Genomic DNA, 72089 nt, shown 5'->3' with positions numbered 1-72089 from the left:
ATTCTTGTGCCTCAGCCTCCTGAGTAGCTGGGATTACAAGCATGTGCCACCCAGCCTGTTACTTTTGTTTGTTTGTTTTAGTAGAAACAGGGTTTTACCATGTTGCCCAGGTTGGTCTTGAACTCCTGACATCAGGTGATCCACCCACCTCAGCCTCCCGAAGTGGATTACAGGCATGAGTCATCACACCTAGCCTAGGAATTCTTTAAAACAGATATTTTGCTTGGCTAAAAATTGTATTTCTTGAGTATTTGAATATTAAAATGGGAAACTAGTAGAAATGAATTATTCTAGCTGGAGATAAAGAGAAAAAAGACATCCAGCACTTTAAATCAGATAGTTCTTTTAAAACAGATACTTTTTAAAGCCTCATTTTTATCTGTTACATTCTAGTGGGTAGAAGAAAGTTATTTTAGATTTTGTTTTCTATTTTGATGTTGTTTTTTAATATCAGTAACTATATTGAGGTCATATTTTTGAACTTGATTTAATTGTTTAGATTACTGCCCTTTGCAATGAAAATCCTGTAAAATATTGCCCAGGAGTCATTGATATTTTTTGACTTCTAGCAAAGCCATTGTGTTTTGCTATCACCAAAATGCAAATTGGATTATGGTTCCTTCATCATTTGGAAGGATACGATTTTTCTTCTTGGAAAACACAGATTGCTAAAATGAACTTTCTGCAGTTTTGCTTAAAATAGTGAAACTTCCATGCACACTTTTCAGGAAGGCTACCGTACTGGTAACACACAAAAGATAATTTAGCAAGTCTTTAAAATGCATTATGGTGGAAGCTGGTCTTAGTTATCAGTGCTTCTCAATCTTTGAAGTAGATGTTATCCCTTCAGAAAATTGTTTGGGACTATTTGAATTAACCTGTTGCTTTGATATTGTATAATTAATAGTGGCTGAATTCCTAGGTTTTTCTTTCTCTCAGGACAATCAACATTTATTATACTTTTGTATGTATATAACTTTGTATATATCAGTGACACCTAGAGCCATGGATATGTGGCAGACACTGTATGACACTTTACTGCAACTTTTGTAGAAGGCGCTTATAATCCCAGATGGGTAAACTGAGAATCAGACGTCTAAGTTAAGTGTGTCTAAGCTTACGTAGCCACAAAGCCCAGTCTAATGACACAAAAGTCAGTCGTACATTCTGTCCCATACTAGCACACATAAAGAACCTGTGTTCTTCATGTCATATCCCAGACACTTACTTTTCTTCTAGTACAGCATTTTCTCATCTGTGTTCTGTAGAACTTCAGTTTTATTAGGATACACATACTGCCAAAATAGGTTTAGGTAATTAAACGGGTTTAAGAAATAGTGGCTTAAAGAAAACAAAATATTTCTTTAAGACCCAAAGCCTTAACATGCTCATATGCATCATGGCTCATATACTTGTGAGAAAGGTAGATAGTTGCAGGGTGGATGTATTCAGGAAAGATGGAGAACGTCTGCAGAACTCTCTTTATAAATGATGCCTAAAAACGTCAGTGAAGACAACTTTTTAATAATCTTGTTAAAAGAAGCTTCACACCATTCTCTATGAACATAAAGAAGGATGGTATGGGTAAATGTAAGCTTACAATAAAACCTGTAAATTATAGTTCTGTAATAAGGTGTTTCTTACAGAGAGGGCCTCTCTACTCTTTGCAAAACAGCTCTTCACAACAACTCTGGCATGGGAAGGCACAGATCATAAATCAAATCCACAGTGACTTTCACGTGCTCCTTTCTCATCTCCTTGGACATTTCCATTCTGGACCACATCTATCCAGAAAGAATTTTAGATTTCTTCCACATCTCTGTACCTCCTTGAGTAAGTGTCAATAATGTGGTAGTTGAAGACATGAAGGTGATGGTTGTGTTAATACTTGAACTTTTCCTCTTTCAAGAGCCTAAAAGAAGGAATTAAAATGGTTTCCTTTCATTCACAGGAGAAAACGCAGGACAAACACCCATGAACATCAACCCCCAACAGACCCGTTTCCCTGATTTCCTTGACTGTCTTCCAGGAACAAACGTTGACCTAGGAACTTTGGAATCTGAAGACCTGATGCCCCTCTTCAATGATGTAGAGTCTGCTCTGAACAAAAGTGAGCCCTTTTTAACCTGGCTGTAATCATTACCATTGTAACTTGGATGTAGCCATGACCTTACATTTCCTGGGCCTCTTGGAAAAGGTGATGGAGCAGAGCAAGTCTGCAGGTGCATCGCTTTCTGCCTCCATGACTCATGCTCCCTCCTTTTTATGTTGCCAGTTTCATCATTGCCTGGTTTCTATTGAGAGTAACTTAAGTTAAACATAAATAAATATTCTATTTTCATTTTCTGCAAGCCTGCATTCTTGTGACAGATTATACAGAATTGTGTCTACAGGATTATGCAGAATACTTTTCTCTTTCTTCTCTTCTGCCCCATGGCTAAGCTTTATGGGTGTTAATTCAAATGTATACATCAACTGATTTTAAACCATAAAAAGCTGACCACAGGCAGTTAATTCTGAGGGCAGCTTGGTCCAGGAAATGTGCACAAAATTAGACCTGATTTACAGTTTCAAAAACTGTATTGATGACAGTAGTACCCAATGCTTTAAAAACTATTTAACTTGAGCTTTAAAAATCATTGTACGGATAGTAAAATTCTACTGTATGGAATACAATTTTGAATCCATGCTGGCTCTGATGGCTCTTACTAGTCTGTATTTACAAAGGCATACACAGTCCTATTGTAGCTTAGCCTTCGTTATTTTACTGCAGAGAATCTAGACAACTTAGTCCCTCCAGTGGGAGAGTAGAAGCAGCCACGCTAGTCACAGTTCTTACTCTACAAATCTTGTGAAAGAGACCAGTTTGGTACTAATTATGAGCATTTTTTTATTCAAACAGAAGTTTTTGAAATACTGCAACTTGGGATTTTAACAATTGCAGCTTAGAATTTGATGTTTTGTTTAGTTTTTTGTTTTGTGTTTTGTTTTTTGGTTTTTGGGTGGAGTTTCATTCTTGTTGCCCAGGCTGTAACACAATGGCACAATCTTGGCTCACTACAACCTCTGCCTCCTGGGTTCAAGCAATTCTCCTGCCTCAGTCTCCCGAGTAGTTGGGATTACAGGCATGCACCATCACGCCTGGCTAATTTTTTGTGTTTTTAGTAGAGACAGGGTTTCACCATATTGGTCAGGCTGGTCTCGAACTCCTGACTCAGATGATCCACCTGTCTCAGACTTCCAAAGTGTTGGGATTACAGGCGTGAGCCACCATGCCAGCCTTGATGTTTATTTTATAAAGCACTGTAATTTTGTAGATGATGACAAAAGGCAGCCAAATGTTTTTGCTAAATTGGTGGCAACTGTATTTGTGTCTTTTGAAGCAATTCTGAAAACATCAGGACAGCATAGATTTCAACCTGATGGCACATGCAATGAACTGTTGCTTTTAAAATTCTGAAGCCTTGTCAGGTTTGCTTTCTAGATTTCAAGTGTTTAAAGTAATTCTATCTATGAAACTGAAGGATGAAGCAGATCTCTGACTGACGTGCAAAAAAAAAAAAAATGCCCTTTGAGGGTGTATGGTGGAGGTATATGTTTCTGAATTCAGTAAAATTGATTCCTAAGTACATTATCCTAACCCTGTTTGCTACACTTCGTATAAAAAGGCATGAAATATATATTCAATACCTCTTACGTAACCAAAAATATTTTTATTAGCTTTTAAGGACTGAGAGAGCATCATGTTCAACCGGCATGCAGTCTGCCTGCATTGCCAATGAAGTCCTCAACTGTTTAATATTTTGAACTAATATTATTTATAATCTATGAATTTAATCTTTTTTTTTTTGAAAGACATTAATAATTCGGGTCTCTGAGAGGACGCTTTCAATTTCCATGGGGGACTTATTTGTTGGAGATCTTAAATAAGATTCCTTTTCATCTACCGGAATATACATGTACAGAGTACATTGGATCATGTTGGAAAGAAGGCAAGTGAAAAGGTCAGAGATGAAGTAGTGAAGTTATGGAATATCATGGAAAGGATACTAGTTGTGAAATGGAAAGAAACAGGTTATAGTACCCCAAAAGCAAAACAAGCAGGAGATGAGAGAGGTGCCCCAAAAGGACAAAGCAACAATTTTCTATTACAACCCTTATACCAAAAGACTCTGTTGTAGAAGAAAAGAAGGCTTTGGAAGGAGGAGGGGCAGGGCATGCTGATGCTGAGCATGCAGACAGATAATAGCCTGCTGCTGCCTCCATCACTATGAAGTGACTTCTTTTTCTTGAAGGACCCTGGTTTATGTTCCTCTAATTCTTTCACTCTCCCTAAGCCCTCTGAGAGAGATGAAGGTAGATGACTTTATTGCTACTAAACTGAAGGGAGCACTATTTCTTTTTGTCTTTTGTTAGCAAAAAAATTGCAAAAAGAATTGTACATTCTTGCAAAAAAAAAAAAAAAATTAAAAAAACAAGGGACCTAACAAAACTCAGCAGTGTTACTGTATTTTTAAAAAATATTTTTATAGACTCATTTTCAGGTTATTAAATGTAAGAGAAACAGATACCCCCTTTTTTTTAAGCAGTTAAATCATTGATGATTTATATTACCAATTTTTAGAAGTAATTTTCTAGTAAGCTTGTGGCATTAGAAAATACTAGAAGATTTTTTTTAGTTCAATTAGTTAGAACATTTATTAATGAATATAATAAATATTTTTGCAGAATAAAATATGGACCCTTTACGTTTACTAATAGATAAAGCCAGATATAATTTTTTGTTTTGTTTTTAAGACCATAAAATATGGCCTTTGTTAAAGAACACTAAAGTTAGAAATCTAAAGTTAGAGCAACTTTTTAAATGGCTATTTCCTATTATTGTAAGTGTTAAAATCCCTGCAGAATTCTTGATAAGGTGCTATTTATAGTATATTTCTTTTATAAAACAACTGTCTTTAGTCTTTTTAGTACTAAATCAGCCAGTAAACATCATTTCACCCCAAAATTTTGTCACAAAAAAGGCATATCAAAAGAAAAATAATTTCAGAGGTCTTTCTTTCAAGATTTTTTTTCTGATAAAATACATTGTCTTGAAGCAAATACATTGTCAAAACCTAATTGTAATTCTGTTAAATCTAAGTAATTGTTAGACAGTATTTCACCGTATTAGCAAGGATGTGAAATGCCATTTCTTTCACTGATTATACCATATACAGGAAGCAGATAAAACAGTGAAAAATTTATTGTGCTGGTTGATGCTAACTTGGTAGAAAAACTCTCTGCAGAAGAAGTGATCTAGAGTGACAGAAGTGTTGCTAATTACAAGTTGTGTTCTCATGACATAATTAGAAAGTAACTTTTGAAAGTACAGCTTTTATGAAAAATACAAGCTGTTAAAAAAAGGAAATCATGGATTAATTTAATTTGGAAAATGGGCAATTGACAGAGACCATTTCCCTAACACATATTTGTGCTAGAACTTTAACTTTAAAAAAAAATTTAATTCTACATTTTGTAATATAAAAATTTCTATTTTAAGTTTAGAATGTTTTGCATACCGAAAGTATGCAACCAAATCGATCAGATCAAACCATTTTACCTGGAGTTTGGTACTGGTTTTTGCTTCTCTGATTCTGTATAAGAAAAATAAAGACAATTGAACTTGCACTTGGAGCCTTTGTCTTCTCATTATTTGTCTGTGTTCCTTTTACTGGGGGTTTTGGGTGGTCCTGAGGAGAGGCTTATGTAACCCTCCTGGCAGACAGTGAAAGAAAGAAAAGTCTGTAGGCAAACAATTTCTTGGCTCACATGCCTGGCCTTCAACATTCTAAATGTTCACAGATTTCTGATTTCCACTTTATTTACAAAGCCCACTGAGATTTTTAAAGGTGTATATATATATGTGTATATATATATATTCCTCCCAACACCCAAACAGATTTGACAAGATAGTCAAGAATACAGGATTCTCGCTGGGCTTGTTGGCTTATGCCTGTAATCCCGGCACTTTGGGAGGCTGAGGCAGGAGTATTGCTTGAGCCTGGGAGTGTGAAACTAGCTTGGGTAACATAATGAGACCTTGTCTCTACAAAAATAATTAATTAATTAATTAATTAGCCAGGTACAGTAGTGCAGAATATACAACTCTTACAGATCAATAGAAAAAACAAACAGCCCAATAGAAAAATGGGCCAATAATGTCAATAGAAAGTTTATAGGTGATGAAACTAGGTGGTGACTAATTTACCAACCTCATTCCTATCCAGAAATTTAGATAAATAATGACTGAATTCCCAGGGCTCATAGCATTGCTGGAATTCTTTCATTGACCTAGACTCTGCAACCCTTTCCTATGGACTGGTTTTTGAAATAGGTTTCTTGTAACTTAAAAGTTTGAGCTGATAAAACTTGAGCTGTAATATGCAGAGAGAAGTGTTTAGAAATATTAATTTGTAGCAGTCACAGACAGTGTTTACTGGGGAGGCTTATGTGTCCTAAATAAGCTTTTTTGCTTGTAACTCATTGGTCATATTATTTATTGAACAAAGTAATGCATGGCACATTGGTTTGCAGTTTGAGGACCAGACGTAGAATGACAACTATCCTGGTTTGCCGGAGACCAAGGGCTTTTGAAGACACAGGAATTTCAGTGTTTAAACTGTCAAATTGGGAACCCTTGGGAAATATGTATCATGTATTCATTGCCAGGATGGGCTACATAATTTGTGGGACCTAGTGAAAAATAAGAATATGGGGTCCGTTGCTCAAATTTATAAGAATTGCAAGATGGTGACAGCAGCGCATTAAGCCATGCGTGGGGCTCCTCTGAGTGTGGGGCCCTGTGTGTCTCCATGGGAACTGTGTTTGTGAAGCCAGCCGTGCTCATTGGTTCCTGTTTACGGTGTTTATGCAATGCTGTAAGCAAGGGATTTTTAAATACTGGTGTATTCCTTTGTAAAAGTAAGAAGAGGCTGACATAAAGGGGTTTATAAAAAAGAAATAATTGTAAGCATTAATCTGGGAAATTATTAGCATTTTCTCCTAAAATAACTTCTCACCAAAATTTCCAGGTAACCAGTGGTGTTTATTGTAGTTGAAGACAGTCAGGTGGGTCTGGGGGCCCTGGTCCTAAATCAGATTTGGTTTCTCTTTAGGGAATCAAAGAACATAGAATTCTTAAGACCTTCTTTCTTTGACATCCCCTAACATTCTGAGTCACTCATACCGACCAACCAGTATAGAGAGAGAGAGAAAGACAGAGAGAAAGAGTCCATTGATTCAATCGTCAGTAAGTACTTGCTGAGCTCCTGGCATGTAAAAGTCACTGAATAGACATAGGAAAATCAAAGATGAAGAAAACCCAATCGCATGGTTTAATCAGGGCCATACATTATGGGACAAAGCGTTATGTGAGCTCAAGGCAGAGAAGGAAAGGGGTGTGAACAGCCACAAATAGGTCATAGTGTCTGAGCCTTATTCACCAAGAAGTTTCCCAGGCATTTCAGGTAAAGGAGATGGCCTACTCAAAAGCACGGAATTTTAAAAGAGGAGTGACAGGAAGGCCTATGGCCCTGGAGAACAAAAGTGTGAGGGCGATAAGGTGGGAGTAGAGACCAAATAAGGTAGATGGAGAGTAATCCCTTGAAAAGGTCTGTGTGCTTTCAATCAGAGTTGAGTTTATCCTAAATAGAAGCAACAGGAAGATTTTTAATAGTGGAGTGGCTTAAAGAAGACAAGTGAAAAGTGAAGATGAACCAAAATGGAGAGCAGTTGGTGGCCCTCTCCTTGTGCAAGGATCTATTTGGTACTATGAGCATAGGAAGGAATTGAAATTATGGCCTTTGCCTCCATGAAACTTATATACTACTATGTGAATGCTAATAAAGGTCAAGAGAGAAAGATCATTTGGGGCTTGGTGGTGAGGTAAGACCAGGGAGGCCAAAGCAGAGAATTCTGGGAATGGAAAACTGGTAAACAAAGGCACAGGAGGAGAAATGAAAGGAAAACAGTATATGCTGACAATCTACTGTGTTCTGGAAGTGGGCATCATTAGTTCCTGTATGTGTGTGTATTTTTATTGGAATAGGATCACACTTTTAGAGTCATATAGGCAGAACTGACATCTCTACAGTTCTAAGTCTTTCAATTCCATCTATTTTCTCAGCTTTCTCAGAAATGAGATTTGAAGATAAGTAGACAAATTAAATCTCCAGTAACCTCAGTCTTGGAAGTCAGGCACCAGTGCCAGCTCTATCAGAAATAACAGATATAATGGTAATCTCCAGAGATCTGCTTAATCTTTTTAGGTCTCATTCTTTATTCTCTTTACCTATAAAAGGCTCCCTTTGTTTTGGTCTAAAACTCTCCCATTCTGTCTTCTTCCTTAGTGTTTGAACAAATGTCCTACATTTAGAAGATGGGACTTGTGTCATGTACACTAATACACTCCTTTTCTTTTCTTTTTCTTTCTTTCTTTCTTTCTTTTTTTTTTTTTTTGAGACAGAGTCTTGCTCTGTTGCCCAGGATGGAGTGCAGTGGTGTAGTCTCGGCTCACGGCAGCCTTCACCTCCTGGGTTCAAGCGATTCTCCTGCTTCAGCCTCCCGAGTAGCTGGGACTACACACCACACTTGGCTAATATGATCAATTGGGCTGTAGATGGAGTAAACAGATATGTGGGCTTAGCAGAAATTAACAGTCATTACCAACTGCACTCTAGAACGAGAACCAATTTATGGGATTAGGATGGAGCAAAATTAGAGTTTCAGAGAACCAAAATAAGGGTGAAACATTAATTTGGGAAGAGGTGGCCCAGCACATTCCACGTAGCATAATGAGTCCTGGAGAAGGTAGGGTGTATGAGCGCTAATGAAAGGCATGTGTGGGCACTCTTTTTTTACTATTCGCCCTGGGCTTCATTCTGACAACCAGTTAAGAAGTTCAGTACTGTGCAGGTATTCATTAACTCCATGGCCTTAGCCAAGTTTCTTAAAGTCTTGGAACTTGGAACTTCAATTTCTCTCTCTCTTTTTTTTTTGAGATCGAGTATTGCTCTTGTCACCCAGGATAGAGTGCAATGGCATGATCTTGGCTCACCGCAACCTCCACCTCCTGGTTCAAGCAATTCTCCTGCCTCAGCCTCCCAAGTAGCTGGGACTACAGTGCGTGCGACAATGCCCAACTTATTTTGTATTTTTAATAGAGATGGGATTTCGTCATGGTGGCCAGGCTGGTCTCAAACTCCCGACCTCAGGTGATCTGCCAGCCTCAGCCTCCCAAAGTGCTGGAATTACAGGCATGAACTACCTGCACCCGGCCAGAACTTCAGTTTCTTTACATGTAAGATTGGTATAATAAAAAAAGGAAGGGTACAATCAGAGAGTGGCGAAGATGAAGAGAAGTGACTTACGTGAAAACCAGTTGTTCGCAGGTGGTCAATAAACATTAATTCCCTTCTTGTGAGCTTTTTCCCTCTCTTGTGCCTAGGTCGCGTCTTTCTCCACGGCATTTACCACCATTTAACAGTGAGAGATAACTTACTTCTCCGCTGTCCCCATTAACTTGTCAGCGACAGGAGAGCAGGGATTTTGTTCGCTTTGCACTGAGCACCTTGAGCCATGCCTAACACGGAAACCTTTCCTTTGGACAGTGCCATCTTGGACTTCTTTGTTGTTACTTCCATGACTTTCATTTATGAGGTTTTTGGAAAGTGTTCCTTGATGAGAAAATATTGGAGAAAAATTGGATCATTTAGAAAGATGGGCAAATCTGCTCCCTGAGAAATTAATCGGCTTAGCAACCTGTTATCTGCTGCTCTCTAATGGCTGAGCCACGTTACCATGAGCAGGCAGCAGGTGGCTTTGTCATGGTGTAGTGAGTGACCAGCGCCTTCCTGGCTCAGGGGAAGCAACCAACCAGGGCTGGGAATAGGGTGGCAGATTACTGAAGGGGGCAGAGAAAGACGCGCAGAACACAGATGAGTTTGTTTTCTTCTTTGCGCTGACCTATATGTCCTTTGGTGAGGAGCTCTATGGCTTTTGAGTCAGAATAAAGTTATTAAGTACAAAAAGGAAAAAAAAAAAAAAAAGCAAAAAACAAAAACTAAAGAGCCAAAGGCATTTTCAGAGCAGAGTTCACAGTAGAGTCCGTGTGGCTCACCTGCCTTAGAATTTTCCAAGTTGTTGGTGTGACATGAATTTCTCAGACCTCCTGGACCTGAAGGACTGCGGTCTGGGAGTCTGCATTTGTTCAGTGAGCTTCTGGGTGATTCTGGTGCACTGCCACGTTTGACACCTGAGGAGGAATCTCCAAACTCTTTTTTAATCATGGAGCCCCCATGTATGCATGTATGTTTGTTTATTTTTTAATGTTCTAAAGTGATTGTTCTAGTGTATTGTGTACATTATAAAACATTCACAAAAATTGACATTTTTAAAGAATGAAAAAAAAACATATAGATTAAAGTTTACATATGAACTTCCCATGCCACATTTTGGATGAGTATAATTTATTCCGGTTAAATGTCGTGTAACTGATCCTCAGGGTGATTGTGATGGCACAACATTCATTTTCCCAAGTGTGTGGCCCCAACGTCAGTAGGCATTATGAGGCAGCAGGACTGTGACTGTCTGCAGAGGTTTTATTTCTGCTTCAATAGAATTACGAGGAATTCTCTTTCTCCACCTCTCCCTGTTTTTCTACCTCTCCACAATGTTCACATTTGATGCTGGGAAAAGTTGTCATGTTTACCCTCTTTACCAAGCTGACGCTCTTAGTATTGCAACTTCTGGGTGGGAAACCAAGTCTGGACTGGTAAGTGTGTTGGCATCATACTGCCTCCCATGCCTAGGTGCTTAGGCAAACACACATACATATAGAACCTTGGGACTGCTCCAAGACTGAACCAGTTGCAAAATCATAGGCTATGAAGCCCTGCCTAGAAAAAGCTAGACTCTAATTAGACTCTAATTAGATAGAGTCTAATCTAGACTTTAATTTTTTTAAATTTTCTTAATTTTTCTGGGGTCATGGATGTTTAATAATGTGATGAAAACTTCAGGCTCTCCAAGGCTGGAAAAAAATAATTCATGTGATCGTAGGTACCATTTAAGAGACTGTAAACGCTTCTGCAGTTCTCAAAGTGAGGACTCTGGGCCGGCAGCATTAGCATCATTAAGGAACTTAATAGAAATGCCCAGCAGGGCATGGTGGCATATGCCTGTAATCCCAGCATTTAGTGTTTAAGAGTATTTAGGAGACCAAGGCAGAAGGATAGCTTGAGGCCAAGATAAGAGACCAGCCTGGGCAACACAGCAAGACCGGTCTCTACAAAAGAAAGAAAGAGGCTGGGTGCAGTGGCTCATGCCTGCAATCCCAGCATTTTGGGAGGCCGCGGCGGGTGGATCACTTGAGGCCAGGAGTTTGAGACAATCCTGGCCAACATGGTGAAAACCTCATCTCTACTAAAAATACAAAAATTAGCTGAGTGTGGTGGCGGGCGCCTGTAATCCCAGCTACTTATGAGGCTGAGGCAGGAGAATCACTTGAACCCCGGAGGTGAGGTTGCAGTGAGCCGAGATCATGCCACTGCACTCTAGCCTGGGCTACAGAACAAGACTCTGTCTCAAAACAAAACAAAACAAAATCACTTTTTATTATTTTCTATATAGGAACCCAAGCATTTCTTCCTAGATTATTTTAGAATTGGTAAGAAATCTAGCTCAGTGGCTGAGGGAGTGGACTCACTCTCAGATAATTGGACCATCTGTCTTTGGATCCTGGACTTCCTATTTACTGTTTATGGGGCCCTGGGAAAGTTATTTATTTTTTTAAGCCTCAGTTTAGTCTTATGCAAAATGGGGCTTATCACTGTTTCCATATCACCGGCTTGTGCCAAATAAAAACAAACATGGACTTAGATAAGGAGAAATGGTACTCAAAAGGACTATAGCAATAGGGAAAATGCTCCAATCTCAGGAATTTGCAAATGTCTCAGAGACAAACAGAAAAGGCTTTTCTTTTATTGGGAGAGGTAGGCAGAGCTTAGCAGAAATGGGAAGTTGGGCAAGCAAGGGGGCAGAGACTGACAGGAACGGTTCTCTGGCGAAGCTGATAAGGGGGGTCTTCATGCCTTCTCAGGTTTGGGGACAAGCAAATCTGGGGCCTGACTAAAGTGTGGTCATGACAAAGCAGAGAGTAAGAAATGGGCAACTGTGAGCACTAGGTCAGTTGTTTTGAGAACTGAGTGAAATCCCATCACTTATCAAGGTCTGGGGTTATTTTTATTATGAACGGCCGATTCCAAAATGCTGGAGCAGCCCTTCCACTTTCCCTTGAGCAGAATAACTTTGCCACACCAGCATAACAATAACAATATCCCACTGAGTGAGAACCTACCATGTGCCAGGCCCAGTCCTTGAAAGAGATACAAACATTGGTGAGATAGTCTCTGAGTTCTCAGTCCAGGGCCAAGAAAGGGTTAGGTGACCTAATGTGACACAGGCACTTAGACGCTTGCAGGGTATCATGGGAGAATGTGGCAGGTTTTCCATAGTGTAGAGGTTGAGAAACCCTGACCTAGACTAATAAATCACATGCATACAAAGACAAGAGAACTAAAAAGCCATTCTCTTCTCCACATCGGGTATAGTAGTTCAGTAATGTGCCAGGCTAAACCAAACTACCTTTCCCCAGATTCCCTTTCCTGTGTTTCCTGTTAGGGTGCCCTGCAGGAGGGATTATTAAGAGCTTTGGAAGCAGAAGAGAAGGAACATCTGCTTTTTAGCTCACATGCACGGTTGCTCTCCACGCCTCCCCTCACTGACACAGGACCGCTGGGCCTGCAACCGTTCATCTTCCCCAGGGTTCTCCTGTGCCTGGGTTGCCTGGGCCAGATAGGGTGTTTTTTTTTTTTTTTGAGACAGAGTCTTGTTCTGTCACCCAGGCTGGAGTGCAGTGGTGTGATCTTCGCTCACTGCAATCTCTGCCTCTCAGGTTCAAGCAATTCTCCTGCCTCAGCCTCCTGAGTAGCTGGGACTACAGGCATGCACCACCATGCCCGGCCAATTTTTTGTATTTTTTTTTTTAGTAAAGACGGGGTTTTCACCATATTGGCAAGGCTGGTCTTGAACTCCTGATCTCGTGATCCATCCATCTTGGCCTCTCGAAGTGCTGGGATTACAGGTGTGAGCCACCATGCCCAGCTGGTAGTGTGTCTTTAGCTCTGTGACAAAGGGCTCCAGCTTCTGCAGGGCTGTCATAGGCAACAAGGATAAGCAGGGTTCCAGTCCCTCCTCATGGCTCCAGTTCATGCTTGTGGGTTACAGATTTTTCTCTTTCAGGCTTTACATCCAAGTCTGACTGCCTTGTTGATTGTCTGCTCCATGGACTTTAAGCTCCAGCATCAGACACGAAGACGACTCTCTTACAGAGATTGCTTAGTTCCAAGAATTACATAAGGTCAAATCTCTGTAGCAAATTGTGTGTGTGTGTGTGTGTGTGTGTGTGTGTGTGTGTACACACAGATATTTGATCTCTGATTGAACCCTGGCTGATACAGTGGGTTAAAGTCAATGTCACACGATTAATATTTCTAACACAGGACGAAGTAATTTTGTAGAAAGGTGGACATTTCCCTCACTGGGGCCAATGTCAGTGGCCCTCACTCATTAATTGTTCTAAACACCAGACCTATTCTTTTCTTTAATTTTCTTTCTCTTTTCCCCTAAATCATCTTTGGATGCTTAGACTGGGAATAAATTATGGTATGTCCTAGAAGTCTCTTTCCTGCATTTCAACAGTTGAGTGCCAAGACAGTTATTCTATGTCTTGGTGACTCAAGTGGAATGAGCTGCATGCATTTTGATTTCTTTTTTATGAGATCAAACCAGAATCCTTCAGCTACATCCTGCTGGCTCCTGGTTCTCTGTAGATTAAAGAACCATGTGTCTGTCTTGGAATGCTCTATTTGACCCTTGGATTTTTTACCCCATCTGGAGATCCTCCAGAGCCTCTGTGTCTTCCTTAGTCTGCTCAGAGCAGAGCTGTCCTCATTTCCTGGGCAGACACTACCAGGTTTGAACAAGGAGAGGAGAAGCCGGATGTCACTCACGTTAACTTTGCTCAGCACTTTGTTATAACGGCTTTTTGCCAACAACTGTACATGTGGCTGGTGTGTTTGAGTATGATCCACGAATTCTTTTCATCCCTTTTTTCCATCATCACTAATAGTTCAGGTCCATCAGCATATTATGTACATGTCGCTGGGTGATATTTTGAGATAATAATTTAGGTTTTGTCTTGCTAGTATTTCTCTTTTTCCTTTCCTCTATTCAAGTGGATTGTTGGCCCTGTGCTCATCAGCCTGGTAGAATGCTCAGGCAGGGTGGAAAATCCCAAGAATGGCCCAAGGTAAAGCCTGGTGCAATGGCATTCAGAGCTAGAAAGCAAATGTGGTTATAGGAAACATAATTTTAATTTTTATACTCATGGATTTGTGTACTGAGAGCACTCCAGCCTCATGTTTAATTTTAACATAGACATCCACTTTCCTAGTTGGTTTGTCAACTCTTTGAAAAAATTATTGTTATTATTGTTTTTTGAGATGGAATTTTGTTCTATTTCCCAGGCTGGAGTGCAGTGGTGTAGTCTTAGCTTACTGCAATCTCCGCCTCACAGGTTCAAGCAATTCTCCCCGCTCAGCCTCCTGAGTAGCTGGGACTACAGGCACTCACTACCACACCCAGTTAATTTTTGCATTTTTAGTAGAGATGGGGTTTCACCGTGTTGGCCAGGCTGATCTTGAATTCCTGACCTCAGGTGATCTGCCCCCTCAACCTCCCAAAGTGTTGGGATTACAGGCGTGAGCCACTGTGCCCAGTCTTAAATTATTTTTTTATGTTTATTGTCTTAGCCTGTCACTCAGGCTGAGAGTGCAGTGGCATGATCACAGCCTCAACCTGCCAGGCTCAATGAATCCGCTTGCCTCAGCCTTGCAAGTAGTTGGGACTAGAGTCATGTGTCACAACTTTTGGCAAATTTTTCTATTGTTTGTAGAGACAGGGTCTTACTATGTTGCCTAGGCTGGTCCCAAACTCAAGGCTCAAGTGATTTTCTTGTTTTGGCCTCCCAAAGTGCTGGGATTACTGGTGTGAGCTACTGAACCTTGACTTGTCTATTCATTTTTGAAATCTTCAGTTTATTTCAGGGCAAAGGATGCTACCTCAGAAAGAAGTGCAGGAGAAAGAAAATTAAGGGCTCTGGGCACCTTCATTCACACAACAAATTTATGAATTGCCTGACATGTGCTAGGTTAGGCACTGAGGGTATAGACTTGAATCACATCCTTTTCTTGCTTCAGATAACTTGCAGTCCAAAGCACAGAAGAATAAAGAAATGTACTCCATTAAGCAAACTGAAGTTGGCAACTCACATAACAGAAGTGTCTGGACAGCCTGAAGACCAACCTTGGGGTGTGTGTGTGCATATGGAGGAAGGTCTCTAAGGGAGAGGCGCGCTCATCTTTACCCTTTGTCTCCGTCTCTTCTTTTTAAGTCCTCTTATCCATGGCAAGCAACTTCCTCTAATTTTATGGTAACCGGTTTTGAAAAATGGCCTTTTGCCGGGCGCGGTGGCTCAAGCCTGTAATCCCAGCACTTTGGGAGGCCGAGGCGGGTGGATCACGAGGTCGAGAGATCGAGACCATCCTGGTCAACATGGTGAAACCCCGTCTCTACTAAAAATACAAAAAACAAGCTGGGCGTGGTGGCGCGTGCCTGTAATCCCAGCTACTCGGGAGGCTGAGGCAGGAGAATTGCCTGAACCCAGGAGGCGGAGGTTGCGGTGAGCCGAGATCGCGCCATTGCACTCCAGCCTGGGTAACAAGAGCGAAACTCCGTCTCAAAAAAAAGAAAAAAGAAAAAGAAAAATGGCCTTTTGTGAAAACTTGCCAAAGGTTATCTCAGTTCTTCATCTATAAAATAATGAGAGCAGATTTTATGATGACTACAATTTCTTTTTATCTGACATAATGAATCCCTGTAAACCCCTGAATAAAGAATTGATTACTCTTAGCCACTTTCAAATTCTCTCATCAAAGAACTCAGGCAAGTGAGTCAGTCCTAATAGCCCAACACCTCTGAACTTTTGGAACATCATTACCTCAGAATATCATTGCATGGGTCACCATTTAGTATTTAGTATGTATATACTGTAATTGTCAGTGAGGTGTGAGCTCCTGGTGGGCAGTAATGGGGTCTGACTCAAGTCTTCATCCTTGTGCCTGCAGGTGGTGATCTAAGGCAATGGTTTCTCAGAGTGGCTGGTTTTTGACATGGCCTGGTGAGCTTTAAAAAATGAAATGACTGGCAGGGTGTGGTGGCTCACACCTGTAATCCCAACACTTTGGGAGGCTGAGGAGGGCAGACTGCCTGAGAGATCAGGAGTTTGAGACCAGTCTGACTAATGTGGTAAAACCCTATCTCTACTAAGAATACAAAAATTAGTCAGACGTGGTAGTGGGGTGCCTGTAATCCCAGCTACTTGGGAGGCTGAGGCATGAGAATCACTTGAGCCCAGGAGGCAGAGATGGCAGTGAGCCAACATGGCAGTGAGCCGAGATGGCTGCCAGCCTGGGCAACAGAGCAAGACTTTGTCTCAAAAAAAAGAAAAGACAAGAAAAGGAAAGAAAAGAAAAGATTGACAAAAAATAGACTTCCACATCTCATGCCCAGATTTGCAGATGTGGTGGGTCTAGGCTGTGGCTCAGGAATCTGTAATTCCTGAACATTTCCTAGTTAATTTTGATGATCACTCATGTTTGAAAGCAAATAGACTAAACTGAATCTAAACACTCTGTGTGTGTGTGTGTGTGTGTGTGTGTGTGTGTTTGTGTGTGTGTGTTTGTTTATAGCTCCCGCAACGAGATCTTCAGTGTTTATCTGCCTTTCTCGCCTCTGCCTATTAAGTTTCAGGTGCCAGACACAATCCCTGATCTCAGAGTTCTCATTGTAGTCAGGGCAAAACTGTAGTGTGTAACTCTTTGTATTTTCAGTGCCTAGCCCCCTGGGGGCCAGCACACAGCAGGTGATCGTTAATTATTTTATTGATGGCTTTGACAAACCCAGTTTTCAGTGCGACTGACCTACATGGTGCAGCCTATTAGCTTGGCAGGGGTAAAAGGGAGACTTTCTGTCTTGGAATTCCCTGAGACCCTTCTTACTGCACACAGTCATGCTGACAGCCCCATGGGCCTTTGCTTCACCCTTGGTGATTTCAAAATTTCCTGTATAACTGATCGTCTCTCAAGTGTCCTTTTACAGATGGGGAAACCGAGACTTTGTAAATAACTGTCTCAGGACCCCTAAACTGGTTTGTGGTAGAGCTGGGGTTTGAACACAAATCAACAGAACGGATCTGATGTCCTATTAGTGCATAACTCATAAAACCAGTTAGTCTTAATATGATACACAGAATAATAATACTTATTACCTTAACCGTGGGCAACAGGCTGACAAGATTATTACTCAAATCAATTTTTTAAAAACTTTTTTTTGTTTGATCGAAGGAAGTATTTGTAGAAAAGATGAGTTGTTATTCATTCAACCTTTTGCCCCTCCCTCCTAAAACACACACAATCTTTTTTACATTACCTGTGAATTCAGATTTTAATTTAATACTCATAAGGGAACCCTAGCCAATGATGACAGCCTCAAAAGACCAGTCAAAAGCAACTCAAACAAGTCGGCAAAAAAGGCAACCAATAAATACTTATGATACATCAATCATTCTTTTTTCCTTATACATCTTAAAAACAAAAATTGGTCTTAGTTTCTCATTTTAAATGTGCTTTCCTCCTTTGATTTATGTAAAACTTCCAAAGATATAAACATCTTTATAAACAAAGAAGCAGTATGGCAGTACATGTGGCTTTATACATTTTACATTAGTAATAAAAAAAAAAAAAATGAGGCCGGGTGCAGTGGCCCACACCTGTAATGCCAGCACGTTGGGAGGCCAAGGCGGGTGGATCACAAGGTCAGGAGATTGAGACTATCCTGGCCATGGTGAAACCCCGTCTCTACTAAAATACAAAAAAATTAGCTCAGTGTGGTGGCGCGTGCCTGTAGTCTCAGCTACTCAGGAGGCTGAGGCAGGGGAATCGCTTGAACCTGGGAGACAGAGGTTGCAGTGAGCCGAGACTGTGCCTCTGCACTCCAGCCTGGAGACAGAGCAAGACTCTGTCTCAAAAACCAAAAAAAAAAAAAAAAAAAAAAAAAAAAAAAAAAACATGAAAAGTTTGCTTTGAACCTGTTTGCAAATTCTAAAAAGAAACTAATTTGAAGGATTTATAAATCAAATTTGTTAAAGGACCAAACTATTTTTTATTTGAAAATAACAAAATTCTGTCAAGCAAAGCTGGTTGGAAAGAAGGAATAACTGCCTTTTCCAAGCTTTGTCAGCTAGGAAGCAGACAGGAATTAACAATCCCAAGAAGAGAAGAATAAGTTTTATGGAAAGAAATTGTAGTCATCATGCTGTAGAGTTTGAGCAGCTCATCTCAGAGGTTTAAACAGGTCCATCACCCTAGAAGGCAGAAAAGGTGAATTAATTATGACGTCATTATTTATGTAAATGCTTTTTCCCTCCTTCTTCCCATTCCCATCACCTGCCTTCCTCCTGCCCTTATTGATTGCCTATTGAATGTTTTCTATACTTTTTCTGGTTTTGTTTCACCTGTATTGAGGTTATAGAAATGGAAGCTTCATTTTGCTTGGCATCATTTATTTATTTATATTTATTTATTTATTCATTTTGAGATGAACTCTCGCTCTATCACCCCGGCTGGAGTGCAGTAGTGTGATCTTGGCTCACTGCAACCTCCGCCTCCTGGGTTCAAGCGATTCTCCTGCCTCAGCCTCCCGAGCAGCTGGGACTACAGGTGCCCGCCACCACGCCCAGCTAATTTTTGTATTTTTAGTAGATATGGGGTTTCACCTTATCAGTCAGGCTGGTCTTGAACTCCTGATCTTGCCATCTGCCCAACTCGGCCTCCCAAAGTGTTGGGATTACAGGCGTGAGCCACTGTGCCCAGCCAGCATCATTTATTTATTTATTTAGTTACCCCAAAAGTTACATTTTTTAAATTTATTTTTGTTTTTTAATTTTTAAAAATTTCAATAGATTTTGGGGTACAAGTGGTTTTTGGTTCCATGGATGAATTAGGTACTGATGAATTCTGAGATTGCAGTGCACCCATCACCTGAGGATAATACATTATATATAATATGCATCATTTATTTTAAAAAATAATTTTGGTAAGAGGCGCTGAGAGACCAGTGCCATGTGGAAAGCCACCACTAACAAGTAGGAGAGCTGGGATTTGAACCAGCGAGGCTGAACCCAGAGACTGTGTTCAAGGAAACTTGAAGCTATGCTACCTCACTGACTTTAATAAGGCAGTAAATAGCATTCATTGCCATTTACTGAGCCTTCTAAGGGTTCAAATGAATTCATGCTTGTTACCTTGTACTAGGCATTCCATTGGCAACCGTAGGAGTAGGTTAAGTATTAGTAGCCACATTTTATATACAAGGAACAGTTGAGGGCAACTAACTGGGCCAAGACCACACAGCTGACATTCAAATCAGGTCTCATAGCATGTATTTTAAGGCGCATTCCCAACTATCACTTCATTTAAGGACTGTGCCAGGCTCAGAAAGTTCTCAATAAATTCTTTCTGCCTAAACGGATAGATGTTGATCTCACAACCTTTCCATAAATTAGGTACGAGGCAGTTGGAATAACTGAGGCTATTAGAAGTTAGTCAGCTTGCTGGGGTCACTCAGCTAGTAAGCTGTGGAACTAGGCTGAGAGCCCAAGTCTTTCTGCAGTGTCCTACTGGGGCAGGAATGCTGACCAGCCCCATGAGAGGCCAGCTGCCCACGAGAAAGGAAACTTCAGCAGACTGACTTTAAAACTGCAGCTCTTGTGCACTGAAATATTTAGCAGTGAAATTTTGTCATGTCCAAAAATTACTTTCCAAGAGTCCAGAAAGACAGAGGATGAGCAAATATTAACAATGTTGGGAACATAGGTGAAAGTGTACAGGTGTTCATGGCACCATTTCTTCAACTTTATGCAGATTTGAAGTTTTCAAAATAAAATGTTGGAGGAGGAGGGGGAAGCGAGACAGAGGAGAGACGAAGGGAGGGAGGAAGAAAGAAAGGGAAAAAGTAGACAATTCTGGTGGTGTACATTCATCCTCTGTGAGTCTCTGGTGCCCACACACTAACAACCATGGAGTCCATCTACTGTCTTTCAACTATCAAGTGACTCAGTCATTAAGATCTCCAAAATATGGTGTCCAAATAAATGAAACTCACGAAAAGGAATCAACATACTGACACCTATGAGTGTGTTTTTATTTATTTATTTATTTGTTTATGATTATGATTATTATTTTTTTAAAGACAGGGTTTCACCATGTTGGCCAGGCTGGTCTTGAACCCCTGACCTCAGGTGATCCGCCTGCCTCGGCCTCCCAAAGTGCTGAGATTACAGGCGTGAGCCACCACGCCGGGCCTATGAATATGTTTTTAAATTGAAAGATAATTCTCAGATTTAGCAGAGTATTATCAACAATTCAAAGAGTAATCGTATTTCCTATTTCTTTTCTTTCTTTCTTTCTTTTTTTTTTTTTTTTAAGGAAGGGTCTTGTTCTGTTATCCAGGGTGCAGTGCAGTGACAAGATCTCAGCTCATGCAGCCTCAGCATCCTGAGCTCAGGTGATGCTCCTAGCTCAGCCTCCTGAGTAGCTGGGACTACAGGTGCATACCACCACGTCTGGTTAATTTTTTGTATTTTTGGTAGAGATAGGGTTTTGCCATGTTGTCATGGTCAAGACCAGTTCATGGCTGGTCTTGAACTCTTGGGCTCAAGTGATCCTCCTGCATTGGCCTCCCAAAGTGCTAGGATTACGGATGTGAACCACTGTGCCTGGCCAAAGTAATATTTTCAATAAATCTTGCAAAGAAAATTTACCACCCAGCTAAACTATATAGGAACTGAAACTTCAATTTATAATTCAGCAAACATTAATTCATTCTGGATGAATTACAAGATTTAAATGCTCGATATTCTCAACTGCCGTCATAAAAATAACTTTGGTGGATTACTAGTTGTAGTAATGTTTAAAGACCAAACATTTAAATACAATACAATAGAAATGAAAATTTGTAGAATAAAATGCAATACACAGTGAAATTTATTTGTGATACATGCATTTTACTGCTGATTTGGGGGACTTATTGTATTTTCCATTTTTATAAAGTAATAGATAATTATTAAAATTTTTTTATACTGTAGACTGATTAAAGGGAAAAAGTCGGTCTTCTTACTTAGAAATGATTAACTTGGTTGAATTTCCTTTAGTTTTTTTTTTTTTTCTATTCACACAATTTTACGTTCTCCTACTTATATAATTGTATATTATATAAAATTTTTGTATCCTGCTAAATAACAAAAGGAATTAGGTTTTGTTATTTAAGGATTTTCAATATCACCACAGTTTTGGGCAAAACATTCTTTTTTTTTTTTTTTTTTTGTGAGACGGAGTTTTGCTCTTGTTACCCAGGCTGGCGTGATCTCGGCTCACCACAACCTCCGCCTCCTGGGTTCAGGCAATTCTCCTGTCTCAGCCTCCTGAGTGGCTGGGATTACAGGAATGCGCCACCATGCCCAGCTAATTTTTTGTGTGTGTATTTTTAGTAGAGACGGGGTTTCACCATGTTGACCAGGATGGTCTCGATCTCTTGACCTCGTGATCCACCCGTGTCGGCCTCCCAAAGGGCTGGGATTACAGGCTTGAGCCACGGCGCCCAGCCAAAGCATTCTTTTAAGACTAATAAAATAATAAAAAGAGATACTATGACAGGTTATATAAGAAATCATGTAACCTTACCTAGGTGAGGAGACTGGAGGGAACTGGGCGGATAGAAGACAAAGGCCAGAGGAAGGCTTTCCAGCTGAATACCTTTATATGTTTCTCTGTGTGCGTACACATGCACACATTTAGTTTTTGAGTTATATACATGTAATGCTTGTTTAAAATTTATTTACTTATTAAGACAGGGTCTCACTCTGTCGCCCAGGCTGGAGCGCAGTAGTGCGATCTTGGCTCACTGCAACCTCCACCTTCCAGGTTCAAGTCATTCTCGTGCCTCAGCCTCCTGAGTAGCTGGGACTACAGGCATATGCCACCATGCCTGTCCTTCTTGTTTAAAATTTAAATAAAATAATTTGATTCATTTAAAATTTTACCATAATATTATGTTAAGTGAATAGAACTTTATTTACATGTATTTACATACTCCCCCATTAGGGAACTCTCAAGTTTTCTTTTATTTTTTCCCTCATCAATCTGTGCTTTTATTTTTAAATTTTTATTTATTTATTTATTTTTGAGATGGAGTCTCGCTCTGTCACCAGGCTGGAGTGCAGTGGCACGATCTCAGCTCACTGCAACCTCTGCCTCCTGGGTTTAAGAGATTCTCCTGCTTCAGCCTCCAGAGTAGCTGGGACTACAGGTGCGTGCCACCACACCCAGCTAATTTTTGTATTTTTAGTAGAGACAGGGTTTCACTATGTTGGCCAGGATGGTCTTGATCTCATGACCCTGTGGTCCACTCACCTCAGCCTCCCAAAGTGCTGGGATTACAGGCGTGAGCCACTGCACCTGGCCCCAATCTGTGCTTTTAATAACTTTATGTATGTTTGTGAACAATTGCCTAATTTGATTTGGGTGTTAGTTGAAATAATCAGAATGTCTGACAGTCTGCAAGTCTGTTTTTTAGTATTTTGTTGTTGGCATTTTACAATACTATTTAGAGACTAAAGCCTGAGTGATTTCATTTTTTTCTTCCCATATAAGAACTACCTTTTTTTTTTTTTTTTTTTTTTTTGTATTTTTTTTTTTTAGTAGAGACGGGGTTTCACCATGTTGACCAGGATGGTCTCAATCTCTTGACCTCGTGATCCACCCGCCTCAGCCTCCCAAAGTGCTGGGATTACAGGTGTGAGCCACTGCGCCCGGCGACAAGAACTACCTTTTTTATCTGTATCAGAAATCATATCAAATCTAGGTTTTGCATTGGTATGTTCTGTGCATCTGAGGAAGTGAGAACATGCCAGGTCAGACCATGATGTGCTGTTGCTGGCACTGTACCCATATGACAAATGCTCACTTCACGTGAATCTTCATATAAACACCATTGTAAATGTTCATATATAGACAGAGTCCTTCGTCTCCAGAACTACGGTCAACTGGATGTCAGGCTGAAAATTATGGCCAACTTCAGCCTGGGTGTTTTAACCTGCTCTGAGTTCCCGTAATGCAATGTCTCTGTCTCCACTGACAGACTGGGCTGACTGGACTTCCCAACCTGGGCTGGTTTTCTGCAGGCGGTACACTTACCCCCTCATTCCCTCGGTGCAGGTGGCCTGACCTGGCCTCCTTCTTGCTGAGAAGAAACAGCAAAGGCCTTAACTTACCCCACAGCAGCCGCAACACTGGCAGTCTCCACAGAGAGTCCCCAGGAGGCCATTAACCACCTGGATGGCACAGAGAATCATCTGGAGTCCTCCTACGACCAGCAGGATGGAGAAGAGGGTCAGATTCCAGGGAACCACGTTGAGTGGCTGTTGGCACTTGTTCCATAAGGCTTCATCATTGAGATAATCCCTGTTGGTGGTATGGGGGACAAATGAAACACTTGTAAAAAGTGTGCAATTGCCTTGAATAGAAAGTTACCATAGGCTGGGCACGGTGGCTCACGCCTGTAATTCCAGCACTTTGGGAAGCCAAGGTGGGTGGATCACCTGAGGTCGGGAGTTCGAGATCAGCCTGACCAACGTGGAGAAACCCCATCTCTAAAAAAGAAAAAAAGAAAGTTACCATAACAATGTTTCTGATGCACTACTTTCCATTCAAAACAAGCTTCACGAGAAAATACTTGCACTGACAATTTAAATACTCCAAAACTTACAATTTTTTTTATCAAGTACACCCTATGTGTCAGACCCTCTTCTAATCACTTTACACATATTCACTCATTTATTCCCCATAGAAACTTCTGGTTCTCTTTCACAAATCAGAAAGCAGAGGCACCAAGAGGCTAAGTTATTTTCTCCCAGGTCATAAAACTACTGAGTGGTAGAACAATTTTTGTTAGCTGTCCAAGAAGATGGGCAAATTGACCATCTATGATGGGGACAGAAAAATGAAGACACTCCCAGAGTAGAATTTCACAAATGTGCCGCCAGGGGCGGTGGCTCACACCTGTAATCCCAGCACTTTGGGAGGCTGAGGCAGGCAGATCACCTGAGGTCAAGAGTTTGAGACCAGCCTGACCAACACAGAGGAAACCCCGTCTCTACTAAAAATACAAAAAATTAGCCTGGTGTGGTGGCGCGTGCCTGTAATCCCAGAGACTCAGGAGGCTGAGGCAGGAGAATTGCTTGAACCTGGGAGGCTGAGGTTGTGGTGAGGTGAGATCGCACCATTGCACTCCAGCCTGGGTGACAAGAGCAAAATTCCGTTTCAAATAAATAAATAAATGAAAAACTAAAGAATTTCACAACTGTTCACAGCTTTATCCTAGCTACTGTTGTTAGAGAGACCGTTTTGACTTTTGACAGATGACTTGTCAAGTGTAGTGGCCATCTGAAGCCATGTAAAAAGTACACGTGTCATATAGCTAAAGGGAAGAGCCTGCTTAATGTTCTTCAAAAGGAAATAGTCTGTTGCTTTACTATATATTTTACATAAACTGTGAATTGGGAGAAACTGCAATATATTTATATTTTATTATATAGAGAAAGAGTTTATTGCAATATAAAGGGCATTGTGGCTGGGCACAGTGGCTCACACCTATAATCCCATCACTTTGGGAGGCCAAAGTGGGCAGATCACCTGAAGTCAGGAGTTCAAGACCAGCCTGGCCAACATGGCAAAACTATTTCTCTACTAAAATACAAAAATTAGCTGGGCATGGTGATGGGCACCTGTAATTCCAGCTACTCAAGAGGCTGAGGCTGGATGAAGAATTGCTTGAACCTGGGAGGCGGAGGTTGCAGTGGGCTGAGATCATGTCATTGCACTCTAGCCTGGAGCAAAGAGCAAAACTCCATCTCAAAAAATAAAAATAAAAGGCATTATGCCTTGAAGGATAAATGTGAAGTATACTATTTTAAGACAAAGACGAGTAAAGTGGGTAAAGTGGGATTATTATGACTCTTCACATTCTTAGAGCCCCAAATTGGTCTCTGTTTCCTCATCCTTTCAGAGCCTTAATAAGAAACTCTCAGCTATCTACTGAATTAATGTTGATGTTATTATTTTTAGATCTTTATGATAACCTTCATGGAAAAGGAAGAAATGAACATTTTATTCTTGATTTAAAAATAAAACACTGTTTATAGCATTGATTTGTCTTTCCATAAGAGCACAGGTACCAGCAGCTTGCTAGCTGTGTGACTTGCATACTTACCTGTAAAGTGGGAGTTACATTATCTATCATATCACAGGGTTATTGTGAGGACTACGTGAGTTGGTATGAGTAAAGTGCTCAGATCAGTGCTTAGCATATAGTAAGTGCTCAATAAATGCTAGCATTGTCATTACTTTAATTTAAGCAGTCTAGTCTAGTGGAAAGAGCTGATATTTTGGATTCAGATGAACCCTGCTTTGAACCCAAGCATTCCCCTTACTAACAATGTATTCCTCATGCAAGTTACTCACCTCCTCTAGTATCATTTTCTTTCTTTCTCTCTCTCTCTCTCTCTCTTTTTTTTTTTTTTTTTAATAGACATGGAGGTCTTACTATATTGCCCAGGCTGGTCTCAAACTCCTGAGTGCAGTCCTCCCACCTTGGCCTCCCAAAGTGCGGTGGTCACAGGTGTGAGCCACCACGCCCTGCCAGCGTCAGCTTTTAAAAAAATCTATATAAGCCGGGCGCGGTGGCTCGAGCCTGTAATCCCAGCACTTTGGGAGGCTGAGGCGGGTGGATCACGAGGTCAAGAGATCGAGACCATCCTGGTCAACATGGTGAAACCCCGTCTCTACTAAAAATACAAAAAAATTAGCTGGGCATGGTGGTGTGTGCCTGTAGTCTCAGCTACTCAGGAGGCTGAGGCAGGAGAATTGCCTGAACCCAGGAGGCGGAGGTTGCGGTGAGCCGAGATCGCGCCGTTGCACTCCAGCCTGGGTAACAAGAGCAAAACTCAGTCTCAAAAAAAAAAAAAAAAAAAAAAAAAAACAAACAAACAAAAAAAAACTATATAACAAACTAAGAACCACATCACAATTATGAGAATTCACTGAGATAACACACCTTTTGTATAGCTGTATAAGACTGTTCTTTTTTTTTTTTTTTTTTTTTGAGATGGGAGTTTTGCTCTTGTTGCCCAGGCTGGAGCAATGGTGCTATCTCAGCTCACCACAACCTCCACCTCCCAGGTTCAAGCAATTCTCCTGCCTTAGCCTCCCAAATAGCTGGGATTACCATGCCTGACTAATTTTGTATTTTTAGCAGAGACAGGGTTTCTCTATGTTGGTCAGGCTGGTCTCCAACTCCCGACCTCAGGTGATCTGCCCACCTTAGCCTCCCAAAGTGCTGGGATTACAGTGGTGAGCCACCATGCCTGGCCTAGACTGTTCTTTTCAGTGCTTTTTTTTTTTTTTTTTCATATTAGACTTTGCTTTAGAGGGTCGCAAAATTCTGTGGCATATTTTTGGGCAAGTTGTTTCCATTAAAAAGTACTGATTTTAGAAACTAATAACTTAGCCAAGCACACACCTGTAATCCCAGCTACTCGGGAGGCTGAGGTGGGAGAATCACTTAAGCCCAAGAGGCAAAGATTGCAGTGAGCTGAGATTGCACCACTGCACTCCAGCCTGGGTGACAGAGTGAGACCCCATCTCAACAAACAAACAAACAACCTAATAAGTTAAAACTGATACATGAAAAAAAAATCCCAAATGGTCCACAAAACATTCTCCTTTCCTTCTGAAGGTTTTAGGGTGCATTGTTAACATTAACCAGTCTTTTACTTTAAGCTTAAATGGCCAAATGAGACAAACAGTTCTGAGGTTGTCCTTCTACCGCTGATTAAGACTATGGTGGCAAGCATGAGGGAAAATATTCACTTCGTCTTCTGAGCTTTCTGGGAAGACTTGATGTCAAGTCTTCTGGTCAGCAGCCTTCTTGTTCACTGCTTTGATGACACCCACAGCGACTGTGTGTCTCCTGTCACAGACAGCAACATGACCCAGAGGAGGATAGTCAGAGGAGCTCTCAACACACATGTGCTTGCCAGGAACCACATTGATGATGGCAGCATCACCAGATTTCAAGAATTTAGGACAAGCTTCTTACCAGAATGGCAATCAATCTTTTCCTTCAGCTCAGCAAACTCGGAAGCAATGTGACCTGTGTGACAAGCAGCAGAGGGGTGTAGCTAGCACTGATTTGGCCTGGATGGTGCAAGATGATCACTTGAGCAGTGAAGCCAGCTGCTCCCAATGGTGGGTCGTTTTTGCTGTTACCAGCAATGTCACCATGACAAAAATCTTTGACAGATGTGTTCTTAACACTGAAGTCCACATTTTCCAAAGAGCTTTGCATCATGGTGCATTTCAACGGACTCCAGTTGTAATGCTGACTGGAGCAAAGGTGACCACCATGCTGGGTTTGAGACCACTAGTTTCCACTTAGCACATAGGGACCAACACCACCAAATTTGTAGACATCTGGAGGGGCAGATGCAAGTGCTTGTGAGTTGGACAAGTTGGTGGTAGGACACAGTCCAGACCTTCAAGCAGCATAGTTCCATTGGCATTGCGATCTTCATGGGCGACTTTACACCCCTTGAACCAAGGCATGTTACTATTTGGCCCTAGCATGTTGTTGCCATTCCACTGGAAACTGGCGCAGATGCCGCTGTGCTGGGGTTGTAGCCATTTTTCTTCATGTAAGAGTTGACTTTCTTAATGATTTTTCTCATGTCTCTTCCGACTGTAGAGCGGCTCCGTAGAATCCATTTTGTTAACACCAACAATTGGTTGTTTCATCCCTAGTGTGTAAGCAAGAAAAAGGGCATGTTCACAGGTCTGCCCGTGGAGATAGCAGCTTCAAATCTACCCACACCAGCAGCAACAATCAGGACAGCACAGTCAGTCTGAGATGTGCCTGTGATGGTGTTTCTGGTAAAGTCTCTGTCCTGAGCATCAACGACTCATGCAGTACTTGCTGGTCTCAAACTTCCTCAGGGTGATGTGTCACACTCACACTCATCTTACCATTTATTTGAGACCCAAGCATACCGGAAGGAGCTCTTTCTCTTATTAGCAGCCTCTTTCTCAAATTCATCGATGATTCTTTGGTAGATTATACCACGTTTGTAGATCTGTTGGCCAGTAGTAGTGGACTTACCTGAATCTACACGCCCAATAATGACGATATTGATGTGAGTCTTTTCCTTCCCCAGTTTGGCTTTGATTTAGGGGTGGTTTGCATAACACCTGGGTTCTGGTGGCAAACCCATTGTGAAAATGGCCTTTTTTTTTTTTTTTTTTTTTTTTTCAACATCAGGCATCCATCTTTCTGTTCTGCATTTTTTCATTTAGTCCTTTCCATCTTTACAATTTTAAAACTTGTTGATTATGAAAGGTTGTAAAGCTACGATATTTTCCAAGCACACTTTACGAAGAAAAGATCCTGAGATGAAAGAGTTGGCCATCCTGAGTCCCAGGCCTCCTTGGAGAGCCTGCACAGCGGTGGGATGACAGCACCTCCTGGTGGTAGGATCTGTGAAATGTTTACAGGGGAACTTGGAAGCAAGGATTGAATTTGGGTGTCTGGAGAAATCATAAGTCCCACTCCTTCTGGAGCCTCACCACTCACAAACCACCACATAACCACACTCAGGCCCTTCTTCTCTCCCCTTAAACTCTCCAATTCTGGCAGTCTCTGAGGCTCTGGCAAAAAAAAAGGCTGCATTAACGTTCAGTTTGATCATTGTGTCCAATTCCCCAAACCCAGGGAGAGAGGGGTCCTGAGTTTTTCATGGAACGGGTAACAAGTCGAGGAGAGCAGAAGCAGTTCAGAGGCACTTAATTGATGTTTTAAAGCATCTAGTTATTTACGCAGGTGTTTCCACCTGAGCTGTAGTAATCCCATCAATGTGGGAGCAGAAAGCTAGGAATTTCACAGAACTCTCTTCTCGCCAGCAGCAAAAGCAGCTGAGGGAAGGAACCAGGGGGCCAGAACGCAAATGCTTTGCTGGCCCGCTCTGTCTGGTGAATTCAGATGCCACCTCCTCCTGGAGAAGCTCCACGATGTTTCTGCCTCAGCCTGAGTTTGGTTCCTTCTGTGCTCCCCGGCACCCTGTGTTTCTGTCGCTGTCATACAGAGCACCTGGATCCTGCGCTGCCATCACCCCTCGATTTGTTTGTCTTCTCTTCCGGACTATAAACTCCCAAGGGCTAAGACCATGTCCCACTGTCTCTGTCCCCAGATCCAGCACAGGGAGTGAGTGCTTCATAAATATCAGCAGCTCTCATTTCCTGGGTCCTCTGTGCCAGGCCCTGGGCTAGCTGCTTTCCATCATCTTTCCTAATGCTCCAAGGAGGTGCTACTTTAGTTGAACAGTGTTTGGCGTACAGCAGCCTTCAGTAAACACTCAATGAATGAATGAACATATACTCATTTTACAGATTAAGAAGGTGAGGCTAGTAAATGGAAGTGCCTGCCTTTGATCTTAGGTCTGTCTGACTCCAAAGCCAGTGTTCTTATCCATTACACAAATGCCCTTTGTTGCAGTAGTTACTTCCTTAGCATATTTGAAATGATTTATTTATATTTGATTTATACATCTATAATAGCACGTGAATTGAGACTTACTTATATCATAGTAGATTATTCTTTTGAGCCTTATTCATGCCTGATAGAAAGGATTGAAATTAAGTCACAGAATCATTATAAAACACATTTTAAAAAGTTCTAATGCACAAAAATAAATTCCATTTACAATAATACTTTGTATTCATAAAAATGGATAATAAGGCTGAATTAAACAAGTATGTGGTAGGAACTGTGCTGAGTGCTTTGTGTACCTTGTGTTATTTTACTCTCACCTGAAGCTGGGAGATGGATGTTGCTGTTACCCCCATTCATTTCACAGATGAAACATGAGAGATAAGTGGTATATGGCAGAGGTGTGGCTAGACTCTAAGTCAGCCAAGGGCAAAACTGGCTCCTAACATTTGTGAACTGTTTCTGCTTCATGAGAGCTGAGATTACGTGGTGCAAATCCAATCTCATTCTATTAAAGAGGCTTTCAGCTCTTGGGAATAAGTTCACTTGCAGCTTATGATGCTCCTTGCTAATAAGTAATTTCTGAAGTGCAAATGCAGATGGTCTTAGCTGAATGTCAAGGCAGAACACTTAACTGTGTTCAGTTCAGTGTCTTGGTGTCTGAGCCACAGATGTGAGGGTGCTCTCTTTGACCTTGACTCTTTCCCAGGGAGGTGGAGAGTTGCAGCCTGGCCCAGGAGAGCCATGCATGGTCCCATCCCTCCCCATTGACTAACCACTCCTGGCTCTTCCTCTTTTTCCCTCCTATGGCTGTCCCACACCCTGTGCAGGCTGCTTTTCTTTTAGCAGCTCAGGGTCAAGGGAGGGAGGGCCAATGGTCTCAGGGAGGAAGACCTTGGATGGGATGGGAGGAGGTTCTATTTCAAAGGCAGCCAAGAGGGTGTATTTCAAAATGCTCAGGTTTCTTTTTCCTTCTAGGGTGTTTATTTAATATGGTTCTCAGGACAGAACAAGTTAACTATTTTTGCTCCCTTAGTATTATCACCAACAAACATTTCTGAGGAAAACAGTGCTAAAATGCTGCGGCATTGCAGAGCCCTGGATTTTGTGCACTGTTAGAAATCTCAGAGTCCACCTTGGTAACCTTCCCCTTTTCTCTTCACACCTAAACCTGATGACTCCATTTCAAACATTCTCTGAAATTTGTCTTTTTTGAGCCCCAATTCTGCTGCCTGGGTGATGTTCACCATCTTACCTGGATTATGATGCCAGCTTTGATCTCCCGTTAGTTCCTGAGTCCTCCTATTCACTTTCCACATTACTGGCACCGTCATGCCTCTAAAAGTCCAAAGTGGCTATGCTATGCCCTACTTGAAGTCCTCTGCTGTGCCCCGATGTCTTGAAGATCCACCTGCCTCTCAGTCTCACCACATTGTGTGGTGGCCTCTTCTGCAAATCTCTCCTTATTCACATTAAGCTTCTGCCACACAGTGCTCTGATGTTTGCTGAGCATGCCAGCCTTTTCATGCCTGAAATGTTCCCCCCCACCACTGGAAGGCAAACTTCTGCTCATCCTCCAAAATCAGCCCATGTCACCTTCTCGAAGCATTTCCCCTGCACCCCCCCTCTGTCTCACACTTTCTGCATGATGAGGATCTGTTTCATGTGTTCGCCCTAACTCACATACTGACTAGGGCAGGAGCCATGTCTATTCATTTTTGTTCCATGTTTGAGATAGGCTTCAGCACGAAATAAGATACTGACTACATATGTGTATATATATATATATATATATATATATATATATATATATATAATATATATATATATATAGAGAGAGAGAGAGACTATATATATATATACATACACATACATACTGACTATATATATACACACGTATATATGTGTATATGTAGATATATAAATGGGTGTGTGTGTGTATATATATACACACACACATATATATGTATATATATTTTTTGAGGTAGGGTCTGGCTCTGTTACCCAGGCTAGAATGCAGTGGCATGATCATGGCTCACTGCAGCCTCAACCTCCTGGGTTCAAACGGTCCTCCCACCTCAGACGCCTGGAGTACATGGGACTACAGGTGTGCACAACCACACCCAGCTAATTACATTTTTTTTTTCTTTTTGTAGAGGGGCAGTGGGGCGGGTAGCTCTCCCTATGTTGCCCAAGCCGGTCTTAAACTCCTGGACTCAAGCAATCCTTCCATCTCAGCATCCCAAAGTGCTGAGATTACAGGCATGAGCCACCACTCCCTGCCAATTAAAAAGTAATGTATTCTATTAATTACTAGCCATGTTGCCCTGGGAAAATTAACCTTTATGAGTTTCATTTTTCTACTTCAGGGATGAAAATTCTTCTAAAATTTATGAGGAAGATTAGGTGAGATAATGCATATAAAAACACTTAACACTTAATCGTTGGGAAGAAAAAGAAGGAAAAGGAGGAAGAGGAGAAAAGAAAAAAGACAAGGAAAAGAAGCAAAGGAAGGGAGGGAAGAGGAAGAAGAACCAGAACAAGCAGCAGCAGCAGTTGCCATCCCAGCTGCCCTTTGGTAATAAGGGACAAATGACAACTGTCTTCAGTTATCTTGTTTTGGCTCATACAAGTGACTGATCCTTTCTACCCTCTCAGCAGCTGTGTATGAGTGTTAGGTTTACAGCTATAACAATTACTATATGCTTAGGTGGATAAGAAGAGTCCACAGACCCTTTTTAACCATCAGATACCAGTACAGTACAGTATGGTAAAAGGAGTAGAAGGCAGATTCCCATGAGTTTTGCCAGCATGGAATCTAGGCAAAAAGCAGACAGTATGAGCCAATATAAATTGTGTTCTAGAAAAAGCACTGTGACTTGGAGTGAGAAAACTTGGATTTGAGCGTCAGCATTTAAGAAACCGTTCCTCTTGGCAAGTCACTTGTCCTCTCTGGGCCTCGGCTGTCCTGCCTCTGAAGGGGAGTTAATAATCTCATAAACTTTGTGTGAGGATCAAATGAAACAATGTAGGTAACAGCACTTTGCTAACTGAAAACACCAAGCAATAGAAGGTTCAACTGTTGCTATAAGAAATTCACAGTGAGCTTCTGCAGTCAGAGGGAAGGTTTGGAGCTGACAGTGGTAGATAACATCAAAAAGGAAAGTGAGTTCTCATCTCAGAAGAGAGGAAACAGGATTTGAGGAGACAACAGAATACTGCTGAAGATTTGCCAGGTGGCAAAGAGGATGCAGTGAGACCTGGACCCATCCCTTGAATGCCCTTCCTGTAGCCATCATGGCATATTTTATAACTTGCATAAAGAGTCAACTTACATCTTACATGGGTTTAAATTCTAAAGTTAGGGCATGAGGGAAAAAAAACATAAGTAGTCAAAATCATTCTTAAATAGCCCATGAATCATCTGGAAACTGATATATATATGGTTTTGTAATACATCCCTTTACAGTAATTTTGATCACTGTAGTTTGAAGCAGCTGTGCAGATGTCTAGGTGTTCAAATCATTCTCCCTTCAGGTAATTATCAAAGCTGTACGGTGACCAGAAGATAGAGAATTCTGAAATGTTTCCACTTGCCTGCAAGGTTTACCCTATTCTGTTTTTATTACTAGATCTTTATAATCTGACCCCTGTTCATGATACTGGTTAGTTGCTGTTGTGAGGGGTATATAAAATAACATATTTGAAAGCATCTATTACAGAGCAATGCACAATAAATGACTGCAGTGAGAATGAAAACTTGCTTCCCCAAAAGGACTAATACCTGGAACTTCAAAAAGTGGTTGCCTGTCCTTCCCTCAGTTGGGCATTTGGTGTGGTGGCCCAGAGGCCAGCTGTCACTCCTGACCTTGGGCATTGGTCCCATCCCATCCCAAACAGGGCGTGCGTGTGTGAGGGGAGGGTGTTGGGTCCTGCAGTCAGAATGTGTGAGGACATTGAATGGCTTTGGAGTGTTATTTGGCATCTGCTGTGTTTCCTTTATCCCTCCTTTGTTTTGGATATACATTTATTCCAACCGACTTTAATTTTTCTAGGGTAGTATTATTCACATAACAGAAAAAGTAGAAAAATATGTTTACTGTGGCACTGATGTTGCTGGAATTAATAGAGGGCTCCTTGAAGCAAGACATAATCTGTAGCTTCACACACACACCCCTAGGTGGAGAGAGTGAGCTGGGCACGTGGGGAGGGGTGGGTGGGGCTCAGCCTGTTGGGATCTGAGCTCAAGGAAGCCAACCTGATGGCAGCTTAGTGTATCCCCAACAGCCCTCTCTGCATGACAAGAGTGCTTTTCACATAGTAAACGAAATATATTTGGAAACTACTGCACAAGGTATGAGGATGTTAGAGACCTTGTATTCTTTAACTACGACTGAGGTGGGAATATTTCATGTGGGACATCTGTGAACAAACCGGGACCATGTATCACAGAAAACTGGGTCCCTTCACCTCCCCAGCCTGAAGCCTGTTCTTAAGGTGCTTTATAATCTCACAGTAAATAAATACACAGAGGTCTGGGTTAATATATTGGTGGTTCTACAGATATTTTTTAGGCACGAATGGATCCTTTATGTTCAGGAAGACCTGATAATTATATTTCTTGACTCTGTGGAATGTGTCAGTCACTGCTAGGCAGAGAGGCTGAGACGGTGAACAAAAAGATGCTCCAAGCCCCCTTGGAAGTTAAAAGTCTAGTACAGCTTCGCCTAACAGATCTATTTACCATGACTGAAATGTCCTATACCTGTGCTATTCAATATATGACTACTGAGTAGTTGAAATATGGCTAGTGTGATTAAGGAATTGAATTTTTTTTTTTTTTTTTTTGGCAGAGTCTTGTTCTTTTGCCCAGGCTGGAGTACAATGGCTTGACCTCGGCTCACTGCAACCTCCGCCTCCTGGGTTTGAGTGATTCTCCTGCCTCAGCCTCCCAAGTAGCTAGGATTACAGGCATGCACCACCATGCCAGCCAAATTTTGTATTTTTAGTAGAGATGGGGTTTCTCCATGTTGCTCAGGCTGGTCTTGAACTCCCGACCTCAGGTGATCTGCCCGCTTTGGCCTCCCAAAGTACTGGGATTACAGGTGTGAGCCACTGCACCCCGCCAGGAATTGAATTTTTAATTTAATTTTATTTAAACGAATTTGAGTGTAAGTAGCTGCTTATGGCTGCTGGCTACTGGACTGAACGGTCCCCTCCTGGTCAGTGCAGTGCAGAAGGGTGTTTACTATGAAAGGCTAAGACTTGAGGTCAGAAGTCCTGGATTTGAGCCTTGCCACTGTCCTCAGCTAGCTATGTAACTCTGAAGCTAGTTAAACTTATTAAGCCTGCCTTGGCACAGGGTAATTACCTCTTGAGGTTACTATGAAGATTAAATTATACATCTGTGGGATAAAGTTCTTTACAACATACAAAGTACCATGAAATGTTATTTTAATGAGTCTATTAACATTAACGCGAGAAACCTATGATGATTTCAATGTCATTTTCTGTACATTTGCACTTAAACAATTGTTTAATTATAGACAATTTGGGGTATTAGTGAAAGCCCTTGAGCCCAGTTAGTAATTATTCTTGTTGTCTTTTATAAGATTTGTAATGGAAACTATTACTTTGTTTATTAATATTATTAGATGCCTTGTGTTGCTGCTAATAAATATTTGAGTGCCACTGATGACACAACAAATCTCTTCCTTCCCTCAGGCTAAAGGAGGCTTCCATCCTCTTTTAGTTATTTCTCCTGGGCTCTGTCAAAGGAGTAATTAGAGGTGAGATCCTATGCAACTTTGCTGTACTCCACAACTCCAGCGCCGCCTCCACGCCTGAGATTTGTGTTAAGGATAAAGATAGGACGTTGTGTGCAGTCTCCCCTTGGGAGAGTTATCTGCCTGTGCCCCTCATGGTGACAGGTGGGCATTGCAGGGTGTGGTCTTACCCATCGTGGAAGGGGTAGCCCCAAGTATTATTGGCCATGAGGCATTTAGGACCCTTGTTGATTGAAACGGCTGAGATGATAAATGAGTATCCAGCTCCCAAGAATCCAACCACAGCAAATATTGTGGAGGTAAACATCTGAAAGAGAGGAATAGACAGTCAAATTCGCCAGGTGGTCCAGAGGATACACTCAATACACCTAATCCACGTGCTGTTGTACATGGTGGCTACAAGAAGTTATGGGGTAGGAGCTAGTCTTTATAGTAGATTAGACCTGTGGGGTCTTCTAGAATGAATTCTGGTTTCTTCCTTTCCCTTCCATTTCTTTTTCACCTTTTCATTGATGACTGAGGTATTGGTTCTGTTTTGATACCTTTGAGCCATGGCCTTTTAATCTTGTTAAAGATATACTCTCCTCCCCAGGGCTGATAGATAAAGCCAATCTATTATAGAAGCAAAGAACCTTTGGAGTGTCAGTAATCTTAAAAGTTTTCTGAGCCGGGCGTGGTGGCTCAAGCCTGTAATCCCAGCACTTCGGGAGGCCGAGGCGGGTGGATCACGAGGTCGAGAGATCGAGACCAACCTGGTCAACATGGTGAAACCCCGTCTCTACTAAATATACAAAAAATTAGCTGGGCGTGGTGGCGCGTGCCTGTAATCCCAGCTACTCAGGAGGCTGAGGCAGGAGAATTGCCTGAACCCAGGAGGCGGAGGTTGCGGTGAGCCGAGATCGCGCCATTGCACTCCAGCCTGGGTAACAAGAGCGAAACTCCGTCTCAAAAAAAAAAAAAAAAAAAAAAAAAAAAAGTTTTCTGGTCAAATTATCCTGCTGAGGCCAGTCACTGTGGTGTCTCATGTGACAGGCAGGTTCTACTTCTGAGAAAGAGTAAAAGTCTAAAACCCCTCCTCATTGGCCCTCATTACGTTCCTAGAGGCCACAAAGATCAGGTCTGACCTCTCCCATTTGGCAGCAGTCTTTAAACTATCTGAAGATTGCCTTGACAACTCTCACCCCTTCCACACTTGGAGTTTTCTCTTCTTTAAGTTAAGCAATCCAAAAAATCCCATTCTTCTAAATATTTTTTTTTCCTTTTTTTTTTTTTTTTGAGATGGAGTCTCACTCTGTCCCCCAGGTGGGAATGCAGAGTGCAATGGTGCGATCCCAGCTCACTGCAAGCTCAGCCTCCTGAGTAGCTGGGATTATAGGCTCCTGCCACCACATCTGGTTAATTTGTGTATTTTTAGTAGAGATGGAGTTTCACCAGGTTGCCCAGGTTGGTCTCGAACTCCTGGTTTTAAGTGATCCACCCGCCTCGGCCTCCCAAAGTACTGGGATTACAGGCATGAGCCACTATACCCGGCGTTCTTTGAAACATTTTTCTATGATGGAGATTAATTAATGAAAAACAGATTAGACTACCATATTTCTTTTTTCAATTATAAAATCAAGATAGAATTATTGACTGCAAAAGGCAGAAGCAATCCTGGAGTCCATCTAGGTTAACACCTTCTTACAGATGAAAAAAATGTAGGCCCAAAGATATTAAGAACTTTTGCAATATCCATTCTAAACAGTAATTAGAAAGTACCATGAAAACATTTAAAATTTTGGAAAAAGAGGCTGAAAACTATCGTCTCTATTGCTTTGACGACAAGGCACAGGGTTTAAAGTCGGCAGACCCAGACCTAGGCTTACATCTCAGCTTTGGTAGTCTTCTGTGTGTAATGACTTTGCATAATTAATGTGTCCTCAGAGCCTTAGTTTTATCATCTTAAAATGGACATGATAGAGCCCACCTTAAACGTCCGTTGTAAAAATTAGACATGGTAACCTAAGTTAAATGTCAGCTGCTTTTCCTTTCATGTTATTAATAATATTATCATAGTACATATTTGGGGTAGGGTGGGGTTTGATCATGCCTGGGTGATTGGAATCTATGTAATAATGTAGTTCTACTTTAGCTGGTATTCATTTTCATATCATATATCAATGTGTTTTGGATGCAACTTTTTAAAATAATTCTTTTTAATAGAAAATTTAACTCTTTTGCCAACTCATCTGACTGTTGTAACATTTTGATACCAAGCTCTAACATCATGTGCTTTGTCTGACTCTCTTTGTAGAACGGACCCTTCCATTCTTCCTTTCACAAACTTCTTTTTTTATTATTATTATTTTTTTTGAGATGGAGTTTAGCTCTTGTTGCCCAGGCTGGAGTGCAATGGCATAATATCGACTCACTGCAACCTCTGTCTCCTGGGTTCAAGTGATTCTCCTGCCTCAGCTTCCCGGGTAGCTGAGATTACAGGCATGTACTACCACACCTGGCTATTTTTTGTATTTTTAGTAGAGACAAGGTTTCTCCATGTTGGTCAGGCTGGTCTTGAACTCTTGAGATCAGGTGATCTACCCACCTCGGCCTCCCAAAGTGCTGGGATTACAGGCATGAACCACCATAGCCGGCCAGATTGTACAACCTTCTGTCATAGCACAATGCCTCTGATACATTAATGCATAGCTTTTTATTTTTTTATTTTTATTTTATTTTACTTTTTTTTACACAGGGTCTTGGTCTGTCAGCCAGGCTGAGTACAGTGGTGCAATAATTGTTCACTTTAGCCTAGACTTCCTGGGCTCAAGTGATCCTCCCACCTCAGTCCTCAGAACCAGGACTATGGGCATGTACTGCCATGCCCGGCTAATTCCTAACTTTTTGTGGCTGTCTTCTCCAAATAGAGCACAAGTTCCTTGAAGTAATGAACAATAAGTTACTCAAAGATAGGACATTGTTCCCCACTTACCATAGTTTTACAGTTTTTCTTCTTCTCAGCTTATCAAAGGCACCGGATAATGACTTATTGCATGTTTTCAATGACTAAGCTTTCATATTACTAATTGTTTAGATGTTTTCCCCTTATTGTTTATGTTTAGGGTATCTAAATCCACCCTCAGCATCAAGAACATTCATGACTTTAACTTAGGTCAGAAGTAAGTGAACATTTTGGTCAATTTCTCATGTTAGAACAGACAATCTTTTTTCCGTAGGATATATGGTTGAATAATTTTGAGAACTGCTGGATTACATAAATAAGTTTCGTTCCTGCTGTACTTCTAAGAATATAGTACTTATGAGACATGAATGTGTGAAAATTCTGAGAAGGAAATATACTATGTATGCTGGAATATAAGGAAAATCATTCACTCTCACATTATTCCACAGAAATGAGGGAATTACCTTAGAGTTGAATCCTTATTTCATTTATCAGACAATAAGGTATTTCCTCAAACACTTTATTTTGAACAACCAGTGGAGAAGACATTAGTCAGAAACAACTCCATCATTGTTGGATGACAGAATTGTGTTAAAAATTTTTTTCTTAACACATTTTTTATTATAAAAAGGTTGACCTCACAGTTCCTAGTTCTGGATACTATAGTTAACAAGCCTTTTAAAGGGCATTCTAGACTGGGCATGGTGGCTCATGCCTGTAATCTGAACACTTTAGGAGGCCGATGCGGGCAGATCACGAGGTCAGGAGTTCAAAACCAGCTTGACCAACATGGTGAAACCCTATCTCTATTAAAAATACAAAAATTAGCCAGGCATGGTGGCGCGTGCCTGTAATCTCAGCTACTCAGGAGGCTGAGGCAGGAGAATCCTTTGAACCTGGGAGGCAGAGGTTGCAGTGAGCCAAGATTGTGTCACTGCACTCCAGCTTGGGTGACAGCAAGACTCCACCTCAAAAAAAAAGAGGGCATTCTAAAATAAGCACACTTCAGGTTTGTAATTGTGGAGATCATTAATATATACCTGTAGGAGGAATGTTTCAACATTGTCTTCTTCTTCTGAGAATTGATATTTGTGACTAAGAGTGAAATTTCCTGACAACATCATGCATAGACACGAAAATGTTGTATTTAAACTTAAATGGAAAAGAAGATGTGCTGTGGGAGCCTTTTGATGGTTCAAAGCGTGCCTTTAGTAGTAGAAAATACATTGATGTAAAAGAAACATGAATATTTATTTACTTTAAAATAAATGGGCCAGGTGCAGTGGCTCAAGCCTGTAATTCCAGCACTGTGGGAGGCTGAGGTGGGCAGATCACATGTGCCCAGGAGTTCAAGCCCAGCCTGGGCAACATGGCAAAACCTCATCTCTACAAAAATTAGCGGGACATGGTAGTCTGTACCTGTAGTCCCAGTACTCAGGAAGCTGAGGTGGGAGAATTGCTTCAGCATGGGAGGCAGAGGTTGCAGTGAGCCGAAATCACACCACTGCACTCTAGCCTAGGTGACAGAATGAGACTCTGTCTCAAAAAAATCATAAATGTGAGAAATGTCAGTTCACAATCAATATATTAAAATTATTTCATATTTTATATAACATGATTTAAAATATGTTTATGTCACTGAAAGTTTATATATTATTGTTGGTTAAATAGCTTTTCTGAAGTTTCTTCATGGGAAAATAAGACATGATTTTATGTTCAGATTTGTTTTATACCTGCAGTTGGGTATACATGGTACTTGCAGTTTTCCATTCTTATTGAATCCTACACTTTTTTTTTCCTTTGAGTCCTTGTAAGAAAATGCTTTGGAAAATGCTGCTACAATTTTGTTTTCTTCAGTTTAGTTTAAATAGAGATGGGATGTCACTCTGTTGCCCAGGCTGGTCTTGACCTCCTGGTCTCAAGCCATTCTCCTTTCTTGGCCTCCCAAATTACTGGGATTAGAATGCTGGGATTACTGAGCCATCACACCTGGCCTACAGTTCTTACTGAGAGCTTATATGGCTGGTTTTCTGTTTCTTAGCCAACTCCACGCTCCAACCAAATTTCTCTTCAGTTAGGTATAGCTAGTATAACCCTAGGATTAAAGCAAGTGAAATCTTACACTTAGGGCAGTTTCTTCTAATGCTACCTACCGCCCTTTCAGAAATAGGTTCTGAGTGGTCTGGAAACATTTGTTGACATGTGGCAGATTGAGTTGTCTTCATGAAAGACTAGGCTGTCACAGAGAAAAACAGATTCTATGAAGGAGGGGGGCGTCTCGGCATATTTTATGGATAACTCACAGGAAGCAAGACATACGCTGTGTCATGTAGCTTTAAGTTATTTCAAATTCTGAGAGATATGATCAATCTAAAAGCCAGCATAGAATAACTTATTTATCATGGGTTTCATGACACAAAATGTTAAAAGAAAGAAAGGCCAGGCTTGGTGGCTCATGTCTGAGCCACCAAATTTTAGCACTTTGGGAGGCCAAAGCTGACAGATTACTTGAGCCCAGAGTTCGAGACCAGCCTGGCCAACATGGCGAAATCCCATCTCTACAAGAAATACAAAAATTATTGAGGGGTGGTGGTATGTGCTTGTAGTTTTAGCTACTTAGGAGGCTGAGGTGGGAGGATCACTTGAACCCAGGAGGCAGAGGTTGCAGTGAGCTGAGGTTGAACAACTGCACTCCAGCTTGGGCAACAGAGCCAGACCCTGTCTCTTGTCTTAAAAAAAAAAAAAAGAAAGAAAGAAAGAAAAAGAAAAGAAAGGTTCTTGAGATCAAGTTAAGCAAGTTGAGTACATTAGAAAGCAGACACTTCAAAATTGATATTATTTACAGTAAATAGGCAAAAGTCCTGGGATATCTCTGGAAGGAGACAGTAATTAAGAACAGCAGGGGTCCTCTGAAGAGAGAAGTTGGCAGACTTTGAAATCAGATAAGGGAGAATTCCTTTGCAGTTTTTGTGCTATGGGCATGCTCCACCTAGTCTAAGTGAATAAGTAGTGAGGAAGGACACTACTGTGTTGTGGTCAAAGGTATGGATTAGAGGCAGATGGATCTGGATCTGAGTTCTGGTTCCTCCCTCATGATCTTGGGAAGTTAATCTTTTTTATTCCAGTTCCTCTTCTGTAAAATAAGGCTCAATAATAAGTACCTGCCTTACAGATAATATGTAAGATAGCCTAATCAGTAAAGGTACACACCTCTCAAAAATCAGATCATCCCCAGGTGGGAGAGGCTACTAGCAATGCCCAATGCCTCACTGATAGGACACTCAAAATTATTTTTCCTGTTCCCAAGGTTTGGATAATTTCCCATGACATTAACAAGCACTTGATCGATGTCATTATTATATTATAGCAGTTTTGTTATTTTATCCTCACCCAAACACTTACTTTACGCAAATATAGAGAGCATAACCCTGAAATGAAAAAAGTCAACAGGCTAATTCTCTCATAGTTGCTCAGGGTACAAATTCTGCTCACATTGTTAAAGAAATGTGTACAGCATATGCTGTAAATGTTTCCCTTGAAAGAGTAGGTAAGAAGGCCTGCAATCATATGTCCTCTAATCCACCAGTTGTCAGCTTGAAAACCTCCCTTTCTGTTGGGCTCTGGAGACAGACAGGTACCGTCAGATCCCAGCTGGTGTCTGCTGGGTCATGTAGGTGCTTATGTTGGCCAAAGTATCTCCCGAGGGCATGGCCATTCCTCCTTCATAAGGAGGAACAGAGATTACCCGAAGTCTTTTTTTTACTTAAAAATTAATATCCTCTATTTTTTTCCTGCGCTAGGCTTGGGAAGGGAGTGGGAGTAGTGGCAGTCAGAAACTTCACTTGCAGGACCCCCAGTTTCCTCATTTATAAAATGAGGAGTTCAGTGCCAAACTCGGAGGGTTGTTGTAAGGATTGAGCCTGATAAATATGGAGAGCCCATTTTCCCTCCTAGATGTTCACTTACTTCATTCATCCAGCAAGTGGTTATTGAGGATCTCTGTGTCCTCCATACCCTAGGTACTTAGCTGGTACTTCCTTCCTCTTCCTTTACACCAATGCTTGCGAAATCTTCCCCTAGAACTCACAACATCCGTATGAGAGGTAGTAACTGCCACGATCCGTTTTGTAGCAGAGGATTTTGAAGCATAGAAAATATCTACTGAACCTGCGGGGCACAGTGGCTCATGCTTGCAATGCCAGAACTTTGGGAGGCTGAGGTGGGCAGATCATGAGGTCAGGAGTTTGAGACCAGCCTGGCCAAAATAGTGAAACCCCGTCTCTACTAAAAATACAAAAAATTAGGCTGGCTTGATGGCGGGTGCCTGGAATCCTAGCTACTCGGGAGGCTGAGGCAGGAGAATCACTTGAACCCAGGAGGCAGAGGTTGCAGTGAGCCGAGATCATGCCACTATACACCAGCCTGCGCAACAGCGTGAGGCTCCATCTCAAAAACAAACAAAAAAGAAATATTTACTGAAGAAAACAAATTTAATTTTTTTCAATATATTTCATTTCTCTAGAGGAATTGTCTTTCTTAAATCTTCCTCAAACTGGCTGTCATTCCAAGAAATGAGGAGGTAATTTAGGGATGCTTTTGGCCTGCAGGACCTCTGCAAGAGGGAGTCCCTAGAAATGCTCTCTAGGGGGCACTAGTGAGCCAGGCACGGGAAGAAGTGGGGCCCACAGCACACAGACTGCATTAGGACGTGACCAAGACCTTTCTTCAAAAGAGGGAGGTTGATCATCTGGCCCTGTTTATGGGTGGGGTGGGCCTTGATTTATCTAATATGCTTTAAGGATGGTGAAACGCCTGCCTACCCAACACATATCCTCATCAATCTGTCTTTGGTTTCATTATTAAAGACACTCCTTTGAGTCAAATCCGAGATTTACAAAAGGCTCTTAATAAAACATGTACTTAACATAAACAAGTTAACAAAATTAATTTGCTGCCCTGCTAGGCCCTGAAAGATCCATTTTTTAGAAGGATTAAAGGGCAGAGATGCCGACAAGCCACTGCCATGCTGCCAAGAAGCCACTGGGGATCTCGGGTTTACGAAGAAACCATGAATCAGGTGATCCAAGATTCTTTCCAGCTCATTGTCTTGCTTTATCTCTGCAGCCACCACATCCTGCTTCTATCTCTTACTTCTTGGTTTTGCTACCCAAGGAAAGAGAAGAGAATGGTGCAGTTGGCTTCTGGGGAATGTTCCAGATATAATGAAGATGAGAGAGAGGAGCCAGGAAAATAAATGACAGAGAGCAGGCTGTAGAGAGGGCAGAGGATTCAGCCCAGTAGCTGGTGGCCCAGTCTGTGTCTACCTCACACACCTTTCCACCTGCAGGGTTTCCTGTGCAGTGCCTTACAGAAGCCCCGCGTCCCTGAAACACCCGGAACCTGGAGGGGGATGCCATGAGCCTTTGGAAAATAATTCAGCACTTCAGCAGTATAGTTCTCTCCAAATTAGGCTGCAGTTCTTGCTTTTTGTCTGACAAAATGCAAATACCTCATTTTGGGAAAATGATCAGTCAGGTGAGATGGTGAGCACCTGTAGCCCCAGGTACTCAGGACGTTTAGTGGGGAGGATTGCTTGAGTTCAGGAGTTCCAGAAGTTTGGGACCAACCTGGGCAAAATAGTGAGACCCCCCCAACCATCTCAAAAAAAAAAAAAAAAAGAAAAAAGAAAAGAAAGAAATTATTATTGCTTGATGCTCCAAAGCCTCAGAACATAACATCAAGGAAACAAGAGTCTGAAGCAGGGGCATGTGCTCAGTGGCCTTAGAGGCAGGGCAAGGACCCTAACTGATTGGAGGATCCAGGGTGGGCCCTGCGGAGCTCAGCCAGGCCCAGTGCTGAGCTCCACAGGGCCCACCCTGGCTGCTTGTGCCAAAATGCATGTCTAAGGATGCCAGATTAATATTTTATTTCTTGGGAAAAGAAGTCAGATATCTAGATTCTTTATGTTCTGTTTCTGAATTCTTAAAAATTGGCAGCTGATTAAAAACAAAAAAATCAAAAGCAAGAAATCCTTCTGCTGGCTCTCCAGCATGTGGTCAGCCTTGCTAGGTGCCTTGGTTTACTGTCTGGCACAGAGGTCCTGTGATGTACACTGCTTCATCATTTGGACGGTCAGCTGGTCATTTGGAGAAGTTATTCTCAACTCATGCCAAAGGCCTGTTCCACACGAGGCTTAGACAGCCCTCACTGACAAAAATTGTATTGGGAAGACCAAATATTTCAGATCCTAGTGACCCAAACTTTTTTTTAATGAAACGTGCTTATAAAAACAATTTTTTCAGCTGGACGAGGTGGCTCATGCCTGTAATCCCAGCACTTTGGGAGGCTGAGGCAGGTGGATCACCTGAGGTCAGGAGTTGGAGACCAGCCTGACCAACATGGTGAAACCCCGTCTCTACTAAAAATACAAAATTAGCCGGGCATGGTGGCACATGCCTGTGATCCCAGCTACTCAGGAGGCTGAGGCAGGAGAATTGCTTGAACCCAGGAGGCAGAGGTTGCAGCGAGTGGAGATTGCGCCATTGCACTTCAGCATGCGTGACAAGAGTGAAACTCTGTCTCAAAAACAACATCAATAAAAACATTTTTTTTTTGGCCTTCATCTTGTACTTCATTTATGTTTAATTTTAAAAACCAAGTTTTGTGTAAAACTTAGAATGCTACTTCACTTCTCACTGTGGTTAAATGTAAATCTAAAAACAAAAATCAAGCAAACAAAAGACCCCTTATTTTATACTAGCCAGTCTTTAGCCTTTAACTCAGCACGAGGTATGAAATGTCAGATTTCTAAAAGAAATGACTCTTCTTTCTTTTCATCCAATTTTCTTAATTGCTAACTAAAAAAAAAAAAAAAAAAAAAAAAAAAAAAAAAAAAATCCTCAGGCCGTGCACGATGGCTCAGGCCTATAATCCCAGCACTTTGGGAGGCCGAGGTGGGTGGATCATGAGGTCAAGAGATCGAGACCATTCTGGTCAACATGGTGAAACCCCATCTCTACTAAAAATACAAAAATTAGCTGGGCATGGTGGCGCACACCTGTAGTTCCAGCTACTCAGGAGGCTGAGGCAGGAGAATTGCTTGAACCCAAGAGGCGGAGGTTGCGGTGAGCCGAGATCGCGCCATTGCACTCCAGCCTGGGTAACAAGAGCGAAAACTCCGTCTCAAAAAAAAAAAAAAAAAAAAAAAAATCCTCATCTCCAACTTTTATCCCCCAAAAGTTCACAAGGTATAATAGGATTATAATTTAAGGGAAAAATAAGTTATAAATATCTTCTTTTCCTTTATAATTACATAAAATATCCTTTGTTATGTAAAACATATTTTATGATTATATTAAATTGTGGGTTTTTAAAAACATCTCTTTGTAAATGATGACTTTAAATGTTAACATAACAATTACCAATACTTATTTGGGACTCATGTTGTTATATTCTCTTTGACTGACCTTTGAACTCACATGGAATCTGTAATGTATGCACATTGCACCAGCCTCAGTCCTTCTCATGTGCTCAATATTTTTTGATTGAATAAGCGATCAGATAACGGTAAGAAAGAAATGTTGAAGGGATCCTGTTTCAGAACAGATAGGTGCAACTTTCCCTTTAAGAAATTAAAGTAAATGTGGTTAATTATTGTGGTTCATGAATCTTTTAAGTGGACAAGTAAACCATGGGAGATTACAGGAGAAACTGGCCTTCCTCATCCTTCAGTCCAATAATTCCAGTTCTACTATGCTGCATTTCTGCCTCATCAATATATCTAACTCTTAATATTTTTCATCAACTCTCACTTTAGTAGTTTATATCACTACATGGATGAAAAATTAGAATAATTAGCAGATAGAAACACAATATTATTGCGTTTTAGTTAAATAATGTTGCATTCATTCCTGGAGCCTAAAACTTGTCCTCTCTTTGTTAGAAAGGGAGATTATGAACGGTAAAAAAAAAAATACTAAAGACGACTGGGCACGGTGGCTCACATCTGTAATCCCAGCACTTTGGGAGGCTCAGGCAGGTGGATTGCTTGAGTCCAGGAGTTTGAGACCAGCTTAGGAAACATGCCAAAACTCTGTCTCTACTAAAAATACAAAAAATCAGCTGGGTAGGGTGGTGCACTTGCACTCCCAGCTACTTGGGAGGTTGAGGTGGGCAAATTACTTGAGCCTGGAAAGTCAAGGCTGCTGTGAGCCAAGATTTACCCTGGACAAACAGAGTGATACCCTGCTTCAATAAAATAAAATAAAATAAAATAAAATAAAATAAAATATAAATAAAGATTTATGCCTATCAAAATAAGATCTTTTTCTTGATAGAGTCAAAAGGATTGAGGGAAAATTGAATGGGAATAACATTCTATGTTGTTGAAAGATATAGGACATCTGTGTACTACCAGAGCTTGTCCATATTTGAGAAATTCCAGTGTAGTCCAGCTTCCTGCTTTACACATGAGCAAAGGTAGGCAAAGCAGTACAATGACTTGCTCAGTTGCAAAATGGGATCTGTCCTCATGGACCAGTATTCTGTCCACTGCACCCTGGAACTTTGATCCCTAACGTCTCTAGTTAGTTCACCTACTAAAAAATGGATGGCCGCATGAAACAAGCGAGGAAACAGAAGTCCTGAGGCGAGCCCAGTGGAAGTGGGGAGGTGCTGAGCCTCAGAGATAGAGAACAGGGAAGTGGTGTAGGTGAGGAACCTAGAAGGCTACTGGGGAGGGGAGGATACCATCTTTTATCCCATCCCAAGTCCCCTTTACAGATAAAGCAATTCAGGGCCAGAGAAGAGAAATGGTTTGTCCGAGTTCTTATGGCCTCTCAGTTGCAGAGAAATGCTATAGCCCCATCTCCGCCTTCCAGGCTTGCATCTGTATATGGCACCCATCTGAATCTCCAGCTCTGACATTCCTTCACTTTGTAAAACCTAATACAGTATTCATATCCTATGAGGGCTATGATATTTTGGAAAATTCTTATTATTTCTCACATTGGCAGGAAGAATCACAGTTTTATCCCTTCACCAGCTGCTCCCAGCATCCTGGCTGGAGCTGATAACTTGTCTCCACCCCCATGCTGCCCAGCACAAAAAGACAGAGCACACTGGAGTAATTCTCGTAGCTGCCCCCCACGGTAACTCACCGCAAATCGCTTCCCGCAGCCCTGGTTGCCGCAGCACCCACAGCAGTCATTGTTCTTCAGGCCCAAGAACACCAGTGCAGGGAAGATCATCTACCAGCAAGAGAAGCACCTCAGAGAGAGTCCAGGAGTTGAAGGGAGGGCCTAAGCCTGCCTGACTTTATAAGAAGCCCCATCCATAATGAGGGACTTGGAGGCCCAAAGGGAATGGCAAAGTCACAGAGCATGGCTGGAGGGATGATGGAGTGTTATGGAGTGCTTAGGTTCCATTTGGCCTGACTAACCAGCTTCAATGAGGCAAGATTTCAAGATCTGAGTTTCCATTTGGATCGTGTGTTAGGAAAAAGAGTAAGAAACTTCAGTTGTCATGACATTGAACTGTCCTCAATTGTCATGAAAAATGAGTCTCTCTCCCTTTCTCTCTCTCAACGGGAGGTTCCCGATTTTATTGGTAAAGAAATCATTAGGTCCTAAGTGGAAGAGGGCTGCATTGACAACTGCTTTTCTTGGTGGTTCTAAGTCAATCAAGTTGCTAGAAAAGCATTGCAGGTTTATTGTTGTTTTGTGCACTATCTTGTTGGAATCAAGAAATTGTGTGGCCTTCACTTCAGTTCAAGGACTCAAATGACACATGAGAATTGCCAGCCCAAGCTTGGAGATTAATTACTTAGTAAATTTAGTTGACGTGTCCTTGTCAGCTCCTAACAGAAAGAAGAAATAAATTAAGGCATTGACCTCTCATCATGCAATGCTTGGGCTTCTGTTACCCACTAAATATCTCCCCAATAGATACCTGATTTAAAAAGGATCGGGGAGAAGGGGAAATCTCCCTTAGGGGGGATTTTAAGGCTTTCCTACTCACCAAGACACCGTTTCCTAATATTCCTCCGAAAAACCAGATCTCTTGGGAAAGGTGGTCGTTGTCATCTATCACTTTTCCTCCAGGAAAAAATAACAGGATGTTAGCCAGGAAGCCAAATAAGGCAAGGGGAATGAGGGTGCCCCCCAGGCATCTGGCACAGCCCCCAGTGCACATGCTGGGGTGGTATGATACAGGTCAGCAAGCAAAAGCTCCTCACTGCTTTCTTCCTGGGGCCTCTTGACGGGTTGTGGCCAGAGAGTCCTTGGAATTGTCTCCAATTCACTCAGTATTTTGGGGCCGAGAACCAAATTTCTGTGAACTGCGTCCTTGGAGTCGCTTCAGCTTTTCAAAAATAGCAGAACCTCGATGGCGATGGACATTTATACATTCTCCCTGACCTGGGAAGTGCTTTTTTTTTTTTTTTTTGCACCCCCATTAATGAGATTACGTTCAGAGCAATCATTCAATCATTTTGCCATGGAGACCAATGACCTTTGTTAATAATCCACCAGCACAGACACGACACTCACATTGTTGCAATCGAAGACAGGGCTGGAACAAACAGCATTTAGAACCACTGCACCTTTAATCTGACAGTGCCCATGCCCAAATAAAGAAATATTTTCCCCAGACTCTTTATAAATCATGAATATAATCGAGTTACATCCTGGTTAAAATCATGTCTCCCAAGTGCTTAATGGTGTACAGTGCGTGTCTTGTCTTTTCCACTGAAAGCCTGGAATGCAGGGTTATCCAAGAGAGCTTCTGTTTTCCTCAACATGAAAATAATATGATGGTCTATGTGTGTAACATTGAGCTCAGACTTACAAGAATTTTTTTTTCTTTTGTTCCTTTTTTTTTTTTTTTTCCTTTTCCCCAGTGAACAAGAATTTTTTTTAAGGAAAAAAGTAGCTGTTCATTTTATTGTCTGATTGCTGTATTTCTCTATTTGTTACTCAATTAAGTACTTAGGTTCTATCTCTTCCCTATACAATGTGATGGAATTAGCAAAAACAGTTTTCCTAATCATCTTTTTTCAGCTATGTCTTCCATATAGGAATAAAGAAACCATCATTCACTAAGGCTAAGGGGAAAGGAAGATTGGCAATGGGTAGAAAGAGAGAGAGAAGGTGCCCATGAGTTGACAGGGGAGAAGACACAGTTGGAAGAGCAGTTAGAGAGTGTGGGAGGCAGTAAAACACACCCCTATTGGAAAGTTTGCCAACTGCCAGGGTCATGATTCATTATTCATTTGCTCTGTGTCAAGAAGTTCTCTGCCACGCCTGCACCAAGCCCTACATTATGCGATGGCCCTGCATGGTACTGGTATTACATAACAGCTGAAGGATTAAGAGGTGGAACAGGATGTCTTACTAGTTCTTCATTGAGAATCTAGAGGTTAAAATAGGTCAAATATTTTAGGGAGTCGAATTTTGGCAAAATAAAAAGCAAGCGACATCATTACCATAGTGAGACCTGTCGTACTGTGGAATAGGCCACCTGCTCACCAGGAAGCTGGGGGCAGGGCTCTGCCAAGGCTCAGAGGCCCTTGGAAAGAGAAGCTGTGGGAAGGATTCCAGAGAAGTCAGACTGGATAAATGATGAGCCTCCTTCTAAAATTTCTACGAAATGAGTACTGGTTGCTAATAAAGATGCTTAGAAATCTCAGGGTCAGGATGAAAAAGAAAGCAGAAAAACAGCAAATGTTTATTGAGCCATGCATAATATTCCAAGCACAAATGAGCACCTTAAATGTTCCTCACCCTTCTTTAAAGAAGGTATCACATCCCCTTCACAGCTGAGGATGTTTCTGCTCAAAGAGAGTTTTGCAAGGTCATCTCAGCATAACGGGAAGAGCTAAGATTTTGTTTTTTATTTATACATACTATTTTACACATTTATGGGGTACCTGTGATATTTTGTTACATGTGTACAATGTACAGATATGAAGCCAGGGTATTTGGGGGTATCCATCACGGAATATTTGTCATTTCTATGTATTGGGATCAATTTAAGTCCTCTCTTCTAGCTACTTTGAAATCTATAATACATTATCACTAACCGTGGTCACTTTCCTCTGATATCAAATAGAGCTTATCCCTTTGCCTAACTGTATATTTATACCCATTAGCCTACCTCCCTTCGACTCTGACTCTGCATTGCCAAAACCCAGGCTATGGTCTTTCTCATAGATTTTCCCTTTCAAAAATAAACAAACAACAATACATCATATTTTCAATATGAACAATAGAATGACACTGTGTGTGAGGTATATACATGCAGTGGGAGACACTTCCTTCTGAAAGACAAGAAATGTGATTTTATTTCTTATTACAAAATAATATGTGACTTTTTTGGGTAGAAAAATTAGATATACAGACAAGCAGAAGGAAGAAAAGGAAAACCAGCTGTGTTTCCACCAGCAGCAGACAAGGACTGTCATTGCTATGCTGGCAGCTGTTTTCCAACATCCCAGGCAGGGGCAAATGATCTGTATTTATAATCCAGTGGCTTTTGACAGGGAGTCTTGAGCGTATGAACTCTAAAGAAGACACCAGTCCTGGAGGTCAGCAGGTTGGGTTAGTCAAATGCACATGTCCTTAGAGCTAGGCAGCTCCCCTCTGGGAACTGGGGAGCTCTTTTCTTTCTCCCTGGACTATACCTTTTGCTTCTAGAAATTACCATCATGGCATTTGACCAATACTAGCCCCAATGTCCTAGATTTTTTAAACTAGCAGCTGGAGTTACCCATCTATACTGTCTGAGCGGAATGATGAAAGTAAGAAATATTGTGGAGCATGCTTCAGTTTTCTTTTCAGGATTTTTAAAGAAAACGTTGTATATGAGTAACTTTGAGGAAGAGCCTGAGGTAACTTGTTTCCCATGTAGAGGAAGAGAAACACTGAAAGACAGTCACCTTTCTGGAATGCCCTGACCACTTGAGACGTCAAATGCTTGCATAGTGACTAACTCATTAATTCTTCAACTATTAATTATGTCTTCAGACCTCCAGGCAAGAAGTAGAATCTGGAGAGAGGGAATGGTGGGAGGAAGGGAAGCCTGGTGAAATTCACCCTCAGTGGGGAAGGCACCAACAGACTGCTATAGGTGCAAAGGAAAATTATGTGAGATTCGAGAATCATTTTTGTGATATTCCTGCTTGATAGTTTATTGCTTACTCTGTTCCTCTGGGTGTTTAGCAGTGAAGGCTTTAAACTAAAAAGGCTAACCCCCTTGTTTTCAGAGACAGCAAGAAGGAAGTGGCTGAGGACATCGAGCCCCATTCTGTCACTAGCTTTGTAAGGAGACCTCAGAAGTGAGAGCAGATGGTAGCTCTGGAAGGGATAGAACGACAGGGGGGATCCTTGGGGGTAGAAAGGGAGAAGAATGTGAATATGGACGCTGTCTCCATGGACCTCACCCAATGGGAGGTTTGACCGCATGGGATTAAGCAGCAGGAAGTCCAGAGGTCCCTTTCAGTGGTGCAGGAAGTCAGTTCCTCAGCCAGCAAGCACAGGAGCAGGAGATGTTCACCCTGAAATGGGTGAAGAGCTGTCAATTCAGTGCAATGCAGTGCAATCAATAAGTGTGTTTGATACATGCATGAAATGTCCACCAATGTGCCAAGTACTGTCCTTGTGAATAAAATAAATCTAAGACTTGCTTTCTGCCCTCAATGATATTACAACCTTTTACTTGTGACAAGAGACGAGAGAACCCATACACAGAGGTTCAATGGGTAACTGCCCCTTAGCAGAGGAACAAGACCTGGTTTCTTCTGCTTGTCTTAAAGCAGAGCATTCTCGTCTATTCATACAGAATATCAGGAAGAAGACAGGGGTCTCCACACATTTGCATTCAAATAAAATTCAGGTCCTCATGTTTACTTACCTAGATGATGAAAATAGATTGTTAAAAGTGATTTCCCAAAGGAGGAAAACAATAATAGAAAATATTAGTGGGCGTTGCATGTAATAAGAGCCATTTTATGAAATGTTTGTTATGTATGCATAGATGTTAGGTAATAATGCAACATGTTTTGTTTACTATAGGTCTCCAATAAAAAAATAAAGACTGGTGTCTTCTTTAGAGTTCATACGCTTGAGACTCCCTATCAAAAGCCACTGGATTATAAATACAGATCATTTGCCCCTGCCTGGGATGTTGGAAAACAGCTGCCAGCCTAGCAATGACAGTCCTTGTCTGCTGCTGGTGGAAACACAGCTGGTTTTCCTTTTCTTCCTTCTGCTTGTCTGTACTTGCGGTTCTTCAGTTGTGGCCACAATGGTTTGCAGAGTTCAAGATGGTTTCACTTATATGCCAAGGTGCCTTGTTGGGAACAGCTATAACACTGGGCTCAGTTGGGCCGCTTCTTTTCTTTCTGTAGCTCTCCATGTGGTTTCTGCAACATAACCATGTAGTTTCTGTGGTTTTTACATGGTAACATAAAGCTCTGAGATATAAGAAGTAGAAGCTGCCATTGTTTTAAGGCCTGAATCAGAAAATGGGACAGGGCCTATTTGGCCATATTTTATTGGTCAACATAGAATGATCTCAAATTCAAAGGGAGGGAACATAGCCCTCACTTCTTTATGAAAGAAATGTCAGAGAATTTCTGTCTGTCTTTAATTCACCACAGAGATAAAGGTAGATTTGAACCAAGGGAGTCTGATTATAGAGACTGTCTGCTTAATCACCACAATATAATGCTTCAGAAACCAAAGACTGGTACCTACTGTTTGTTCAACACAGAAGGGACTGCCTGCATGCATTTAGGTTCAAATCAAGGGACTTTCTCAGCCACAGGCTAAATTATCTGGATCATTCCCTCCATTTTGTATGGGTAGACACAACCTGAGTTATGATTTGAACTTGAGGATCTAGTATCTACACCCTAAAAGTATCTCTAGTTGTTTTTAAAATTAGAATGAGCAAATGCAAATTTGTTCCTGCCTCATGACTCAAAGTGGTGCTATATAGTCCTTTCTAAAGTAGGTCTCAGTACAAAAGGGCATAGCAGTGACCTCTGAGAGAGGTGTGAGCTCTAGCTGGTAAATCTGTCCCAATGACCTACCCAAATATTGATTTGTTTTAGCGTTCTTTCATATCGTCATGGTTATAGGTAAAAAGTTAACTTTCAACAGGAATTCACCCCTCACTCACTCTCCATAAAGTAAAACATCACTAACTGTGGTTCCTCATCTTTTTAAAATTAAACATGGGCTCAAACCAAGTTTAGAAATTCATGTTATGGTTTTAAAATACAGAGAAATTTTAACACTGCATTTGTTTTAAATGTCTATATATCTGACTTTGTGTAATTATGTATTATTCTTTTCATCTGTGCCTTTGCACAGGTATTTCCCATTTGTTTTTTTTTTATTGTTGTTGTTGTTGTTTTGTTTGTTTGTTTGTTTTGTTTTGTTTTGAGATGGAGTTTCGCTCTTGTTACCCAGGCTGGAGCGCAATGGCGCGATCTCGGCTCACTTCAACCTCCGCCTCCTGGGTTCAGGCAATTCTCCTGCCTCAGCCTCCTGAGTAGCTGGGATTACAGGCATGTGCCACCATGCCCAGCTAATTTTTTTTTTGTATTTTTAGTAGAGACGGGTTTTCACCATGTTGACCAGGATGGTCTCGATCTCTTGACCTCGTGAGAGATGGTCTCGATCTCTTGACCACCTGCCTCGGCCTCCCAAAGTGCTGGGATTACAAGCGTGAGCCACCGCGCCCAGCCCCCATTTGTTCTTTAAAACTATTTTTTCCAATAATTTTTGCTTATAAAAATTTACAAACAGTCCAGGTGTGGTGGCTAATGCCTGTAATCCCAGCACTTCGGGAGGCTGAGGCGGGAGGATCATGAGGTCAAGAGATCGAGACTATCCTGGCCAACATGGTGAAACCCTGTATCCATTAAAAATACAAAAATTAGCTGGTCATGGAGGCCTGTGCCTGTAGTCCCAGCTACTTGGGAGGGTGAGGCAGGAGAATCACTTGAACCCAGGAGGCGGAGGTTGCAGTGAGCCAAGATCGTGCTACCGCACTTCAGCCTGGCAACAGAGTGAGACGGAGTCTCTCAAGAAACAAAAACATTACAAACTTACTAGGAAATGCTAACAACACCAAGAGAGCAAGTACAATTTGGAAAAAAATAATATCAAAAGTAACTGTCTTAAAATTTTATGTCTGTGAACTTTTGTGGGGGTCAATTTTAGCTTTTGTATATTCTTTTAGCATATTTTTTGAGCAGTGATGTGTCAGGTACTGGAGACATGTTAAATGGGCAGAGCTTATAAGAAAAGGAAGGTAGATATTAATAATGCTAATAACAGGAAAAAAGTGTCATACTTATTAGATGCTAAGAAATATCCTTTAGTTCTCACAGCAATTGTATGAAGTTGGTTCTACTTTAATCTGAATTTTACTAATAAGGAAACTACATTCCAGAGAGGTTAAGTAACTTTCCCAAGACCTCATCACTAGTAGCAAGGGATAGGATTTGATCCCAAGCAATCTAGTTAAAAAAAAAAAAAAAAAAAAGTTTGCTCTTAACCTCCATGCATGTTGCCTTTCATTAGTTAAATAGTCTCAGAAACATACAATAACACTATGATTTGTTCCATAGACTAGAGAAAGTCACGAAAGTATATAGGATAACAGGGGATTCTAGGGAGGATAGGGAAGGCTTGCCTGAAAAGGCTCCTTTGAAACTGCTTATTGTCAAGAATAGAATTTTGAGAAAATTACATTATGTAGTAATATTTATTTTAAGCTTGTTACATGCTAGGTATGACTTTAATGCTTTTCAGTATTAGCTCATTTTATTTTCACAACGTCCCTCTGAGGTGCGTAACAGTAACCCAGTAATCTTCCTCTTTGCTATGTGGAAGGAAGTTGAGGCTCAGGAGGTAAGGAGTTTGCTCAAAACCACACAGCTAGAAAGCAAGTCAGCACTTGAACTCAAGCCCACACTTTTTAGACTGAGTGTCTTGTGAAAGAAAACAGCAGTGCCAACAAGTTGGAAGGATCATGTGGTCCCCCTGCTCAAAGATGCTCTCACTGACTCTAACTACGGATATCTAGTTGCCAAAGGGCAGAGCAAAGAGAGCAAAAATTATGAGTAAGACCAAATTCTAAGGTGGTAAAAACATTAAAACCAAGTTTTAAAAGGAAGTAACTTGGTGTAGTAATTGGTATGATGTGCGCCTGCTTTAAGTGCACCTGGGTTACCTTGCCACTGACAGTGGTGGAGAGTCCAGAAGCAAGGTCAATGATAAACTCCCTTGCTTGAAATTGAATCATCAGCTCCAATTCACAGAATGTCAAAGTTAGGTAAACCTTTTCCCTTTTATAGTTTTTCAAGGCCGAACTGCAATTGCAAAAATAATTCCTCCTTGTAATAACTACTGTGATTAAACCTAAAGGGTAGAGAATACATCCAGGTCTTTGGAAGTCTACACAGGGGGAGCAGCACACTGTAGAGGCCCAATTTTTTTTTAATTGACATTACCTTTTCTGTGATTACCTATTTGTCTATCAAAGTTTCTAGCAAAGTTATAGACCAAGGCTTCTCAAATTTTATTGTGCATGTAAATCATCTACAGTCTTGTTAAAACACAGATTCTGATTTAGACTGTCTGGAGCAGGGCCTTAGATTTTGAATTTCTAACAAGCTTCGGGTGATTCTGGCAGTTGGAGGACTACACATTGAGGCTGGACACATTTGTTTCTCTACTGACATTGGGGCAAATGGATGCCCGTCCTTAGACTTCCTACTGGAGCAGCTCATTGTGGAGTGTTTCAAGCAGTTGCTACTTGCCCTAACAAACTTTTGTTCTTGGGACAGTCACTTGCCAGCTTAGGGATTTCAGATGGCTCTAGGGTTGGAAGAGACCCCACATCACTCCAGCTTGCTGTTTTCTGCATGCTTTATGGTGGTGGTTCTCAAAGTATGAACCTGGTTAAAAATTTGGGCTGCCTTTCTCTAGATGGGCCTGCTTCTCAGCAGTCATTTTCCACTCTTACTCACTCATTCCCTACTGCATTCCACAACTGTTATTCCAACCCTTTTCCACATTCCTCAAACTCTCCCTCCTCCCCTACCCCAACTCCTTTGAGAGTTATAAGCTCTCCTCCCACTTGCAGAAATGAAGGCTCAAGTTCCTTCATCCATCTTCCTTTTGGCCTTATAATATTTTTATATGACCACTTTCCTCTTTCATCCACATTTTATTCTTATCGTCTCCATTTTTATTACCTTTCCCCTGTCAGAAGGTTAATTCCCTCACTGGTGCTTTTGTTTCCATCTCTACACCTCCCCTGAGACTGCATCAGCAATTATCGGTATTCTGTCTTAGAGATTTTGTATCTTTTTTTACCCATTTCTTCACTCTCTTCGCACATACTCCGTTCTCACTTTGCTTTTCCTAAATTTTTATTAAAGAAGTTAAAAAAATATCCACCAAATAGAGAGAACTGTATAATGAATTCCCTTTTACCCATCAAACAACTTCAGAAATAATCAAACTTTTTCATTTTTGAATTCTGTCTTGGAAACATCTTCCCTTGGCCCTGCTCCTTTTTCCTTTCATGGCCAAGCCTCTCTCCCCAGTTTCTGGTGCCCTCTGATTTGTGCCTCACACCGTGAAGACCACCAAAGACCTGGATGCATTCTCTACCCTTTAGGTTTAATCACAGTAGTTATTACAAAGAGGAATTATTTTTGCAATTGCAGTTCAGTCTTGGAAACCTATAAAAGGGAAAAGGTTTTTAACTTTGCCACCTGGTTCCTGTCCCGATCTCACTATGTCAAGTTCATCAGTTGCCATTACCCATGACCGAGCCCCAAGGCCATGTCTCAGGCTTCATTCTCCTTTTACCTCCCTGCAGCATTTCACTCTTTCTGAGGCTCTTCCCACTGAGCAGCTGGAAGCACACTGGCTATCTGCAGGACTTTGGAAATCGGCACTCTGAAGCTAGCTCCCTCTCCTCTTCCCTTCTCCTCGGGCCTTTCAGCGCCGTATCTGTTTTTCAAACTTATTACCATGTCAGAATCTCTAATCTTACCTCTGGGCCAGAAATAGAAATGGGACACTCCTTAAAAACAGTAACAATTATCTTCTAGAAAGGTAAAGGTCCTTAACTCCACCTAGCACAGTGCTCCCACTTAATCAAGGCACCATAAAATATTCGCTGATAATAGTGGTGATGACAATAATGATTACCACCCACATACAACTATTAAATCGGACTGTGGAAAACACAAGACAGGGGAGGGAGCCGGAAGTCGCCCTGGCTGTCCACTTCCGCGCTGCACGGGCGGACCCTCAAGCCTTGGAAGAGAAGTTCCGGGGCTGGGCTGGCCTGGCAGGAGGCGGCGGAATGGAGACGCGGACGGAGGACCAGGCCTCACCCGGGGCCCCACGCTGTCCTCTCTGGGATACTGCAGGCGGGGCCCTGACCCACGGCCTCCTTCCCACCCGGGCCCTCGGCGGCGCCAGAGACTTGGAATGGGAGGAGCTGCTGGTGCTGCTCCAGGCCAGGATCTGATGATTTTGAAGAGAGGCCCGAACAAGCAAGATGAAAACCCCTGCTTCCTTTTCCTGAAGTGTGACCATGATGGAGGTGAAGAAATCGCGTCTACCGGCATTTTAAGTTCAGCAAGAAATATGGACGTGTACCCAGGAGAGGAGTCCTGTGGACCCAGTAGGGGCAAGAACGTTTATACCGTCCTGGATGACAGGACTGTGAGGACGTGGGAAATGGAAAATCAAAGAAGCAAACACGTGTGCTTAAACCACAGACGAAGTACACAAAGCAGAGAGGGAAACCTCACGGCAGCCGCCTGCCAGAAGGGAAGCACAGCGATCTGGGGCCGGAATCTGACTGTTCGTCCTGAGTTCCACGGCAAACAGGCTCGTTCCCCGGGCGCACACACTTCGTGATGGTGATGTCCTTGTGCCTCGTGGAGGCTACGATTCATTACAAGGATGGGACAACCGACCACTTAATAAGCCACCCTTTTCGGCCTTGGGTCTTTCCACCATGTTTACAATGGCTGACTGCTGTTTCAGTCCAAATGATAAGCTCATAGTCACTGGGACATCTGCCCAAAGAGGATGTGCGACTTGTTTTCCTTGAGTGTAGTAGGACTTTCCAAAGTGTGTGTGAAATAGACATCGCAGACGCTGCCTGTGGCATCCAAGGCTGAACCGCATAGATCATGGCCGGAAGAGGAAATGTTGTCTAAAGTCTATGACGACCCCAGCAAGAGTCAGAGGGGAGCAAAATTATGTGTGGTTAAAACCCAGTGGAAGGGGACTCGGCAGAGCCGTGGAGCCGCCGCCGGTCGCGTGTTGGTCCACGCAGCCCGCCCCTCCCGCAGCCCGCCCGCCCAGCCTCCGCAGCCGCCCTGGGAGTGCAGGTGGAAACCATCTCCCCAGGAGACGAGCGCACCTTCCTGAAGCGCGGCCAGACGTGCGTGATGCACTACACCGGGATGCTTGAAGATGGAAATAAATTTGATTCCTCCCGGGACAGAAAAAGCCCTTTAAGTTTATGGTACGCAAGCAGGAGGTGATCTGAGGTTGGAAGAAGGGGTTGTCCAGATGAGTGTGGGTCAGAAAGCCAAACTGACTGTGTCTCCGGATTATGCCTACGATGCCGCTGAGCACCCAGGCATCAGCCTACCACATGCCACTCTCATCTTCTATGTGGAGCTTTTAAAACTGGAATGACAGGAATGGCCTCCTCCCTTAGCTCCCTGTTCTTCCATCTGCCATGGAGAGCTCTGGTGCCTCCAGACACGTGAACATGAATCCATATGGAGCTTTTCCTGATGTTCCATTCTGCTCTGTATAGGCATCTGCTCTGACTGAATGTGTTCTGTCACCCAGCTTTCCTTCCAACACCTCCATCTCCTCTTCTCCTTTCTCCTTGTATGTGTATTACCTAAACTATATGCCATAAACAAGAAGTTATTCATTTTATTTTGTTTTCGTTTTGGGGTGAAGATTCAGTTTCAGTCTTTTGGATCTAGATTTCCCCTTAAGTATATGGTCAAGCATTAACAGCACAAGTGATAGCTTAACTTCAGGAATTAGTGTTAAGCGGGGTTTGCAAGAATATTTTATTTTAATTTTTTTGGATGAAATTTTTATCTATTATATATTAAACATTCTTACTGCTGCACTGCAAAACCATAGCAGATTTGAGGTGCTGTTGAGGGCTGAATTATTCTCCGAGAGACGTCCTTGGGTTCAATTAAAAGCCTTATCTGATCGGGCGCGGTGGCTCACGCCTGTAATCCCAACACTTTGGGAGGCTGAGGTGGGTGGATAATTAAGCTGCTGAGGCTGAAATTTCCATGCTATTGTAATTCTTATGTGCTAATAATTTTGAATGCATTTTAAAATTCAGCTTAACATTTAAAATATAATCACTCAACAATTGAGTTGAGGACTATTGAAGCGCACAAATGCAACTGGCAAGGTGGGGTGAGTCAGGGAGGCAGGGCTTGGAGAGAGGGCTAAGAAGGAGAGGAGAAATGAATCCTACTTGGTTCCAGCATAATGTTTCCCTCCACCACCATCACAAAAACATGAACACCTGAAAAATACCATCATACAGAACATTCTCTGACAGTCTGGACAATTGTGTTTCAGACAGGTATGTCACACAGAGGAAGCTTTGGCCGTGTTCCTCCGCCACATGCACATGCTGGCTGGGAGGCCTCAAGTGAGCACAGTTCTATCCACCACCGTCCATGGGGTCTCCCTCTGCCCAGACCCAGGATGCTTCTAGTATTCATTCACTATGAAGTCAGTGATGCCTTCAAGTGCTGCCTGCCAGCCCCATGGTTTATTCATCAGCTCTGGTGCAAGCAAAGAAGATAAACAAAAAGTTCTCCAAGGCTCTCTGGCTGAAGGGATTTGTTTTCTGCTTTGTTCTTGTGAAAATGCCTGGTGATCATCCCACATAAAGCTACCTTCTCAGAGTCAGTGTCCAACTTGCTTTCAATCCTTTTGAGAAACTTGGCTGGAATATAATGGAAAGTGTCCCTGAGTGGAAGTTCTGCCTCTACTGCTTAGTAACTGTGATCCTTGAGAAGTTATTTAACCTCTCAGAGTCTCAGTCACTGCACCTATGAAGCAGAGTAATTGGTTATCCTGGGTTAGCCAATTACTAATCAATTGGTAGCATTGATTACACATGCTACCATACACAAAACTTTTATCTAACACTGACTTTTTTCTTTTTTAACAGAAAAGTTTTATGAGACATTTTGAATAGTCCAGGAAAAACTATAGTGTGTTCCATTGAAATCCTAATTCATATCCTCACGTTATCTCATGCGTGTGTATGCAAATGACTGCCTTTCAGTATTCACTGTGTGTTCATATAATCATCTTACTCGATCCTGACAGTGAGGTGGATAGGCCAGTCAGGTAGGGATTATTAAAGATAGTATTTTTTTGAGACAGAGTTTTGCTCTTGTTGCCCAGGCTGGAGTGCAATGGCTCAGTCTCGGCTCACTGCAACCTCTGCCTCCCGGGTTCAAGTGATTCTCCTGACTCAGCCTCCCGAATAACTGGGATTACAGGCATGTGCCACCACACCCAGCTAATTTTGTATTTCTAGTAGAGATGGGGTTTCTCCATGTTGGTCAGGCTGATCTCGAACTCCCGACCTCAGGTGATACACCCACCTCGGCCTCCTAAAGTGCTGGGATTACAGGTGGGAGTCACCGTGCCTGGTCATATAGCTGGTATTTTTAATGAATGAGGAAACTGAGGCCAGAGAGGTCTAGAGAGTAGCCAAAGTTCACACAACCAGCAAGTGACAGAAACAGAATTAGAGTAAACACCTCCTGACTTCCAGGCTAGGGCTCTAGCTGCTGCCATGCAGGGAAAAACAGAATGTCCATACCAGAAAGCATGGCAGCACGTAACCCCAACTATCAGCTCTAACCATATATGGCCAAGTCTCCTGCACACTCAGCCTCCTTCTTCTGCACAACCCACTCAGGTAAAAGTAACCTGAAGAAATAAATCTAAGGGATTAATTATTATATTATTAATAATAATAGATGGTCATTTTGTTGACAGAATATTGTCTAATATCAGGATTGGAGATTTTGCATTTTCTTCTGTGTTGGTTAGTGACTGTTATGTAACAAACCAGCCCAAAACTCAATGGTTGAAAGCAACATTGACAAAGCCAGAAATAACCTTGCAGTCTCAGGCACACAGCTGTCCAAAAGCTGAGGCCCAAACAGAAAAGCAGTTCGTGGCCAACTATTGCTAGATGGAACCTCCCTTCTGCCTGTGGCTCATATGTTCTCTGATTCCCCAGCCCATTCATAAGAATTTCTTCAATTTGAGCTGCCAAACAGAAAACTATTTTTAAATGTGAAGAATACTCTGAGAAAAATCATATTTTTACTTTTTACCATTTCTTTAATATGAAACTGGTCATCATGTGTCTTAAAATCACTCCTGTTTTCTAAAACTGTTGTCCATTTGCAATCACATCATTAAATGAAAACTCTTTCTCCTTACATTTCTATATAGGAGCAAATGTGATATTGTGGTTCACCAAGTGAAAACATTGGCCTTTTTCTTTCTTCATTTTTTTCCAGTAAGGAAAAGCAGATAAAATGGTGTGTTTAAGGATTTATTTCAAAATAGACACTGGTGTGGATGGGTGCAGAGACACAGCAACAATTGACCAAGGAAGCTGGTGATGGCCACTGGCGAAGGAGATAGATGGATGCATAACACAGCTAAGACGGTTTTACTCCCTAGAATCAGAGAATGACAGAGCTAGAAAGTTATCTAGCCCAAACTAGTTATATTGTAGATAAGATAGTGGAGGCCTGGTGAGATAGTGCCCAAAGCTATGCAAATGTGGGTCTTGAACTCCAGCCCTTCCCATATCCAAGCCAGTGTTGCACAGGGTCACATTATACTGTATTCCTTAATCTTTCGTGACTCATATGTCATAATTTTACTGTCATCAAAAGTTTGAAAACTATTTTTAAATAACTATGTTGACTTGGATCTCAATTAGAATGCAGACCAAGAGAAGAATATTTCATTTATTTAGGTCACAATATAATTTTGTAAGCAAAAAGTACAAAATACATAACAGATGCGGGCTTTATAGATAATGTAAACATTAATCATATATATTTAAAATATAATTACTTGTAACTTTCTCATATTAATTCTCCCCTTGTACACACACACACACACACACACACACACACACACACTTCAGGTTCTTGATTCTAAATTCAAACATTTTTCTTTTTTCTGGCACTTATTACCTCATACTTTATATTTAATTTACTCATATGTCTGATATTCCTTTTTATTAATTTATTTAACAAATATTTTGTTGAGTGTCATTCTGTTCCCAGCAATACTGGGTGTACAATGGTAAATAAAAACAGACTTGGTGCATGCCTTCTCCTACTCTCTTTTAGTGGGAGAAAGAGTAGGCAAATGCAAAGAAAATAAACAAAAATTGAGGCAAAACCTATGAAGAAATCAAACAGGATAAGAAGATAGAGAATGATGATGTGAGTTAGGAGTGCTAGAGTACCATTGACAGAATGTTCAGGAATATTTATGATGATGCTAAAAGGGTGAGAATCTTGGTACATAATGAAGACACATGCCCAACATAGGTAATCTGCATGGTTATGGGCAAGCCAGTAGGAAAAGGCAGGGCTAAAATTTCTCTCTGCAAATAATGTGTTGTATTTCATATCATTCAACATAATTTGCCAAGAAAGATTTTTAAGTGATTATTACCAAACGCCCACCATGGTTTTAAAAAACAGCCACCATGGTTTAAAAAACACCAAAATTAAATCAATGAAAGTATCAAAATTATTTTGCTTTGTGAAAAGGAATGTTCTAGTGCCCAGTCAGTTTTTTCAAATGCAGATTGAGATCCATTAGGGAGTCATGAGCTCAACTTAGAAGTTCAGTATTTAACTTTAAAAATGAAATAAAAATAGAATGAAATAGAAAATACTGGAGTACATCACAATTAGTAAGAATAAATATTGTTTTGTAAAATTTTGAATCTGGTAAGGGGTGTGTGTGTGTGTGTGTGTGTGTGTGTGTTAAACTTTGTGATATACTTTATACCGAGTACCGAGTATAATGTGCTTCTAACGAGGGTTCCAGCAGAGGAGAGTAGTTTGAGAAAATTTTCCTTGTTAACTGAATGAATAGATTGCAAAGTAGGCCAGCTTACTGCCCTATGCAAGTAAAACGTAGTTGGATATCTATTCAAAATGCATTTGATTATGGTGTAGGCAACAATAAATAGGTAGTAGGAATATCTTATATTTTCAGATACTCATTGTTTTTATTCATTCAAACATGAATTAATTTTTATTCTCTAGAAAAAGATTTAAAGAAAGAAGCTTATAAATGCTCATATATAATAGGACATACACACTAATAAATAATGAGTGTGTTTAGTTGTGTTTTTAAAAAGTACTTATCTTTTAAATAAAAACAATCCAAAAGGAAAAGTAGTTTGAGAAGATGATATAAAATCAGAACTGAAGGTAGCAGCATTCAGTGAACTCACACACCCTGGAAAGTGGTAAGACAATGAAAAAGAATAAAAGTAGCCCTTGACATCTAGAACTGATTTGATGTTCACACCTAGACCTCAGTGTTACTACAAGTTGGTCTGAGACGTACAGCCAGGCCATTTTATTTCCCTCTTGAATATAAAAAATCTCACAGAATATCTATTACCTAACAAGGTCACTCTTAGACCATGATAAAGTGAGACAAAAACAAGGTCACTATACAACACAAAATAGCAAACATTTCCTTCCCTTGCTGGATGAGTGACAGTGACTTCTTTACCAATGACAGCTTTAATCTCTCCCTAGTCTGTGTTCCCCATAGATAAGACCTACTGAGATTCCCAAAAGTAGAATTGCCTCCACATACAAATAATACCCAATCTGTAGAGAACCCTTTTTTCTTAGACCCATCCTAAAATTACCCAACCAAACCCCAAATTCTATACCAGATTCTTTTTGACAACCCTTTTCTGAGATACTTCATGACCCCCACATGGTGTGTATTTTCCCTTACTGCAGTTTGTGAAAAACCCAACACGTCCAACTAGAGGTGTCTCTGGCAGTCTTTGTCTGAAGAGCATGGATAACAGCAAAGTTGATTGTCAGCACCATGTCTTGCACAGGACAACAAAAAATCTCATTATAGGTACTTTTCTGTCCTTTAGAGAGCATGTAGGTGTGTTCATGTGTGGAGTATGTGTAGGAGGACAGCAGTTGTAAAGAGCTAGCTTCATGGAGCTTTATCATCTCAGTATCTTTTGGACTGAAAATTGTCAATTGCTGAAACTTAGGATTACCCAGAGTATTTTTAGGTGTGGTAATGTTTTTAGTTGTGTTTTTAAAAAGTACTTATCTTTTAAAGATAGATACTAGAATAGTTATGGATAAAACACTGTGATATCTAGCTAAGACTTGCTTCAAAATCATTTAGGGCAGCAGGAAAGTGGGTGAGGGTGTGGAAGAAATAAGACTGGTCATAAGCTAATAATAATTGAAACTGGGTGAGGGGCCTGTCAAAGTTTATCACTATATTTTCTTTACTTTTAAAATTTGACATAGTAAAAAGTAATAATAAAAAGATTTCTGGAGTCCAGTTGCTCATTTGTGTTTCCAGGGGAACACCAAAGCTAAATGAGGCTATGTCTGAATATGCTGAGATTTAGGGTGTTGGAATTTAGTAGCAGATTCCAGAGTTATGTGTGGGTGTGGAGGTGAGGTAGGACAGGCTTTGGAAAGATGTTTTCAAGGGGAACAGAGAGTTCAGGCAGATTTCAAGCCAAACAAACACTCAAACGGTAACATCCATATGAAGGGCTTGGGCAATTAGATATGAGGTCACGGGGAAGGAATTTGAGATGCAGGAACAGAGCAAGGAGGTCTGAAATAGTGAGTGGAGATTGAAACCTAGGTATACTCCTTTAGTAGAGCCTGGCATGCCTGAGATCATGTCTGCTGCTGTGGAGGGAAATCTTAAGGAGAACTACTTAACTGGTATTGCTGGGGTCACAGAATCAAATAATTTTGCTGTTTAAAAATCAAAAATCATTATTTTTCTAAGGGTTGACACTTAAAAATCAAATAACCATGCTTGTGAAAATAAATTCCTAAAATTGCTTTTCATTTTACTGGGGCTGACCTTTTTTTTCAGCATTAAGTATTTTTGGAAAGAAGGAAGAATTCATTCATTCAAAGAATATTATCGAGCATCTAGTATATACTAGGCTCAGACCTATGTGCTAGAGATAAGTAATACCTGACTATATAGAGCTTAGGAAGATAGAACATAATCAAACAGTCTTACAAATATGAAGTTACAAACTAAGGTAAGTGCTTTGAAGACAAGGAGCTAGTACAGCCTGAAACTTTATTCTATTTAGAAGAGTTATCTGAGTAACTCAGTGGAATCCGTAATTACTGGAAACATAGAAGAAAATATGGCCGTATCAGAAGATAGGAGCAAAAGCAGGCAGGTGGTCTGAATGATCAAAATTCTTGGTTTTCACTCTGGAGACAATGAGTTACAAAGGGACATACTCGCGGAGGATGAAATTTTTTGGTAAAAAAAAAAAAAAAGCCCAAGGTGACAAAGTCATCTTAGCCATGAAGAAAACATGATCTGATATAAAAATTTGCTCTTTATTGGGAATCATTTTAACTGGTAGGAATTCAGAAGCCTGAGGCATGTGGTGGGTAGGGTCTATCTTGCACTTGGTTGAAGAACTACCAGTTAAAAAAAAAAAAGAAAGAAAAACAAGTAAATAACTTGTGTTTCAATACACATGAAACTCACATATTTTTTCCATCAGTGGTGGCTTGTCTCCAAAGACATTCACCATTAATCCTTTCCTGTTGTGCACATACATGACATTCTCCCATGGAGAGGGGGAATCTACCCCTTTTCCTTCTTGATTCTGGATTCTGGGCTGGTCTGTACCTGCCTTTGCTATCAGAATACAGCATAAGAGACTCAGCCATTTCTGGGATAAGGCTCTAAGATTATTGGTAGTTTGTTTGTTTTTGTTTGTTTGTTTCTTTCTTTCTTTTTGTTTTTTTGAGATAGAGTCTCAATCTGTCATCCACCCTAGAGTGCAGTGGTGCAATCTTGGCTCACTGCAACCTCTGACTCCTGGGTTCAAAAATTCTTCTGCCTCAGCCTCCTAAGTAGCTGGGACAACAGGTGCCCATGACCATGCATGGCTGATTTTTGTATTTTTAGTAGAGATGGGGTTTCACCATATTTGGCCAGGCTGCTCTTGAACTCCTGACCTCAGGTGATCTGCCTACCTAGGCCTCCCAAAGTGCTGGGATTACAGGTGTGAGCCACCACACCAGGCCGATTATTGGTAGTTTCTGCTTCTTTTTTCTTCCTTTTTTTTTAAGAGTATTAAGTCACTACTCTTTTGGAGAAAGACATCATGTGGAGGAGCATGGAGGCACTAAAATAGAGGGTAAAGAAGCTATTTTGGAAGCCCAGCCCAGACAAGCCTCCAGATGACTCAACTGCTGACTGCCATTGCATGAGAACCATCCAACCAGGTCTAGTAAATCTGCAGAGCCATGAGAGTCAATAATGCATTGTTGTTTTAAGGCACTACTAATATGGTTTGGATCTGTGTCCCCACCGAAATCTCATGTTCAATTGTAACCCCCAGGGTTGGAGGTAAGACCTGGTAGGAGGTAATTGGATCATGGGAGCAGTTTCTCATGAATAGTTTAAAGGACCATGGCCTCAGTGCTGTTGTCATTATGGTGAGTGAGTGAATTATTGTGAGATCTGATTGTTTAAAATTGTGTAGCACCTCTTCCTCTACTTTTGGTTTTGGTTAATAACCAATTTAACCTCTTTTCTTTATAAATTACCCCATCTCAGTTATTTCTTTATATCAATATGAGAACAGACTAACACGGAAAATTGGTAACAAGGAGTGGGGCATTGTTATAGAGATATCTGAAAATGTAGAAGGAGCTTTGGAATTGGGCAACAGGCAAAGGTTGGAACAGTTTAGAGGGCTCAGAAGATAGAAAGATGAGAGAAAATTTGAAACTTCCTAGAAAGTTGTTGAATGTTTGTGACCAAAATGCTGAGAGTGATATGGACAGTGAAGTCCATGCTGAGGAGGTTCAGATGGAGATGAGGAACTTATTGGAAACTGGAGCAAAGGTCATTTTTCTTATGCATTAGCAAAGCACTTGGAGGCATTGTGCCCCTGCCCTAGTGATTTGTGGAACTTTGAACTTGAGAGTGATGATTTAGGGTATCTGGTAGAAGAAATTTTTGAGTGGCGGAGCATTCACAATGTGACCTGATTGCTTCTAACATCTATGTTCATATGCATGAACAAAGAAATGATGTAAAACTAGAACTTACATTTAAAGAAGAAGGAGGGCATAAAAGTTTGAAAAATTTGAAGCCCAGCCATGTGTTAGAAAAGAAAAGCCATTTTCAGGTGATAAATTCAAGTAGGCTGCAAAAGTGTGCATAAGTTAAAAGGAGCCAAGTGCTACTATCCAAGACAATGGGAAAGGCCTCAAAGATGTTTCAGAAACCTTCCCAGCAGCACCACCCATCGCAAGCCCATAGGACTAGGAGAAAAAAATGGTTTCATAGGCCAGGCCCAGGATCTCATTGACCTGCACAGCATCAGGATCCTGGATATTCCAGCTCTATTCATGGCTCAAGGGATCCCAGGTAGAGCTTGGACCACTGTTTCAGAGAGGGTTATCCAAAAGCATTGACAGCTTCCACATGACATTAAGACTGCAGGTGCACAGAGTGTAAGAGTTGAAGCTTGGGAGCCTCCACCTAAATTTCAGAGGATGTATGGAAAAACCTGGATGTTCAGGCAGAAGCCTACTGCAGAGGTGGAGCCCTTATGGAGAACCTAGGGCAGTGCAGAGGGGAAATGTGGGGTTGAATCCTCCCACACACAGTCCCCACTGGGACTCCACCTATGCATAGTAGAGCTGTGAGAAGGGGGCCATCACCCTCCAGACCCCAGAATGGTAGATCCACTGACAGCTTGCACCCTGAACCTGAAAAAGCCACACTCAACATTAGCCCATGAGAGCAGCCGCAGGGGATGACTCCTGCAAAGCCACAGGGGTGGAGATGCCCAAGGCCTTGGGAGCCCACCCCTTTCATGAGAGTGCCCTGAATGTGGGACATAGAGTCAAAGGAGATTATTTTGGAGCTTTAAGGTTTAATGACTGCCCTGCTAGGTTTTGAACTTACATGGGGCCTGTAACCTGGCTCTTTTGGCCAATTTCTCTTTTGGAATGTGAGTGTTTACCCAATGCTGGTATCCCCATTGTATCTTTTTTTTTTTTTTTTTTTTTGAGACAGGGTCACACTCTATTGTTCAGGCCGGAGTGCACTGGTGTGATCTCAGTTCACTGCAACCTCTGCCTCCTGGGCTCAGACAATCCTTCTACTTCAGCCTCCTGAGTATCTGGGGACCACAGGCACATGCCACATGCCAAGCTAATTTTTGTATTTTTTTTTTTTTTTTTTTTTTTTTTGGTAGAGATGTCATTTCACCATGTTGCCCAGGCTGATCTCTAACTCCTAGAATCAAGTGATCTTCCTGTCTCAGCCTTCCAAAGTATTGGGATTACAGGCATGAGCCACTATGCTAAGCACCCACATTGTATCTTGAAAGTAAGTAACTTGTTTTTGTTTTTCCATGCTCATAGGTAGAAGGGTCTTGCCTTGTCTCAGGTAAGATCTTGGAGTTTGGACTTTTGAGCTAATGCTGAAAGGAGTTAAGACTTTGTGGGACTGTTGGGAAGGCATGACTGTATTTTTCAATTTGAGAAGGACATGAGATTTGGGAGGCCCAAGGAAAGAATGATTTGGTTTGGATCTGTGTCCCCTCCCAGATCTCATGTTGAACTGTAATCCCCAGTATTGGACTTGGGGTCTAGTGAGAGGTGATTGGATCATGAGTGTGGTTTCTCACAAAGAGTTTAGTACCACTCCCTCAGTGCTGTTCTTATGCTACTGAGTGAGTTATCATGAGATCTAGTTGTTTAAAAGTATATAACACCTCCATCTTCTCTCTTTCTTGGTTCTGCTCCTGCCGTGTAAGAGGTCTGTTTCCACTTTGTCTCTCACCATGAGTAAAATCTCCCTGAGGCCTCCCCAGAAGCAAATGCTGGCATATTCCTGTATAGTCCATGGAACCATGAGCCAATTAAATGTCTTTTCTTTACAAATTGCCCATTCTCAGATATTTCTTTATAGAAATGCAAGAACAGACTAACACAATTATGTTTTGGGATGATTTTGGTCATAGGTAACCAGAAATCATTTTTAACTGCAAGTACCTACAAAGAGCATAGCTTGTGCTCTACAAATGCTTATTTTTAAAGTTGAATTTGGGTTCAACTATCCTTCTTTATAGAACATTTCAGACCTCTCCCAATTTTACTGTGACTTTTAGTAAGAGGTTATCATGAGAATTTAGCAGCATTGGGTAAGTTGTCTAGTACATTCCAATTGGACCTGTGTGAAATGTCATTGGACAAGGGAAGACTAATATTTATTGAGACTCTATTATGAGCCAGGAATAGTACCATATACTTGACATGTGCTATCTCATTTCATTCTCAAAACAACTGGACAAAAAAGTGATGTAATCATCTCTATTTTAGAGATGGAAAAACCGAGGCCACAAAGTTGCTGAATGGCAGAGCCTAGTTAATAGATCTGTTTGATTTCAACGCCAGTTACCTTTCCTGGATGTGTCCCTCATCTTGAAGAAATTCCACAGAAGTCTCCTAAGGATGTTACTGAAAATTTTCTATAGCAATGGCAATTTGCTTGGAACCTGATCTCACCCTCTAATGTTTACTTTTCTTTGTGTGAGTGTGAAGAGAGGTGTACTTGGAGGATTGGGTATAATAAGGAATATATTAGAATTCGTTCATGCTCCCTGGGATAAGAGCTTGGTTCTGTCTCTTCCTTGCTATCAACAGAAATGCTCCCTACCCAATCAGCCAGGTCAGAGCTGCAGCAGGCTCCAACAACTGTCTAAAAGTCTTGAACATTCTTAGATCTTGGAGGAGACCAAAAGAAACATTCATGCCATATGGAGACTGGAGGAGGCCAGTGAGAACTGACCTGCCACATTCTTTCAGACCTCCAAGCTGGCAGGAGATTGCATTCCCTGAACACCACTCCCCAACCTCCTGGATACAGCAGTCTCCACCCTGGGCCCAGAGGCTTCTCTGGAGGAGTGAGGTGAAAAATTTCGCCCCAGGTGAAAATCTCTTATTTAGATCAATCTTCTCCTTAGTTTGAGATGCTAAGACGTCAGCTTTGCAACACAGTGGCTTCAGCTTCTGAAACCTGAGCATTCTTTAATATAGAATTATATATATCATCCTGGTTTAGGGCCTGCAGAGGAAATATGTATTCATTATACTTAAGACATTCTTAAGATTATCTTCCTTCCCCTTAAGAAAGTTTTATTAATTTATTTTTTAAGTACTTAGCTTCTTGCTTCAGCTTTAGTTTTACTTTTGTCTTTCTTTCCACAATTAGGTTCAGGAAAGAAAAACACATCAAGACTTTGTCCCATCCTGTAGAGTTGGAAAATCTCCTTAGAAAGAGTCTCGAAAGGAGGAACACAATGTTCATTTACTGAATTACATAACCTTAGGTTGACCATCTGGAAAGAGATTTAAAACTACTATCATCAAAAGGACAGAGTCACTACCACAAAGGCTATAAGGCTCGTCCAGTAAGGGACCATGATGAGAACTTACGGGGCTGAGAATTAACATGTGGTTACAGGGCTTTTTCTGTAACTTAGTTTTATATCCCTGAGGGCATCCCCTGAATTGCTGGAGTATGTAGTAGAAGAAGACCTCAGTCTAAAGTAAATATAAGCTACCTTTGGGCTGCTAGTCCAGCCAGAGGCCAGGTCCTGCAGGCCTTTCACCAGCTCTACTGCTAAATCACAGGCTTCTTATGAGAAAATTTGCTTGTATGTCACAGTTTACTTTTCTATAAAAGCATAGGCTGGGTGTGGTGGCTCAAACCTGCAATCTCAGCACTTTGGGAGGCTGAGGTAGAAGGATCACTTGAGGTCAGGAGTTCAAAACCAGCCTGGTCAACGTGGTGAAACCTCATCTCTACTAAAAATACAGGCATGGTGGCATACACACCTGTAATCTCAGCTACTTGGGAGGCTGAGGCAGAAGAATCATTTGAACCCAGGAGGCAAAGGTTGCGGTGAGCAGAGATAGCACCACTGCATTCAAGCCTAGGCAACGGAGAGAGAGACTGCCTTAAAAGCAAAAACAAGAACCAGCATAAAGTTCCTCTACAAAACAGTATCAAGCCCAGGGGTCT

General features: G+C 41.5%; 2 protein-coding genes and 1 pseudogene across 5 annotated transcripts in view; 2 read left to right on the top strand and 1 right to left on the bottom strand.

The window, feature by feature from the left end:
- WWTR1 (WW domain containing transcription regulator 1) overlaps positions 1-5670 on the top strand; it is a 233783-nt gene extending 228113 nt beyond the window's left edge. For all 4 annotated transcript variants that reach the window (XM_074405481.1, XM_074405482.1, XM_039480177.2 and 1 more), the window contains one exon: positions 1952-5670. In XM_074405481.1, the coding sequence (XP_074261582.1) occupies positions 1952-2136 (185 nt within the window). In that variant the 3' untranslated portion in view covers positions 2137-5670. The remainder of the gene's footprint in view (positions 1-1951) is intronic.
- Positions 5671-18251: 12581 nt separating this feature from the next.
- TM4SF4 (transmembrane 4 L six family member 4) lies at positions 18252-49027 on the bottom strand. Its single transcript, XM_003925050.4, has 5 exons — positions 48616-49027; positions 47757-47846; positions 35828-35964; positions 23549-23738; positions 18252-18583 (listed from the first exon to the last, which is right to left on the bottom strand). The coding sequence occupies exons 1-5, from the start codon at positions 48787-48789 to the stop codon at positions 18566-18568; spliced, it is 609 nt and encodes a 202-aa protein (XP_003925099.1). The 5' UTR covers positions 48790-49027; the 3' UTR covers positions 18252-18565.
- Positions 49028-59110: 10083 nt separating this feature from the next.
- LOC101052319 (peptidyl-prolyl cis-trans isomerase FKBP1C-like) lies at positions 59111-59348 on the top strand (annotated as a pseudogene).
- The last annotated feature ends 12741 nt before the right edge of the window (positions 59349-72089 follow it).

The sequence above is a fragment of the Saimiri boliviensis genome, chromosome 9 (assembly GCF_048565385.1).
Source record: "Saimiri boliviensis isolate mSaiBol1 chromosome 9, mSaiBol1.pri, whole genome shotgun sequence".
Lineage (NCBI taxonomy): Eukaryota > Metazoa > Chordata > Mammalia > Primates > Cebidae > Saimiri > Saimiri boliviensis.
The sequence above is the reverse complement of the archived record's forward strand: the minus strand, read 5'-3'. Positions and strand labels throughout refer to the sequence as shown.

What these genes read in the sequence shown, in the direction of transcription:
- TM4SF4 (XM_003925050.4), bottom strand. Translation starts at nt 48,789, where the DNA reads ATGTGCACTGGGGGCTGTGCCAGATGCCTGGGGGGCACCCTCATTCCC. An exon ending in TATTAGGAAACGGTGTCTTG is followed by an intron (nt 47,847 to 48,615) that starts GTGAGTAGGAAA and finishes TCTTGCTGGTAG; the next exon opens with ATGATCTTCCCTGCACTGGT. An exon ending in GCTGCGGGAAGCGATTTGCG is followed by an intron (nt 35,965 to 47,756) that starts GTGAGTTACCGT and finishes CCTCTCTTTCAG; the next exon opens with ATGTTTACCTCCACAATATT.